The sequence below is a fragment of the Ornithorhynchus anatinus genome, chromosome 6, assembly GCF_004115215.2.
Source record: "Ornithorhynchus anatinus isolate Pmale09 chromosome 6, mOrnAna1.pri.v4, whole genome shotgun sequence".
NCBI classification, from domain to species: Eukaryota; Metazoa; Chordata; class Mammalia; order Monotremata; family Ornithorhynchidae; genus Ornithorhynchus; species Ornithorhynchus anatinus.
Genome location: NC_041733.1, coordinates 18,699,653 through 18,770,162, shown reverse-complemented (window position 1 = coordinate 18,770,162; position 70,510 = coordinate 18,699,653). Strand labels below are relative to the sequence as shown.

The 70,510-nt window shown below is 46.8% G+C and overlaps 5 protein-coding genes across 10 annotated transcripts; 1 reads left to right on the top strand and 4 right to left on the bottom strand.

Moving 5' to 3' along the window:
• Positions 1–3,042: 3,042 nt before the first annotated feature.
• LOC120638475 (olfactory receptor 10V1-like) lies at positions 3,043–4,341 on the bottom strand. The gene has a single exon (XM_039912467.1). The coding sequence runs from the start codon at positions 4,302–4,304 to the stop codon at positions 3,294–3,296; it is 1,011 nt and encodes a 336-aa protein (XP_039768401.1). The 5' UTR covers positions 4,305–4,341; the 3' UTR covers positions 3,043–3,293.
• A 7,736-nt stretch (positions 4,342–12,077) lies between these two features.
• Positions 12,078–13,532, bottom strand: LOC120637963 (olfactory receptor 10Q1-like). Its single transcript, XM_039912468.1, has one exon. It carries the CDS (start codon positions 13,137–13,139, stop codon positions 12,189–12,191), a length of 951 nt encoding a protein of 316 aa, XP_039768402.1. The 5' UTR covers positions 13,140–13,532; the 3' UTR covers positions 12,078–12,188.
• An 8,369-nt stretch (positions 13,533–21,901) lies between these two features.
• On the bottom strand, positions 21,902–31,218 carry LOC107547964 (1-phosphatidylinositol phosphodiesterase-like). The gene is made up of 2 exons (XM_039912411.1): positions 30,896–31,218; positions 21,902–22,961 (listed from the first exon to the last, which is right to left on the bottom strand). Exon 2 carries the CDS (start codon positions 22,777–22,779, stop codon positions 21,955–21,957), a length of 825 nt encoding a protein of 274 aa, XP_039768345.1. The 5' UTR covers positions 22,780–22,961; positions 30,896–31,218; the 3' UTR covers positions 21,902–21,954.
• Positions 31,219–41,225: 10,007 nt separating this feature from the next.
• On the top strand, positions 41,226–58,433 carry LOC100073806 (transcription initiation factor TFIID subunit 7-like). 6 transcript variants are annotated; one of them, XM_029068072.2, is made up of 14 exons: positions 41,264–41,493; positions 44,198–44,227; positions 44,364–44,465; positions 47,592–47,665; positions 49,529–49,607; positions 50,832–50,965; positions 53,091–53,220; positions 53,510–53,568; positions 54,351–54,423; positions 55,025–55,138; positions 55,747–55,947; positions 56,456–56,568; positions 57,453–57,512; positions 58,123–58,433. In XM_029068072.2, exons 4-14 carry the CDS (start codon positions 47,600–47,602, stop codon positions 58,165–58,167), a joined length of 1,074 nt encoding a protein of 357 aa, XP_028923905.1. In that variant the 5' UTR covers positions 41,264–41,493; positions 44,198–44,227; positions 44,364–44,465; positions 47,592–47,599; the 3' UTR covers positions 58,168–58,433. The 6 variants fall into 6 exon arrangements, with proteins under 6 accessions (XP_028923907.1, XP_039768398.1, XP_028923905.1 ...); XM_039912464.1 differs by lacking the exons at positions 41,264–41,493; positions 44,364–44,465 and adding an exon at positions 41,231–41,251; XM_029068073.2 differs by lacking the exon at positions 44,198–44,227.
• Positions 58,434–59,404: 971 nt separating this feature from the next.
• On the bottom strand, positions 59,405–60,364 carry LOC100073844 (olfactory receptor 13H1-like). Its single transcript, XM_007670785.2, is given in 1 exon segment — positions 59,405–60,364. A coding segment is annotated over 1 exon segment (960 nt).
• Between the last annotated feature and the right edge of the window lie 10,146 nt (positions 60,365–70,510).

Here is a 70,510-nt window from a genome sequence, read left to right as displayed (position 1 = left end):
CATCCTTCCCTGCAGTATCCTCAGAGGAGATCTCCTCCCTCCTCGCAAGTGCCACCCCCTCCACCTGCGCCTCGGACCCCATTCCCTCTCACCTTCTTAAAACCATCGCCCCTGCCCTCCTCCCTTCCTTAACTTCTATTTTTAACCACTCAATCTCCAAGGGCTCCTTCCCCTCTGCCTTCAAACATGCCCACGTCTCCCCCATCCTAAAAAAACCCGCTCTTGACCCCACTTCCCCCTCCAGTTATCGTCCTATCTCCCTACTACCCTTCCTTTCCAAAATCTTAGAACGAGTCGTCTACAATCGATGCCTAGAATTCCTTAACTCCCATTCTCTCCTAGACCCCCTCCAATCTGGCTTCCGTCCCCTCCACTCTACCGAGACTGCTCTCTCTAAGGTCACCCATGACCTCCTTCTTGCCAAATCCAATGGCTCCTACTCCATTCTGATCCTCCTTGACCTCTCTGCTGCCTTTGACACTGTCGACCATCCCCTCCTCCTCCATACCTTATCTCACCTTGGCTTCACGGACTCTGTCCTCTCCTGGTTCTCCTCTTACCTCTCTGGCCGATCATTCTCGGTCTCCTTCGCTGGAGCCTCCTCCCCCTCCCATCCTTTAACTGTTGGAGTTCCTCAAGGGTCAGTTCTTGGCCCTCTTCTGTTCTCCATTTACACTCACTCCCTCGGTGAACTCATCCGCTCTCACGGCTTTGACTACCATCTCTACGCAGATGACACGCAGATCTACATCTCCGCCCCTGTCCTCTCCCCCTCCCTTCAGGCTCGCACCTCCTCCTGCCTCCGGGACGTCTCCACCTGGATGTCGGCCCGCCACCTAAAACTCAACATGAGCAAGACTGAGCTCCTCATCTTCCCTCCCAAGCCCGGTCCGCTCCCAGACTTCTCCATCACCGTGGATGGCACGACCATCCTTCCCGTCCCGCAGGCCCGCAATCTCGGTGTCATCCTTGATTCGTCCCTCTCGTTCACCCCACACATCCTATCCGTTACCAAGACCTGCCGGTTTCACCTCTACAATATCGCCAAGATCCGCCCTTTCCTCTCCACCCAAACGGCTACCTTACTATTACGGGCTCTCGTTATATCCCGGCTAGACTACTGTGTCAGCCTTCTCTCTGACTTCCCTTCCTCCTCTCTCGCCCCGCTCCGGTCTATTCTTCACTCCGCTGCCCGGCTCATCTTCCTGCAGAAACGATCTGGGCATGTCACTCCCCTTCTTAAACAACTCCAGTGGTTGCCTATCGACCTCCGCTCCAAACAAAAACTCCTCACTCTAGGCTTCAAGGCTCTCCATCACCTTGCCCCTTCCTACCTCTCCTCCCTTCTCTCTTTCTACCGCCCACCCCGCACGCTCCGCTCCTCTGCCGCCCACCTCCTCGCCGTCCCTCGGTCTCGCCTATCCCGCCGTCGACCCCTGGGTCACGTCCTCCCGCGGTCCTGGAACGCCCTCCCTCCTCACCTCCGCCAAACTGATTCTCTTTCCCTCTTCAAAACCTTACTTAAAAATCACCTCCTCCAAGAGGCCTTCCCAGACTGAGCTCCTCTTCCCCCTCTACTCCCTCTGCCATCCCCCTTTACCTCTCCGCAGCTAAAGCCTCATTTCCCCTTTTCCCTCTGCTCCTCCACCTCTCCCTTCCCATCCCCACAGCACTGTACCCGTCCGCTCGACTGTATATATTTTCGTTACCCTATTTATTTTGTTAATGAATTGTACATCGCCTTGATTCTATTTAGTTGCCATTGTTTTTACGAGATGTTCTTCCCCTTGACGCTGTTTAGTGCCATTGTTCTTGTCTGTCCGTCTCCCCCGATTAGACTGTAAGCCCGTCAAACGGCAGGGACTGTCTCTATCTGTTGCCGACTTGTTCATCCCAAGCGCTTAGTACAGTGCTCTGCACATAGTAAGCGCTCAATAAATACTATTGAATGAATTGAATGAACTTCTTCTGTCAGCCCCCAGTTGTTCAACAGAGGCAATGAGCATACAGGGCACACACCAAATATTGTTGGAGAGGAAGTGGAAGGTCTGGTGTTTTATAGTTTTGTTTTTTAGGGACTTTTAAAATGGTATTTATTAAGTCCTTATTATGTGCAGGCAGTGTTCTAAGAGCTGGAGTAGATATAAGGTAATTAGGTTGGCCACAGTCCCCATCTTAATCCCCATTTTACAGATGAGGTAACTGAGGCACACTGAAGTTAAGAACTCGCTCAAGGTCACACAGCAGACAAGTCACGGAGCCAGGATTAAAACCCAGGTCCTTCTGACTCTCAGGCCTGTGCTCTACCTGTTAGGCCACGCTGCTTCTCCTTCCTTGCTGGAATGAAAAGCCGACAGAGATGTGAGCCAACCCAATGGATGAGAGCAAACAGTGCCGTCGAGTGAAGTTAGATGAGGGAGTGGGTCTGCTCTGTTGGGGAGGGCTTTTACATTGACTTTATTATATTTGCCTTTAAAGACCAAGCCTGTGTGGCTCATGGCTACAGTTTTTTGGCCTCTGAAACAATTCCTCATCATCCCACCTGGATTTCTTATCTCATTTGGTAACACTATCCTCCCTGATTCAGAAGCCACAGTTCCAATGTCATCCTTGACTCCTTGCTATTCTTCAGCTGTCATATTCAACCTGCAGAATCCTGCCAGATCTTTCTACAGCACTTTTCCCCAGTCCACCCTTTCCTCTCCACCCAAACAGCCACCACACTGTGTAGTGGTAAGGGGAAATAGGAATGCTTGAAGTGTGAGTAGAAGACAAAAACAAGCAATCACATTTATTGAGCACTTACTGTGTGCAGAACACTGTACTAAGCGCCTGGTAGAGTACAATATAATAGAGTCCGTAGTCACGGTCTCTGCCTTTAAGAAGCTTGGGAGTCAGAGAACCCGGGTTTTAATCCTGACTCTGCTACTCATCTGCTGTGTGATCTCGGTTACCTCATTTGTAAAATGAGGTTTAAGACTGTGAGCCCTGTGTAGGACACGGACTGTGTTCAACCTGATTATATTTTCTTATGACCTTTGTTAAGTGCTTACTAGGTCCCAGACACTGGGAGAGAATCAAGTTAATCAGGTTGGACACTGTACATGTTCCACATGTAATCCAGTATAATCCCAATTTTACAGATAATGTAACAGACACATAGAAGCCAAGTGACTTGCCCAAGTTCACACAGTGGACAAGTGGTGGAGCTGGGATTAGAACTCAGGTCCTCTGTCTCCCAGGCACGGGCTCTTTCCATTAGGTCTCACTACCACCCTACAGGAAAGGGAAGGTTACATTTTCTCAGAAAATACTTTCCTCTTCAGGACTCTCCTGAGGGCTCCCTGCACCTCCTGGTTCCTCAGGCTGTAGATCATGGGGTAGAGCATCGGGGTCACGTTGGTGTAGACCAGGGACACCACCTTGTCCTGGTCCGGAGCGTAGGCGGACTTGGGCCGGATGTAGATGAAGATGGCACAGCCGTTGTGCAGGAGGGAGACCACCAGATGGCCGGCGCACGTGGAGAAGGCCTTGCGTCTTCCCTCGGCCGACCGGATCCTCAAAATGGCCGCTGCGATGAAGGCGTAGGAGAGCAGGATCAGCAGGAAGGGGATGAGGAGGGCAAGGAAGCAGAGAGCAAACACCACGAGCTCATTGACCCGGGTGTCGGAGCAGGCCAGGAAGAGCAGGGCGGGAATGTCGCAGAAGAAGTGATTGATGGCGTGGGAGCCACAGAAAGGGAGCCGAAAGATCAGGACCGTGAGGCCAAGTGCGAGCACGAAGCCGGAGGTGCCGACGGCGAGGAGGAGCCTCTGGCAGGACGACCTGCTCATGATCACCGAGTACCTCAGGGGGTTGCAGATGGCAGTGTAGCGATCGTAAGACATGACAGACAGGAGGAAGCACTCTGACGTGCCTAAGGCCACAAAGAAGTACATCTGGACCGCGCACCCGGCGAAGGAAATCTCCCTCGTGACCGAGATGAGGTTCGCCAGCATGTTGGGGACGATGGCCAGTGTGTAGCAGATCTCGATGGAAGATAAGTTGCGGAGGAAGAAGTACATGGGAGTTTGGAGGCAGGGATCGATTAGTGTGATCAACGTGATGGTCAGGTGTCCAGACAGAGTGATCACGTGCATGAGAAGGAACAGCCCAAACAATAAGACCTGCCCCTCGGGAAGGTCCGCAAATCCCAAGAAAACAAATTCAGAGGCTGTGGTGAGGTTTCCTAAAGCCCCATTCATCTTTGGGAGCAGCCCTGAGAAGCAAAGGAATGGGGGCATCGTATACAGAGCTTGGACCATTATCCAGATCTGAAGTGGGTTCTAATTCTGCCTCCGACACTCATCTGCTGGGTGACCTTGGACAGGTCACTTCACTTCTCAGTTACCTCCCCTGTAAAATGTGAGCCCTATTTGGGACAGGGGCGGCATCAAACCTGATTATCTTGGAGCTATCCCAGCACTTTCCCCAGAACCTGGCACATAGTAAGTGCTTAAATACCATGAAAATAAAGTATCCTAAAAAGGGATGAAAAGGGGAAGTCATCCAGTAAGAGCTTCAGAAAAAGAAGGGGTCGGTGGCTGGAATGGAAAAGCGGGAAGACATAGTAGATGCAGGGAAAGGAGCAGGGTTGAAAATTTACTTGGAAGCAGTAAAGCCTGGAGGCCAGGACAGTAAAGTGCCTTAGAGAAACTAAGAGGAGGAAAATTCTCCTTCCACACCACATTTCTTTTCTCTCCACCTCCCCCCCTTTTTTTTAAAGGTATTTGTTAAGCACTTACTATGGGCCAGACACTGTACTCAGCATGAGGTAGATCAACGCTAATGAATTTGGACATATCTGATTTAATCAATCCTATTTATTGAACACTTACTGTGTGCAGAGCACCCTACTAAGCACTTGGAAGAGTACAATGTAATTCAAGTCAATCATATTTATTGAGTGCTTACTGTGTGCAAAGCACTCTACTAAGCACTTGGGAGACTACAATATAACAACAAAGTCCCTGCCCACATTGAGTTTAGAGGACGAGCTTAGAGGACGAGCTTAGAGAGTTGATAGATATGTTGCCTATCCACGACAAGCTTTAGTCTAGAGGATTTAGAGGCTCTTTTCTGGTTAAAATGCTTCAAAACTCTTTTGAGAATTTTTTTCTTTGTCAAACCCATGGTTCTCACCTAAAAATCCAGTCCCTTGGGGACTGTATCTTCTCAAACGTTTATTCCAAGAGTCACTGGTTTAATTTGGGCCAATTTATTAGGTGACCAAGGAAATAAAATCAATACCAGAGAAGAACAAGCATTTATGGTTTTCCCGGTTTTGGTTTAGGCCCCTGGGTTTATTTCTGGACTCTTTCCTATCTATCAGTGGTATTTACTGAGCACTTACTGTGTGCAGAGCATGGTACTAAGTAGTTGGGAAAATTGAACAGAGTTGGTAGACATGTTCCCTCCCCGCAATGAGCTTCCAGCCCAGAGCAGGAGACAGACTTTAATATAAATAAGCAGTTTATATTATTTAATATAATAAAACAGACCCTTTGGGTGAGGGGGAAATCAAGAAGGTTTAGACTTCAAGCTCTTTTGGAAATGGATTGCTTCTACCAACGCCATTATACTGTATGTTCTCAAATGCTCAGAACTGGAGCTCTACACACAGTAAGTGCTCAAAAAATACCATAGATTGCCTGAACATCACTGATTGATTTTGTTTCTACTCCTTTCATGCCCTGTTGTGTTATAAAAGTCAATTTTCTGTATTCACGATTCCCTTATGTTAAAACATGTAACCTAAAGCTGCCATTTTCTAAATTGTTTCCAGTTCCTATGAATTTCTTACTTGGACTACAGAGGTTGCAATCCACCCTGGCCAAGAACTCCTGTTGAAATGTTGGTTACAATAATGTGAATTTCTTTAGCACCTCATCTACCAAGACTTCAAAGAGCATTCATTTCTAAGAGATCATTTAATCCTAACAGCTTCTTTCTGAGGGAGAGAGGGGCAGGTATGTTTGTCCCTAATAAATGTGTTATTTGTTAAGCGCTTACTAAGTGTCAAACGCTGGGGTAGGTACAAGACTATCAGACCCCACATGGGCTCTCAGGTTGAAGAGAAAAATCTATTGGATCCTCACTTTGCAAATGAGGGAACTGAGGCACAGAGAAGTTAAGTGGCCTGCCTAAGGTCTCGCAGCAGGCAAGTGGAAAAAGGGGGATTAATAATAATAATGTTGATATTTGTTAAGCGCTTATTAGGTGCAGAGCACTGTTCTAAGCACTTGGGTAGATACAGGGTAATCAGGTTGTCCCACGTGAGGCTCACACTTAATCCCCATTTTACAGATGAGGTAACTGAGGCACAGAGAAGTTAGGTCTGTGTGCTTTCCATTAGGTCAACACTGCTTCCCTAGTGAGGAGATGGGAAAACTGAAGTGCAGTACTGACATCCAACAAGCCCCAAGGTTTACCGGACTCTGACCGAAAAAGAGTGTCATCCCGGAAATGTGACAGACAAAGAAGGGTTCAGTGGTTGGAGTGGAAAGTGTCATTTTCTTATGGTATTTGTTAAGGATTTGGTATGCGTCAAGCAGTGTTCTAAGTGCTGAGGCAGATACAAGCTAATCAGGTTGCACACAGTCCCTATCCCATATGGGGCTCACAGTCTAAGTAGGAGGGAGAACTGGCATTGAATCCTTATCAATCAGTCTTATTTACTGAGCACTTACTGCGTGCAGAGCACTGTACTAAACACTTGAGGGAGTATGATATAACTGAGTTGGTAGACATATTCCCTGACCACAATAAGCTTACATTCGAGGAAACTGAGGCACGAGTTATGACTTGCTCCGGGTCACACAGCAGGCAAGGTAAAGCAGTGTGGCTTAGCTATATTGCACTTTCCAGCATTTAGCACAGTAAGCGCTCAATAAATACGATTGAACGAATGAATGATAGAGCAGAGGCCTGGGAGTCAGAAGGACCTGGGTTCTATTCCCATCTCTGCCACTTGTCTGCTGTGTAACCTTGGGCAAGTCGCTTCATGTCTCTGTGCCTCAGTTTCCTCATCTGTAAAATGGGGATTAAGATTGTGAGGCCAGTGTGGGACAGGGACTGTGTCCAACCCGATTAGCTTGTGTCTATCTCATTGCTTAGTACTGTGCCTGGTACATAGTAAGCACTTAATACCACAGTTATTAGTATTATTATTACTATTAAGTGATGGAGCCTGGATTAGGCTACCTCTGGCTTCCGGATCCATGCTTCATCCACTAGACCACCCTGCTTCCGGCCAAACTATTGCAGGACTGATTAGTTTAATAGTCTCCAACCTATTCTACAAAGATCCCAGAACTGGTTAAGACCAGATCCAAGCCGGACTGTGGAACCAGAGACTGGTAAGACGTTTTAATGATGTTCCAGAGATGTGGGGAGAAATACCATTGAATAAGCTTCTGGGGAGAGCTCGCGGCAAGAAGCAAAAAAGCATTTTAGAGTTTCTTCTCTCTTCTCAGCACCTCCTTTTTTCATCAGGTGTTTTCACCTCCCCTCATGATGAGGCACCAACCCCATTCTAGTGCCTCCTTTCCTCCCCATCGCCCTCCCCCCACCCCCCCAAAAAAAGCCAACCTCTCTAGAAGAGACCCACAAGACATTACTGTGATATTACACCTACTCACCTTTTCTGGATTTTTGGTGGATGGGAATGGGAATAAAGTCAGTGGGCTCCTTGGACTGTCGCTGGGAAGACAAGCATGTAAATCACTAACTGAAAGCCCCCGCTATTCCCCGGATGTTAGGGTGCTTCTGGAGTTCTATTGGTTTCCAAATGCTGGGGTGGACAGGACAATAGCTGTGAGTTGAAACTCCACCCAGCCTTGTAAAGAGGGTGTAGGGAAGTGTGGCCTAGTGGAAAGAATCCAGCATTGGAATTCAGGAGACCTGGGTTCTAATTCTGGCTCTGCCACTTGCCTGCTTTGTGACCTTGGAGAAGTCACTGCTTTGTCCCTCAGTTTCCTCTTAATAAATGGAGATTAAAATACCTTTTTCCCACTCCTCTCCCCTCCAGACGTTGGGACAAAGATTTTGTTTGATCCAACTGAATTGCTTGTACCCTACATCTCAGCACAGATCAAGCTCCTAACATATACCACACTTATTATTTTTGTGTATGTAAACAAAAATACATACACAATTGTGGATAGGGGCTGTGTCCCACCTGATTATCTTGCATCTACTCCAGTGCTTAGTAGACTGTCTAGCCCATAATAAGCCCTTAAATGCCACAATCATTACTATTATTAATAAGGTTCTGTCAGACTCTTCTGAAGCCCAGGGGAGACTTCTGAGGTGGATCTGGCTGATGGGGTGAAATAATGAGCATAAGATTTGAAGTTTCCTTACAATCATTCTAAAAAGAGCAAAATTCCAGTTCTTACCAGGTATGAATTTGGTCAGTTTGGGGATAACTGCTTCCTGCTTGGACTCTATTTTGCCTTGAGCAAGTTAAGCTGTGCTTGAAATTCAGCCAGGGTATCTGCCCACCCACCCGGCCCCTTCATTACTGAGAGATGGTTAGAGAGCTCATTTAATACCCAAAATAACAGTTCTGGCCAGGGTTGGGGGCCACTCAGCACTACCTGCAGCAAAGGGACTCTCTCAAACAGTCTGCGTTTGCTGCCGGAAGAAGTATTTAATATGTTTGCAGTCCCAGGGGGCGGAGGTGAGGTAGCAGATTGCTTCCAGCTGGAGGAGTGGTCAAGAAATAGCACGTCCACCACCTGTCCTGAGAATCGTTTCCCAGCACGTCCTTCCACGTAGGACTCTGAACAACTCCTTCATTGCCTCCCGCATCCCACCAGAACCCCCCATACTGCCTCCCACCTAGATACGTTCATTCATTTATATTTATTGAGTGCTTACGAGTGTAGAGCTCTGTACTAAGCGCTTGGAAAGTACAGGATGGCAATAAAGAGAGACAATCCCTGCCCACACGGGCTCACGGGCTAGAAGCGGGGGAGACAGACATCAATCCAAGTAAACAGACATCAATATAAATAAATAAAATTATAGATATATACATATATACATAAGTGCTGTGGGGCGGGGAGAGGGGAAGAACCAAGGGAGCAAGTCAGGGTGATGCAGAAGGGAGTGGAAGCTGAAGGAAAGTGGGGCTTAGTCCGGGGCTGAGTCAGTCAACTGTATTTATTGAGTGCTTACTGGGTGCAGAGCCCTGTATTAAGTGCTTGGGAGACTATGATGTGACATTATAACAGACACATTCCCTGTCCACAATGAGCTTACAATCTAGAGGACCCCAGCCAGCACCCCCAACCTTGTCTTTTACCTAGAGCACCCCAACCAACTACCCTAACACTGCCTCCCACCTAGAGCACCCCAGCACCTCTCAATCTCTCTTATTCCTACCGTCCTTCCTGTCTCCCAACCTTCCTTTCCTTCCTCCCTTCCTTCCTTCCTTCCTCCCTTCCTCCCTTCCTCCCTTCCTCCCTCCCTTCCTCCCCTCCTTCCTCCCTTCCTCCCTCCCTCCCTCCCTCCCTTCCTTCCCTCCCTCCCTTCCTTCCCTCCTCCCTCTCTCTCTTCTTCCTTCCTTCCTTCCTTCCTTCCTTCCTTCCTTCCTTCCTTCCTTCCTTCCTTCCTTCCTTCCTTCCTTCCTTCCTTCCTTCCTTCCTTCCTTCCTTCCTTCCTTCCTTCCTTCCTTCCTTCCTTCCTTCCTTCCTTCCTTCCTTCCTCTCCTTCTGGCGTCCTCTCGCACGGGCACCAGCACATGCTTTTCTGACAGGGATTCATTCATTCATTCAATAGTATTTATTGAACGCTTACTATGTGCAGAGCACTGTACTAAGCACTTGGAATGTACAAATCGGTAACAGAGACAGTCCCTGCCCTTTGACGGGCTTACAGTCTAATCGGGGGAGACGGACAGACAAGAAGGATCTTCAGAACATGCTAGCCAAACATTAGAGCAGCAGCATGGCCTAACGGAGAGAACCCGGGCCTAGGAGTCAGAAGGATCTGGTTTCTAATCCTGGCTCTGTCACTTGTCTGCTCTGTGACCTCGGGCAAGTCACTTACCTTGCCTGTGCCTCAGTTACCTCATCGGTAAAATGGGGATTAAGACTATGAGCCCCTTGTGGGACATGGACTGTGTCCAAATAGATTAGCTTGTATCTACCCCAGTCTTTAATACAGTGCCTGGCACATAGTAAGGAGCAGCGTGGCTCAGTGGCAAGAGCCCGGGCTTGGGAGCCAGAGGTCATGGGTTTTAATCCCAACTCTGCCACTTGTCAGCTGTGTGACTTTGGGCAAGTCACTTCACTTCTCTGTTCCTCAGTTACCTCATCTGTAAAATGGGGATTAAGACTGTAAGCCCTACATGGGACAACTTGATCACCTTGTATCCCCCCAGCGCTTTGAACAGGGCACATATTATTATTATTATTAACAAGCACTGATGAAAAGCAGTGTGGAAAGAGCAAGGGTCTGGAAGTCAGAGGATCTGGATTCTAATCCTGACTATACCATGTGTCTGCTCTGTGCCTGAGTTACCCCATCTGTAAAATGAGGATTAAATCCCATTCCCTCCTACTTAGATTATGACTATGGGAAAGGCACTGTGTCCAAACTGATTAACTTCTATCTAGAGCAATGTTTCACACGTAGTAAGCCCTTAACAAGTACCATAATGATTACTAATGATTGTCATTATTATTATTAATAATAATAACAAATACCATAAAATGGGGAAACTGAGGCTCATAGGAAGGAAGAGAATTACTTGACATCATAGCATTCATTCAATCATTCAATAGTATTTATTGAGTGCTTACTATGTGCAGAGCACTGTACTAAGCGCTTGGAATGTACAATTCGGCAACAGATAGAGACCATCCCTGCCCAATGACGGGCTCACAGTCTAATCAGGGGAGACAGACAGACAAGAACAAGACAACATAATCATGATAAATAGAATCAAGGGGATGAGGGAAGTGAGGCACAGAGAAGTTAAGTGACTTGCCCGCAGTCACACAGCTGACAAGTGGCAGATCCGGGATTCGAACCTGTGACCTCTGACTCCCAAGCACAGGCTTGTTCCACTGAGCCACGCTGCTTCTCTATATATGGTATTTATTGAGTGCTTACTATGTGCAGAGCACCGTGGCTCAGTGGAAAGAGCATGGGCTTTGGAGTCAGAGGTCATGGGTTCGAATCCCAGCTCGGCCACTTGTCAGCTGTGTGACTTTGGGCAAGTCACTTAACTTCTCGGTGCCTCAGTTACCTCATCTGTAAAATGGGGATGGAGACTGTGAGCCCCACGTGGGACAACCTGATTCCCCTCTGTCTACCCCAGCGCTTAGAACAGTGCTCGGCACAGAGTAAGCGCTTAACAAATACCAACATTATTATACTAAGCACTTGGGAGAATACAAGAGAATTATCAAACACGTTCCCAGCTTACAGTCTAGAAGGGGAGATGGACATTAAAATGAATAAATAATTTGTAGTAATTTAAATATCTGTACATAATAAAAACAATAATAATAAATAATACTTTAAATATGTGTTTACAATAATAATAAATAATCATTTAAAGATATGTACACAGGTGCTGTGGGGTTGGGGGCAGGGGCGAAAATCAAATGTCCAAAGGTTACAGATCCAAGTGCATAGACGACGCAGAAGGGAGAGCGAGCCGGGGGAAAGAAGGCTCAATCGGGGAAGACCTCTTGGAGGAGATAATAATATTGGTATTTGTTAAGAACTTACTATGTGCAGAACACTGTTCTAAGCGCTGGGGTAGATTCAGGGTAATCAGGTTGTCCCACGTGAGGCTCACAGTTAATTCCCATTTTACAGATGAGGTAACTGAGGCACAGAGAAGTTAAATGGCTTGGAGATGTGACCTCAATCATGCCTCGAAGGCAGAGAGAGTGGTGGTCTGGCTACAGGGAGGAGAGGGAGTTCCAGGGTAGGGGGAGGACGTGGGAAAAGGGTCGGTGGTGAGATAGATGAGATCGGGGCACGGTGAGTAAGCTAGAGCCGGAGGAGCGGAATGTGTGAGCCGGACTGCGGTAGATCTGCAAAAGTGCCCCAAGAACAGCCACTGGGGACCTGAGAGACCCTGGGACTGTCCCATGACGAGTTGGCCAAAAGAATCCCACCAAGACCTAAGATACCCAAGAAATTATCTTCCTCCCCAAGACTCTCCTGAGGGCTCCCTGTACCTCCTGGTTCCTCAGGCTGTAGATCATGGGGTAGAGCATCGGGGTCACGTTGGTGTAGACCAGGGACACCACCTTGTCCTGGTCCGGAGCGTAGGCGGACTTGGGCCGGATGTAGATGAAGATGGCACAGCCGTTGTGCAGGAGGGAGACCACCAGATGGCCGGCGCACGTGGAGAAGGCCTTGCGTCTTCCCTCGGCCGACCGGATCCTCAAAATGGCCGCCGCGATGAAGGCGTAGGAGAGCAGGATCAGGAAGAAGGGGATGAGGAGGATGAGCACGCAGACGATGAAGACCGCGACTTCGTTGACCGGCGAGTCCGTGCAGGCCAGGAAGAGCAGGGCAGGGATGTCGCAGAAGAAGTGATTGATGGCGTGGGAGCCGCAGAAAGGGAGCCGGAAGATCAGGACGGTGAGGGAGAGTGAAAGCGCAAAGCCGCTGAGGCCCGCTATGGCCAGCATCTGGAAACAGAGGGTCCTGTTGATGATCACTGCGTACCTCAGCGGTTGACAGATGGCCACGTAGCGGTCGTAGGACATGAAGGCCAGCAGGAAGCACTCTGCTCCCCCGAGGGCGATGAAGCAGTGCATCTGTAGGGCGCAGCCGACAAAGGAGATTGTCTTGTTCTTGGAAAGGAAGTTGGCCAGCATGTTGGGGACGATCACCAAGATGTAGAGGATCTCGATGGCCGACAGGTTGCGGAGGAAGAAGTACATGGGGATCCGGAGGGAGTGGGACACTGAGGTGACCAGTACGATGGTCAGGTGCCCAGTCAGGGTGATTAGGTGTATGATGAAGAAGAGCCCGAAGAAGAAGAGCTGCAGTTCAGGGTGGTTGCCGAAGCCCAGGATGATGAACTCAGACGGTGAGGTTGAGTTTTCTTGCACAGGGTCCATCTCTTGTCCTCAGATAGATGCGTTTGGCTGAAAGGAACATTTGGAGCTCCTCAATCAATCAATGGTATTTACTGAGTGCTTACTGTGTGCAGAGCACTGTACTAAGTGCTTAAGAGAGCGCAAAACAATGGAATCCCCCAACACATTCCCTTGCTTCAAGGAAGAAGCAGACCTAAGGCATCTAGAGAGGCTCTCCAGAGTTTTCCTTGGATTTCAAAGTTTGGCAATTCCAACCTTCAACCAGAACATAATCTTCTCCGGCTCAGAGCTCCCCTGCTATAGGGGAGGTTGGTTTCTTGTCCTGTCCTCAATGAAGATGGAGAATACTGCCCACCTTGGAGGATGGGTGGCTCCTTTATGTTCTCTTTCGGGGTAAAAGTTGGGGAAATTCAAAGGAAGTCTTAACATGGAGGTGATTTCCAGAGAACGTTGGGAGATCGGGATGGAGATGGCAACATGCGCTGTGTGACTTCCAGTGAGCTTCCCCCTTCTCTGGGCCTCAGTTAATAATAAGAACAGTAACAATAACAATAATAATATTTTTAAGAGCTTACTATGTACCAGTACTAAGTGCTGGTGTACTGTACCACCACCAACAATAATAATGATAATAATCATTATCAATAATAACAAATAATGATAATATTATTTGTTAATCACTTACTATGTGCTAGGCACTGTACTAAGTACCGGGGCACGGCTTTGACAACAAGGACAACAACAACAATAATGATAATAATACTTGTGGTATTTATTAAGGGCTTCCAATGTTCCAGACACTGCAGCAAGCACTGGGGTGGATACAAGTGAGAAGACAATGAATACCTGTCCCAAGGGGTATTGTGAGGAGCAGCCAATGAAACCCCTTTGCCCATCCACTTATGAAGTAAAAAAGTGCTATTAATAATAATAATAATAATAATTGTGGTATTTGTTAAGTGCTCACTATATGCCAGGGACTGTACTAAGTGCTGGGGTGGATATAAGCAAATTGGGTTGGACACTATCCCTGTCCCACTTGGGGCTCACAGTCTTCATTCCCATTTTACTGAGGCACAGAGAAGTGAAGTAACATGCCCAAGGTCACATAGCAGACAGGTGGCAGAGATGGGATTAGAACCCATGACCTTCTGACTCCCAGCCCCATGCTCTATCTATTTCTCCAAACTGCCTGGAAGAGACATTCTATTCACTGGTTTGGTTTGTGGGTTCTTCAGCTCAGAGACTCAGCTGTTCCTCTGTCCTAGAGAATCATATGAGGCCAGACCCAGTGCCCCTGAAGCAGTGTCTCGGGAATCAATCAATTAATCGATCGATCAGACATATTTATTGAGCGCTTACTGTGTGCAGAATACTATACTAAGTACTTGGGAGAGTACCACACAACAGAATTGGTGGACGCGTCCTTGCTCACAGTGAAGATGTGGTCGAGAGGAAGAGGACAAAAGCAAAACAGAGCAAAGAGAGACAAGCATAGTATGAAGCAGGGGGAAGAGTTCTTGTCCAGGAGTACTGTGGCCCAGTGAAAATAATAATGTTGGTATTTGTTAAGCGCTTACTATGTGCCGAGCACTGTTCTAAGTGCTGGGGTAGACATAGGGGAATCAGGTTGTCCCACGTGGGGCTCACAGTCTTAATCCCCATTTTACAGATGAGGGAACTGAGGCACAGAGAAGTTAAGTGACGCCCACAGCCACACAGCCGACAAGTGGCAGAGCTGGGATTCGAACTCATGAGCCCTGACTCCAAAGCCTGTGCTCTTTCCACTGAACCACGCTGCTTCTCCCAGGAAAAGAGACCTGGGTCCTAATCATGCCTCCACCACTTGCCTTACAGTGTGTGAACTTGGGCAAGTCACAGAACTTCTCTGTCCCTCAGTTACTTCATCTGTAAAATGGGGTTTAAGGATGGCCCCTTAGTCCCATCCCACATGGGGCTCACAGTCTGTCTGTATCTCCTCCAGTGCTAACTGTAGTGCTTGGCACATATTAAGCATTTAAGAAATACCAGGGTTATTCTTGTTATTTGTGCTGTGATCCTACCTTCTCCCTCTCCTGAAAGGGTCTGGGTAGGTTTAAGTGAATTCAGCCTCTTTATCTCTCCTTGAGCTTTAGGCTTGATAAAGAGTGAAGCTTTGTAACCTAATTTCTGGCAGTCATTTCACTTCCGATGACCATATTTCATTTATTTTCCATCCCCATATTTCATTACCCTTGTTAATTATTTTAAGCTTTCCCAAAAATCTGCCCGCGATGCAGCAATGAAGGTTTAAACACCGCTAAAGGTGCCCAGTTTCTTACCCACCAAGAGGTTGTTCAGTTGGCTACAGATTCCTCATTTCTTGGTTCTTGGATCCCTAAATAGCAGTAACATATTTGGGGGTCAAAACTGGAGCCACAAGCATAGTTTGGAAAATAAAGAATGAGGGGGAAAAACCTTTCACCTAGCCAGACAATGAAAACTAAATAAAAAAATATTGTTTCTTTGGCAGATTTTCTTAGGGTCATGGAGCCCGCTCCATGTGACTTAGGTGGGGAACAGCAAGGTGATTTGAAGAGTTTTCTGGCCCTTGGGGAGGAGCTCTCTGAAGGATTTGCTGGCGATTCATTCGAGGAGGACATCGCAAGAGGAATTACCTTATTTGCCGGCTTGTGCCTGAAAGGCAGGGAGAAGCTCTGCTACACTGGAGGAATGGAAAGATGTTCCAGAGGAAACCCATGGGGTCAGACTCTTCCCTCGGGAAAGCACCAGTGAAATCCCTGGAGATCTGGTTCGGGATAGAGTCGGGGCCTGGCTTCAGCCCCAACCACTGAGCCCCAAAGAAGCTGGGCAGGGGCTGGGCCAGGCCAGATTGCACCCAGCCCCCCAAGTCCCCTGCATCTCCCCAGAGTCTCCCCCACCTTAACAGGCCCAAGTTTGGCCATAGAGACCAGGAGCAGGACTAGCAGCCTCTTCTTCTCTGCTCTACCTGGGCCTGTTAATCCACCTGAAGGTACAGGTGGGTCCAGGGCCGGCTTCGGAATTTTGTCAGGAAAAAATTGCTGCCCCTTCTCCAAGGTGGCCACTTTAACATGCCACTGACTGATTGATTCTCTTTATTCCATTTGCATTTCCCAAACCCAAGGTATTTTTCCGGGGAGGTCAGGTGACTCCCCTGTGGGCATTACAGTGGCTACTGGGATTTGTAGTTCAGTGAGGTCAATGATTTCTTCCCAAGTACAAAACTCACCCCAGCTCTTAGACTGTGAGCTCCACGTGGGCAGGGACTGTGTGAGCACTTCACACCGGTGTTTAGCACAACATCAAACACAGAGTAAATACTCAGAACTACCACAGTAATAATAGTCGCTATCAATATCAGCACCAAAGTTAAAATATTTGGAGGAGAAAACAAGAGAGGGCCTTTTTGGTCTAGGGTCTTCAGACCCACTCCACCCCACCTTCTCTGACCTACCCTGTCTCTTTCCAGGTCTGCTCACACCTGCACACTGCTAGTTATGACTTAACTAGGTGGGTGCTCCTCAGGGTGGACCATTGCCATTTCTTGAGCACCTCCTGCATGTTTGTCAACTCCCTTCTACACAGAGACTCTGGAATTCCTGTGTGCATCTAAAGAAAAGAAGCCCTGAAGAAGAGAAAGGGGAAGGTGTCACTAGCTGGGTTTCATGGTACTGAAACTGAGTGTCATGATCACGCCACAGGCTCTGGGGAATCATAATCTGGAATGCGGGATTTCTTAAGCCACGCCTAGTATGCTCTCTCCTCAACTAAATGCAAAAGTGGCATTGGGAGGATGGTTTATCCCAAAGCAGCATTTATTACTAGTTATAATATGAAATTGTATTTACAGTATTTATTGAGCGCTTACTGTGCACTGTACTAACCGCTTGGGAGAGTACATTGCACATGCCTTGCCCACAATGAGCTTATAGCCTAGAGAAATTTGAAATGTTTGTACAATGGATTGACTCAATTGAGGATCCAACCTACACAAACACGTGGACACACTGAGTAGGTCATTGTTTTGACGTGTTCAAAGATGCTGCTGCTAACTATGCTTCTTCCATCATCATCATCATCGGTGGCATTTGTTGACCATTTACTGAGTGCTAAACACTTATCTAAGCACTGGAGGAGTAGCACAGAGGCAAAATAAAGGTACCCTGCCCTCAAAGAGCTGACAATCTAAAGGAGGGGATGACAGACAAAATTTATTTGAAACAGTGGGAGCAGGAGGAATAACAGAGATGTACCAAAAAGTTGTACAAACTTCAAGACGAAATGAGCTGAATGAATAGTGGAATATACAGATTAAAATATACACAGATATATAAGTGCTGAGGACAGAAATGCAATATATAAGCACTAAGGGGGTGGTGTTGATTTGATGCAACTGGGGTGTTGTGAATGAACCTGGGAAGGCTCCCTGGAGGAGGTGGTTCTTGCGGCATCTACCGTGTTGCTTGACCATTTCCTGGTCTAGAGGAGAGAAGAAGTGAGAAGGGCAGAGCCAGAGGGAGCAGAGGAACACTGGTCACATTAAACTGTAAGCTCACTGTGGTCAGGGAATGTGTCGATCAAAACTTTGCTATATTGTACTCTCCAAGTGCTTAGTACAGTGCTCTGCACACAGTAATAAATAAATATGATTAACAATAAATTAATTAAAATCGAACTTAATTATAACATTAAATTAATAATAACATCGATTAATATGATTGATTGATTATGCTGGCTTCCCTTTCTCCCAACTGAGTCCCTGTTGTCATGACTGGTTTTTTGTGTTTGGATTTTCTTGACTAAGACCCAGGCTGTAGCTTTAAGTTGCTGAAGACCCATAAAGGGGAAGATCTGGCCTATTAGCTTAGTGATGACTCAGTCCTCGCTACAGACACAACACTATCCCAACTCCCAGCCTAACCCCTCAGCATTAATCAGCCAGTCAAACAATCAACAGTATGAACTAAATGATTACAGGGTGAGGAGCACTGCGTGAAGAGAGCACAGTCGAAATAGCAGCCATGACCCCTGTCCTTGAGGAGTTTACAATCTTGTTCCAGAGAGAAACCAGCTCTCTAAGCCCCATCATGGACTCCAAATTCCTCCTGGATCAATTCCTAAAATCCCTTGGTTATTTCAAGTCAAGTCAATCAATCAATCAATCAATCAGTGGTATTTACTGAGCGCTGATATTTTTGGGTAAATATTTGTTAAGTGTTTACTGTGGGCCAGAGACTGTACTAAGCACAGGGATAAATACAAGATAATAATAATAATAATGTTGGTATTTGTTAAGCGCTTACTATGTGCAGAGCACTAGTCTAAGCACTGGGGGAGATACAGGGTCATCAGATTGTCCCACATGAGGCTCACAGTCTTTATCCCCATTCTAGAGATGAGGTCACTGAGGCCTGGAGAAGTGAAGTGACTTGCCCACAGTCACACAGCTGACAAGTGGCAGAGCTGGGATAACCAGGATGGGCCCAGTCCCTGTCCCACGTGGGGCTCAGAGTCTAAATTGCACAGAGGAGGATTTAATCCCCATTTTTTAGACGAGGTAATCGAGGCACAGAGAATTTAAGTGACTTGCCCAAGGTCACAATGCAGACAAGTGCCAGAACCAGAATTAGAATCCAGGTCCTCTTATTTTTGAGTCTGTGCTCTTTCCACTAGGCCATACTGCTTCCCAGGGCTCTGCTTACTGTGTACGGGGCACTACACTGAACGCTTGGGAAAGTACAATACAATGGAGTAGTAGACACGATCCCAGCCCATAAAGAGCTTACAGTCTAGAGGGGGGTAGAGACATTAAACTAAATCACAGACAGGGGAAATGTCAGGTTGTAAGGATATAAACTTAAGTGCTGTAGCTCACAAGCATCCTCGAAGAGCTGTGTGCAAAAGTTCCACACAGGAAATTTTGGTTAGTAAAAGACACATTTAAAAAATGTGAAACATCAATGCCCTTGACACAAAACATACTATCCCAAACCATAAAATATTGCAATCAAATTCAAATTGAAAATGTTTGATTCTAAAACCCAAGCCTAAATAAAAACAAAATGTAAATGGCATAGAGGAAATTCAACCCACCACTCAGTTTAAATAGGGAGAGAATAATAATAATAATCATAATGCTTACTGCGTGCCGAGCACTGTTGTAAGCGCTGGGGTAGATACAAGGTAATCAAGTTGTCCCACGTGGGGCTCACAGTCTTCATCCTCATTTTCCAGATGAGGTAACTGAGGCACAGAGACGTGAAGTGACACTCATTTGGTCAACTCTGATAGATAAGGTCTTATATTTCTTATATGGCATATTGTTTTCACTGTCAAATCTCCTATGTTGAATTGATGAGAGCACGAATGGAACTAAATTCAAATATACTGGATAAATATAGAAAGGACCAATCAACTTCATAAAACATTGTTTATGCTCTAGTGATTTGGAATGAGAAGAAAGAAACTTCAGAGGGTAGTCAAAACATTTCTCTGTGGTCAGGGTAAAATTTAAAGGCTTGTATGGTCTAATAATTTTTTTTCTAAAGATTTCCTTAATGGTCCTGCACTCGACTGTAAGTTCCTTGTGGGCAGGGAATGTGTCTAGGAACTCTGTTGTATTGTAGTCTTCCAAGTGCTTAGTACAGTGCTCTGCACATGGTAAGCACTTGATAAATACCGCTTATGGTGATGATGATGATCAGAGAAAATAATATGATATTAATGTACTGAATGTAGAAACTAGGTCCAATCCTGCACTCTGAATATTGCTTAGCACAAATGATAAATGATAATAATAATAATAGTATTTGTTAGGCTTTTACTATTTGCCGAGAACTGTATTAAGTGGTGGAGTAGATGTAAGATAATCAAGTAGGACACAGTCCCTGCCCCATATGATGCTCATAATCTAAGAGGGAGGGAGAACAAAAGTATCTTCATCCCCATTTTATGGATGAGGAAACTGAGGCCCAGAGGAGTGAAGTGACTTGCCCGAGGTCATATAGCAGAAAAGTGGCAGAACTGAGATTAGAACCCAGGCCCTTCTGACTCTCAGGCCCGTGCTCTTTCTACTAAGCCACACTGCTTCTTGTACTGTACTCTCCCAAACATTTAGTAAAATATTCTGCATACTGTAAGTGTTCAATAAATATCACTGATTGGTTGATTGATTGATTCCAAGCTGGGGGAGAAGTGTAAGCGAGAAGAATGGAGGTAGGAAAGTTGAGAGTGAGGTAATGAGTTGAAGAAACAGCGTGGCTCAGTGGAAAGAACCCGGGCTTGGGAGTCAGAGGTCATGGGTTCTAATCTTGGCTTCACCGCTTGTCAGCTGTGTGACCCTGGCAAGTCACTTAACTTCTCTGTGCCTCAGTTCCCTCATCTGTAAAATGGGAATGAAGACTGTGAGCCCTACGTGGGACAATCTGATTACCTTGTATCTACCCCAGCACTTAGAACAGTGCTTGGCACATAGTAAGCGCTTAACAAATACCAACATTATTATTATTATTATTATTAATGTGTGACATTTGTTAAGCACTTACTATGTGCCAAGCACTGTACTGAGCACTGAGAAAAATACAAGATAATCAGACTGGATACAGTTCTTGTCCCAAACGGGGCTCAGAGTGTAAGGAGGGAGAACAGGTACTGAAGTGGAAGAGCTGGGATTAGAATCCAAGTCTCAATCCATCAATCAGTGGTATTAACTGAGTGTTAACTGTGTGCGGAGCACTTCACTGAGCACTTGTCTCCTGACTCCCAAGTCAGTGCTCTTTCCCTGAGGCCATCCCGCTCCATGATCATTAGTAAGGCCTTAATAAACAAACCCCAAATGTCATGCTATCTTATCCCAGATACAACTGATTCTGAGAAACAAAGACCCCAATAGAAAATTGCAGCAAGGCAGATACAGTTCGCGTTATCTGGGGGATGTGGGGGGGGGTTGGGGGATGGGAGGGGCAGAAGTGGGGTTCAGTCCCAGTGTTGAAAGCAAAAATCTTTATGGTTCCACCGGCAGATTAGCCAATTCTGCCCTGAAATTAGCCCATCTCTGGGGGAGAAGGACTGATGGGCATGGGGTGGAGTTGAAACTCTCAATTCAGGCCTCTGAAGGCTTAGAAGAAAAGTCAGTTTCCAGAACCCTGTAGCACCCTCAACTGCTCAGCCTCGTGAAGCAGGCTGAGAAGCAGCATGGCGTAGTGGATAGAGCCCGAGCATGGGAGTCAGAAGGTCATGCGTTCTAATCCCGGTCCATCACCTATCTGCTGTGTGACCTTGGGCAGTCACTTCCACTTCTCTGGGCCTTCATCTGTAAAGTGGGGATTGAGACTCTGAGCCCCACGTGGGACAGGGACTGTGTCCAACCCGATTTGCTTGTGTCCACGCCAGCGCTTAGTACGATACCTGGCACCTAGTAAGCGCTTAACAGATAGCATAACTATTATTATTAAAGCAGCCCGGGAGGGAGCCGTAGGGACCAGCCTGCTCTCAACTGCACGATTTGCCAGGTAAAAAGCCTGTACTCCCCTTCTCTTCTGCATCACCCTGACTTGCTCCCTTTATTCATCCCCCTGCCCCAGCCCCACAGTATTTTTATACATATCTGTAATTATTTATGTTAATATCCGTTTCCCCCCTCTAGACTGTAAGATTGTTGTGCGCAGGAAATGTGTCTGTTAATTGTTGTGTCGTACTCTCCCAAGCACGTAATACTGTGCTCTGGACACAGTACGCGCTCAATAAATATGATTGACCGACTGACTACTCAGAATTCCACCCTCCGCCCCAACTGCCCGGCTCCTCCTCCGCCACCCTATGTCCTCACATTGCTGTCTTTAATCATCCGGATCAACTCCGCCCCGGGAAAATCCATAATTACCACTCCCCAGCGGATGGTTGGGTCCGACCTGCTATTCAGGTATTGATAGAGGCAGCCATTGATGAACCGAGCAAGTTTCTCCGGGGTGATGAACAAGCCATTCCCAGAGCAAAAGGTCAAATACATCTTCTTCCGGTCCCCGCTGACCGCCGCCTCCAGGTGGGCCTCCACGTTAGCCCACTTGTTGGACTGGGACAGGACTTTCCACCGGTCGCCGACATTCAGATGCTCGTAGGGGATGCCCAGTTTTTCGCTTTCTATCTCTTCCAGGATGATGATCTTGCCCCGGGCCTGGCCCAAGGTTGGGATGTCTTCAAAATGCCAGGTCCTCCCTCGGCCCTCTTGTTCGAGGTAGCGCTTGAAGCGCTCCGTGAAACCCGAGCTGCCGAAGAACGCGTACTCCTCCTTCACCCGCATGAGCACGGCCTCCCGGGGGTGCCGGTCCAGGAAGGCGAAGGTGGTGTCCAGTACGCTCCTGAAGTCCGCCTGCTGGAAGGTGTTCACGTGGTAAATGAAGAACTCCCCATCCCTGAGCTTGCAGCGGACGTCCACGAAGCGGATCCCGGCCTCGTACTGCCTCTCCAAGGGGAGGCTCTGGCACTGGAGCCGGCTGCCTCCGAACAGACTCATGGAGTCGTGGGTCCCGGGGACGGAGAGGTCGGACAGGGAGAGGTCGTCCGAGAGGGCCGCCATCCAATCCGGCCAGGTGGCTGCTGGGAGGTCGGTGTTGTCAAACTCTATGCCCCGGTGTTTTTCCATGATGAGGCTCTCCTTCAGTCAATCCCTACCTGAGGGAGGAGACAGCCCCTGGAATTACACACGGCACTGGATCCTCCGGAAGACGGCCCGCTTCCTTCCACCCATGCTGTTGGAGAGGCCCAAATTTGGATCCTCCCACTGCAGTTCTGGCCAATTTCTCCAGCTCTCCCCAGAGGTACCTCCTGAAGGATGAGAGGGTCCAACCTGATTATCATAGCACATAGTGAGCGCTTAACAGTTACCACGATTATTATGATCTCTCTTGAGACTTTAGGTACAACTTCCACGAGGTTCTGCGGTTTCAAATCTCCTCCTAGGATCCAGTTGGAGTTAACTCCTTGATGATTTCACAAGACCTGCCTCGCAACCACCCCCAGATCTAACTATGGGCTAACTGTGGGTTAACTATAACTGGATTCCTCCTCTGCCCGGTTGCCCCTTCTTAGTTCTTTGACCTCACTCTTGACTCTTCTTCTGATTGCCTTTCCATCCACCTAGCCCTTTGCTTCTTCTTCCTCCTCATCAGGTCCTTGTAAATAAAGCCAGCTCTTTCTGCGGAGCATATGGTGGTGCAGTATGATTCAAGTGTTGCGCCAGCAATTAAATTTAGCAATCCAACCGATCATCCTTTGTATACCACTCAGGATGACGCCCATTTATAAAATGGAAATTTTGAGGTCCTAAACTCCAGAGCCTTGGATTGGGTAATCCGACATCAATCCATCCGTGGTATTTATCGAGTGCTTGCTGTGTGCAGAGCACTGTACTAAGCACTTGGGAGACTACCATACAACAGAGTTGGTAGATATTTTCCCTGCCCACCACGAATTTACAGTCTCCTAGGAGTCACAAAGTCAAGGGTTCTAATCCCGGTTCTGCCACACGTCTGCTGTGTGACCTTCGGCAAATCATTTGGCTTCTCTGTGCCTCAGTTACCTCATCTATAAAACGGGGATTAAGACCGTGAGCCCCACGTGGGACAGGGACTGTGTACAACCTGATTTGCTCGTATCCATCCCAGCACATAGTACAGTGCTCGGCACATAGTAAGTACTTAACAAATACCACTATTATTAGCATCTCATCCTAAGCAGCGTGGCTCAGTGAAAAGAGCACGGGCTTGGGAGTCAGAGGCCATGGTTTCAAATCCCGGCTCTGCCACTTGTCAGCTGTGTGACTGTGGGCAAGTCACTTAACTTCTCTGGGCCTCAGTTACCTCATCTGTAAAATGGGGATGAAGACTGTGAGCCCCACGTGGGACAACCTCATTCCCCTGTATCTGCCCCAACGCTTAGAACAGTGCTCCGCACATAGTAAGCGCTTAACAAATACCGACATTATTATTATTAGGCAAGGACTGCAGTAATGGTACTTAATGGTGCTTACTGAGTGCTTACTGTATGCTAAGCACTTGGGAGAATGCGACATAATAATATGACAGACACACTCCCTGCCCACAACGAGCTTACAGTCTAGAGGCTCTGAAGTGGGAGGGAGAGGGAAATCCTTCAAGTCTACAGCCCAGTGCCTTGTTGAAAATAAGATGATGTACTCACCTTACCGAAGATTCTTCCTTCCTCCCCTCCAAGATCCCCACATGCTTTATAGAGCTCCACCCAAGGGTGACATTAGGCACGAAGGAGGAGTCAGAGACTAGTGACCACGAGGCCAAATTCCTGCTCTTTGATTGGTGGGTGGAAATTATCTTGGTCCCCTTGGGGAAAGGAGAGAAGCAAGTTGAGGTGGAAATGTGTAATAAAATGATAAGGCCAGGAAAAAAAAGTCAGTTTGGAGGCATCACCGAGGAAAGGACAGTTTGGAGAATAACAAGTTCATTAGAGGGACGAGGGGTGTAATTTTAGTTTCCGAACCAAGGGGTCAGATAAACTGCTTCACCTCACTGTGCTTCAGTTTTCTTACAGGGAAAATGGTGAGTAATAACACTCCCCGCTAGACTGTAAACTCCTTGTGAAAAGGGAATGTGTCTACCAACTCTGTTGTATTAGGCTCTCCCAAGCGTTTAGTACAGTGCTCTGCGCACAGTAAGTGCTCAATAAATACCACTGATTCCCTCAGAGAGGGGGGTGAGTCTAGGGGACACTCTCAGATGGGGAGGATAGCCCATTATCCTACTATCTGCAGTATCCTTGCTAACGTGGTCTGATGGATAGAGCACGGGCTTGGGTGTCAGAAAGACCTGGGTCCTAATCTCTGCTTTGCCAAGTATGTGCTGTGTAACTTTGGGCAGGTCATTTCACTTCTCTGGCCCTCAGTTTCCTCATCTGTAAAATAGGGATTAAGATTGTGAGCCCCATGTGGGACAGGGACTATGCCCAACCCGATTTGCTTGCATCCACCCCCACACCTAGTACAGTGACTGGCCCTTAATAAGCACTTAACAAATAACACAATTATTATTACCTTATGCTCCTCATGCTTCTACCTGCTATATCCTCATTCCTTTCCTTGCTCCAGCTATGTGTAATAATTTATGTCTTCCTGTGTTTTATGTCCTCTGTTAGATTTTAAGCCCACTGAGGACCGGCTCTACTACTTTCGCTTCTGGCGAACTCACCCTTATGCACAAAGTAGGTACCCAGTAAATACCAGTGTCTGAATGGAAGTTTTAGAAAGAGCTTCAGGTAGAGATACCTTTAAAGACTGAACTACAACTTGGACATGCTTTTAGTTTTCAGCATTTAGGCTGAATAGTATCCATGAAACTTTTTGAGGTTATGTATTTTGTGCTTGGATTGTTGCTTACCTTTTGGGCAACTTCAGATTAATCTCTGTATATTTGTGCACACAGCTCAAAACCAGTTAACTGATGATAGATGAGGAGGTGAAATGGGAGAAATAAGCACTTTTTTTAATGATGTCTGTTAAGCACTTACTACTCGCCAAGCTCTGTTCTAAACACTGGGTAGATACAAGACAGTCAGGTTGGACATAGTCCCTGTCCCACATGGAGCTCACAGCCAATCTCCATTTTATAGATGAGGTAACGGAGCCTCTGAGAAGTTAGGTGATTTGCCCAAGGTCATACGGCAGAAAAGGGGAGGAACAGGGATTAAAACCCAAGTCCTTCTGATTCCCAGCCCCGTGCTCAACTAGTCCACCCTGCCTCTTGACTCAGCCAAGACATTCTTCCAGAAGATGGCCCAGTATTGCAAGAGCTGGGTGCAAGCTGAAACAAAAGGAATGTTTGATTTTTTAAAGCAGAGAGTGTTTTGGCTAATTTGGAGGAACATATAGGGGTTAGGGAAAGCAGGGGGTAGGGGTTGATTCTTTATCTGGGTCACTTTCTGTGGAAAGGTGTAAAATAAGCACACTTATGGCATCTGCAGTTGGGTCTTATTGTTCCTCACAAGGAGACCAAGGTGGGTAGGGTGCAGCCTGCTCTAACCAGATCTGATTCTGAACCCCAGTGGGGGTTGGCTTTGGAATTCTGCCCATTTAATTCCAAAAAGAAGACAGAAGTCATGAGAAAGGTTGAATGAGGTACTACTACTAATTATCATTATTATAATAAAAAGTAATAATAATAATAGCAATACTCGTTAAGCACTTATTATGCACCAACCGCTGTACTAAGCTCTGTGGTAGGTACAAGATAATCAAATTGGACGCTGTCCCTGTCCTACATGGGTCTCACAAACTAAGCATAGGGAGTAGGCTTTCATCCCCATTTTCCAGGTGAGGAAACTGAGGTATTGAGAAGTTAAGTGTCTTGCATCGGTAGCTACTCAATGAGAGCCAAGGTCACAAAGCGGGTAAGTGGTAGAGTCGGGATTAGAACTCAGGTCCTCTGACTCCCAGGCCTGTGCTCTTTCCATTAGGCCACTCTTGTTCCTGGGTAGGCCTCTGCTGCCACCACTTGAATTGAAGCTATTAGGGGCACTTTGAGAAGTGATGGTTTTCTTCTCTGATCTGGGAGCTGGGCATACACCGTGGGTCTTCAATTTTTTTCCTTCCCAGAGATGTGGGTGGGCTTAAAAGAAAAAAATTGAGATCTCTCAAATCTCATGGCTGAGTAGTGGAGAGGGCTATTGTCTCTGCCTCAAACTTTTGTGGAATTCTAATTTAGAGCAGTGCTCCCTGCCTCAGTTTCCTCATAAATGAAAGGAATACGTCTAATGTAGCCTGAGGAAACTGATGAGATGAAGTTTCTAAAGCCCTTAGAGATCATCAGAGGAAGACAAGCCCGTCAATGGCAGGGATTGTCTCTATCTGTTGCCGAATTGTACATTCCAAGCGCTTAGTACAGTGCTCTGCACATAATAAGCACTTGATAAATACTATTGAATGAATAAAGGAGAAGGTTTGACCCACCACATTTCAGGTTTAAAACAAAGACTCCTGAAAGAAACAGAAAAACAATGCTAAAGGAGAAGAGGAAGAAGGGGGATAGTCTGGGAGGAGAGAGGTGGCATCCTTTTCCACCACTTCATCAGACAAGAAATTATCTCTACACAGAACTTAAAAAAACCTAACCTACATTGCTCTAGGGTGTATCAAGAAGTCCTCTGTTACAAAGTTACAGCATCACACTTTCAACCAAAGTGTGGCTGGCTGACCAAGAAGTAGAAAACAGGCTGTGATTTGGAGTTTATTAGTTTTTTTTAGAAAACTGGAGATTTAGGAAACTATTTTCATTTCACTCAAAATACTTTCCCCTTCTCGGATGCTTGGATTTCACAAGCAACATCTTTTTCGCTTTTGCCTATCTTCACCTGAAAGGAAATATTCCTGTACCAAAGAATTCTTAACCAAGAAAACTGAAATCCTGAGCAGCTGCTCTTAGCTTAAATGAGTCAGAAACAGATGGGACATCTATCTCTGATTCCATTTTATTTCCAACCGTTCGGGTGATATCTTTTCGATCAATTCTATTCTGTCTGGGCATCTGATGCTATGGGATTTTTTTTTGGGAGGGGGAGCAGCTTGGTCAGGGCACCACCCCCTCCTCTGTAGTGAGTTAACTTGAAGCCGTACTAAAATCCCATCTCGTCCAAAAGGCCTTGCCCAACTAAGCCCACATTTCCTCTACTCACTCTCTCTTCTGTGCTGCCTTTGCATCTGAATCCCTGGATCTGCACCTTTAAACATCCTACCCTCGGCCCCATAATATTTATATACATATCCATGATTTATTTATTTAAATTAATGTGGATGGCTCCTCCACACTGTAAGCTTCTTGTGGGTAGGGGACGCATCTACCAACTCTTGTTATATTGTATGCTTCCAAGCTCTTAGCACAGTGCTCTGAACAAAGTAAGTGTTCAATAAATACAATTGATCGATTTCACTTTGGCGACAATTCACATCTTGCTATTCAAGGAATCAGACAACACAAGTGAAGCTAGCAGTTGTGTCTCATTTATAAACTAATCCTTTGGCACATCTTGAATAATTTTCCTGTGGGCTGATCACAAGAAACCAAGGATAGGAATGCTGTTGCAGGTGAAAAGAAATCCAGGTACAGGACGATTGGTCTAACCTGTTGTGATAGCAGAGATCCCGTAAAGATAAGCTCATTTTTATTTCTCTGATCCATTCAGCATAGGGCTTGGAGGGGCCAGAGTAAAGTGAGATATTCTTCCCTTTGTCTTCAGGATGTGTGAAGTCATCTCCTTTAGCAGGCTTTATATTAACCTAGAATTTGAGGAGGATGCTGCAGAAGAAGGCGTTAATCTGTGCCTATCTTAAATCAACCCACTGTCTCCCTTTCCTTCCCCTCTCACTTCCAACCCCTGCTAATCATCTACTTCTCCCTAAATGATCTGGTCCTACTCCTTTTTAAAGTAAAGACTTACAGCACTGTTCTGTTAGTGAAGAACGCCCCCACATGCACTTTTTAAAAATGGTATTTGTTAAGCACTTACTATGTGCCAAGCACTGTACTGTGTGCTCGGGTGGATACAAGCAAATTAGGTTGGACACAGTCGCTGTCCCACGTGGGGCCCACAGTCTTAATCCCCATTTTCCAGATGAAGTAACTGAGGCACAGAGAAGCGAAGGGACTTGCCCAAGGTCACACAGCCGACAAGTGGCAGAGCCCGAGAATTCTGCAATAGCATTACATGTGTTTAAAGCTCAGTGCAGGTCAACCAAAGAACAAACTAAATACTGCTGATTGATTTTCCATGCATTCCGTGATTTTGAAACAGGCCCTTTCAGCCCACGAACTGATTTATAAGATCTAGTGACTCCGTACCAGCTGGAAGCAGTGGCAGAACCCCCAGTAAATAGATAAGGAACGAGATGAGAATGGACCACAGTATCCTTGGATATTTCCTGGCACTTTCTTCCCTCTCTAACGAGAAACAGACATTTAGAAGCTCCAGATATCGATCCGCTCAGGATGTGGAGTCTGTTCTCTTAGACACGACACCCTTTCGGGCAGCCTCCGTCTTCCTTTAAGCTACGTGCATGACCCCTAGGCCCGGAGACGCTCCTGAAAGAATGAATCATTAAAAAGCAGCAACATCCGGCCTCCATCCTCGCCCCCGGCCGGTTAGGGATTGCTGAAGCGTGAACAAGAGCCATTAATGTCCTTTCATCAGCTCGTTAGCAGGAAAAAAAAAAAGAGTCCACCTAAGTGGACAGACCTTATGACATTTCCATGAAGCCGCTGTGATGTACATCGCCATAATTTATTTATATTGTCTCCCTTTGTAATAATAATAATCATAATGTTGGTATTTGTTAAGCACTTACTATGTGCAGAGCACCGTTCTAAGCGCTGGGGTGGATACAGGATAATCAGTTTGTCCCACGTGAGGCTCACAGTTAATCCCCATTTTCCAGATGAGGTAACTGAGGCCCAGAGAAGTTAAGTGACTTTCTCACAGTCACACAGCTGACAAGTGGCAGAGTCGGGATTCGAACCCATGATCTCTGACTCCAAAGCCCAGGCCCTTTCCACTGGACAGGGAACACTGTTATATTGTGCTCTCCCAAGAGCTTAGTACAGTGCTCTGCACGCAGTAATTGTTCAATAAGCACCACTGAATGACTGATTGATTGATTGATTGTGATGGATTAGTCTCCCTCCAGTCCCCCGGGGAACGAATGCGCAGTGGCACTGGTGATGGATGAAGTTTAACTGTGAAGGCGGAAAGAGAAGTGGGGAGGGAGTGGAAACCCCCATCAAGCGGGTAGAGGGGCGGCTTCCAGGAACCCCTGGCCCAGGTTCCAGCTGTTCCAGCTCCGGGTTCAATTCCTTCATTCAATCGTATTTATTGAGTGCTTTCTGTGTGCAAAGCACTGTACGAAGCGCTTGGGACAGTACGCTAGAACAACCAACACACACATTCCTGCCCACAACGAGCTCACAGCCTAGGCGTAGTGGATAGAGCGCGGGCCTGGGAGTCAGAAGGTCCTGGGTTCTAAATCCGATTCCACCACTTGTCTACTGTGTGACCTTGGACAAGTCACTTAATTTATCTGTACCTCAGGTACCTGCAGCGTGGCTTAGTGGAAAGAGCCCGGGCTTGGGAGTCGGGGGTCGTGAGTTCTAGTCCCGGCTCCGCCAGTTGTCTGCTGTGTGACTTTGGGCAAGTCACTTAACTTCTCTGTGCCTCAGTTACCTCATCTGGAAAATGGGGATTTAAGTCTGTGAGCCCCACGTGGGACAACCTGACTACCTAGTATCTAGCCCAGCGCTTAGAACAGGACTTGGCACATAATAAGCGCTTAATAAATACCAACATTATTATTACCTCATCTGTAATATGGGGAACAAGACTGTGAGACCCACTCGGGAAAGGGGCTGTGTCCAACCTGATTTACTTGTATCCACCCCAGCGCTTAGGACAGTGCCTGGCACATAGTAAGCGCTTAACAAATACCACAATTATTATTATTATTAGTAGTAGTATTAGAAGGCTCGAGCTAAAGCCTGGCTTTGGACTAGGGTGGGACCACGTCTGCCCAGTGGTAGCCACCAGGGATCTCTAAGGGAGGGGCACCTCAAAGGCAGGGGGCTCTGGAGACCCCTACCCCCCACCCCATCTTTAGGCTGTCTCCTCCCCAGACCTCAGGAGGCGGGGAGCGGCTCCGCCGCCTGCTTTCCTCCCCCAGAAGACTGCACACTGCCCCTCGGTGGACTCACCTCCCCGCGGGTCACTCCTGATGGTGGGCAGTGCCCGGGCACCGGAGCCGCCTGGCCGGGCTCGCCCCCCTCAGACTCTGGCCTCGAAGCTGTGGGAGGGAAGGGTGAATGGAAGGATGCTGCAGAGAGCAGCCGAGGCAGGTTGGCCCAGTCCAGCCAAGGACCCGGGTTCCCCACCTCCGGGAACGATGCCCGAGGTGGCACGGAGCCTCTCTCCAAACTGGCAACGGGCAAAGGACCGGCCGGGGGGAACCGGGCAAGGCGAGGGCCTGCTGGGGCAGCATTCCCGGAATCTCTCTTCTCCTTCTCCCGCCTGCATCTCCATCCCTTCTCTCCTCCTCTCTCTCCACCACGCCGGCTCCTCTCCTGCATCTTCTGCCCATCCCCGGGCCCCTTGCCAGGCCCGGCCGGGCTCCGGAATCTCCAACCACAGGGCTGGCACCCGCCGGCCTCTCCCTCTCTCTTACTGGGGCCGCAGAGAGACAAGGAGTTGCCTGGCGACGGACTGGAATTCACCGCGGCCCCGACTACAAATTTTGGCCAAGAGAAGCCTGGGGACGGCTCACGGAAACCTGGCCACCTGGGCAGCAAGGATTTACAATCTAAAGTCTTCCCCATCCTCTGTCTCCCCCTTACCTAGTCAGAGGTCATGGGTTCTAATCCCGGCTCTGCCACTTGTCTGCTGTGTGACCTTGGGCAAGTCGCTCCACTTCTCTGGGCCTCAGTTACCTTATCTGTAAAATGGGGATGAAGAGTGTGAGCCTCATATGGGACAGGGACTGTGTTCAGCCTCATTACCTTGTATCTACCCCAGCTCTTAGAACAGTGCTCGACAGATATTAAGCGCTTAACAAATACCATTATTATTATTATTATTATAATTACCTTTCTGCCTGAGTTATTTTCTCTGTAGCGGTGGTGGTGTGCGCTGATCCATCCACACTCCCTGGCCTGGTACTCCTGGTGTGCCCAGCCACACGCATTGCAAGAAGGCTGAATTTTTGTGGGCGAAGTGTACAGATGTGCAAGACGATGTCTCCCAAAGACAAGCAACCTCATGAATGCAGTCATACCATTGGCAGTGTCATCTTGATCCTGAAGGACAATTATAATCTCTCTACTCTCTTCTCACACCTCATCCCGACCTTTGCTCTCCAACTGTGCCCCAAACAAGCTTCCCTCATTATCATCTCTTCAACCCTATTGCTCATGAATCCCCTGGCACTCCCTCCCTCAGCTTTACTAACTCCCTCCCTTCCTTTAAAGCCTTACTAAATAATAATAATAGTAATGTTGGTATTTGTTAAGTGCTTACTATGTGCAGAGCACTGCTCTAAGCACGGGGGTAGAGACAAGGTGATCAGGTTGTCCCACGTGGGGCTCATAGTCTTAATCCTCATTTTACAGATGAGGTCACTGAGGCACAGAGAAGTGAAGTGACTTGACTACAGTCACACAGCTGACAAGTGGCAGAGCCGAGATTCGAACCCATGCCATATGACTCCGAAGCCCACGCTCTTTCCACTGAGCAAGTCACCTCCTCCAGGAAGAATTCCTCACTGACCCCCAAACTTCCCAATCACATCATCCCACTAGCCACCTTAGCGATAATGGATTTACCAGTCTGTTGTTTATTTATTCAATTTCAATTTCAACCGGTCCAATTGAAAGAACTTGGCTCTGGGGATCAGGATACCTATGTTTTCATCCTGGCTCTGCAAGTAGGGGAATACCTGCTGTGGCTAGGCCATCCGTGGGGAAGGCTTCTGATCGAGGAACCACCTAGGGTATTTGGTGAGACAGGAAGGTCCAGCAGGAAACTCTGGAAAATAACTGGACCGTGAAGACCGCAGGGGCTACCAAGGTGTAGGACTGTGCAGTGGTCACTATGACTGTACATGGATCCCTACTTTTGAAAAAAAAATCTTTTCATGCACTTCACCCCTGCCAGTCCTTAGAACAGTGGTTGGCACATAGTAAGCGCTTAACAAATACCGTCATTATTATGGAATTCTGTGCCCTAGTCTGAACATGACAGATAAAGACCAGAGTGCAAGTGACCCTGTGCAAACGGCTACCACTTCTCAGTATGGACATCTTAGGGAAGATCATTCTCGACGGGAGATTCTATCATCATTTATTCACTCAGGTCTTTTGTCTCTATCTATTCTCTCCTAATCATTCATTCAATAGTATTTATTGAGCTCTTACTATGTGCAGAACACTGTACTAAGCGCTTGGAATATACAATTCGGCAACAGATAGAGACAATCCCTGCCCAATGACGGGCTCACAGTGGCCTATTATGCCTCCCTCAGATTGTAAATTACTTGAGAGCAGGCATCGTGTCTTTCACTTCAGTTACATGTTTGCAAGTGCCCTTAATCCCGATACATATTCGGTCAATATTGTCGATACTGACACTGATTCCCAAACATCCTGGTCAGTGACAAATTGTCCATCATTGCTCCATGGTCCAGGAAGGGTGTGAAGGGTTGTGGTCCTTGGACTCACCACCCTGGGTTTTTCCTGCATTCGCCCTGCGGTGCTCTGCCCACCCCCACATATCAGCTACCACAAACCAAAGGGAGGACTCTGAAAGATTTTCAATCAATCAGTCATAGTTATTGACTGCTTACTGTGTGAAAAGCCCTGTACTAAGCGCTTGGGAAAGGACAATATAACAATAAAACAGAGTTGGTAGACACATTCCCTGGCCACAACTAATTTACAATCTACTTTCCACACTAGTAGATATACAGCTTTCTCTACTTTTCTCAATTGTCTGCAACTTCAGTTCCCATCTAGTTTTCGAGCTGTCTTTCCCCTCTGAGTTTTACATCTACCTTGTCTCCCTGCTCTTGTTTAACATGCCCATCCCATTACGGAATCTGCAGAGCTGAAGAAATGAATTGTAATTAGTCACAGCAGAATGGTGACTCCTAATGGCATCTCTTGCTTTAGAGTTATTCGTCTCTTGGCCAATCAAGGTCAAAGGCACTGAGTCATCTTCCTTGACAGAAAAAAACAAAAGACAAAAGCTGGTTCTTCGGGAGAGTCTAGGTACAATCTGGAAAATCTGGACTAGGGTAATTATTTTTATGAGACAATTTTTCAGAACTGTAAATATTCTGAAGTAGGAGAAAGCTGCTCATTAACAAAAGAGATTTAGGGGAAGGATGGAAAGGAAATGGAGTAGCAAAAAGATGCTTTCTAGTAACAACTTGCAAATTCACTTGACTGAATTCTCTTCATGAGAGACGAAGGTCCTTGGGTCAGAAAACAGACTCGGAGACAAAAGTGGGAAGGAGAACGATGGGGAAGAGGAATGAGGGGAGGTATGAGGTAATAGGAAAAGTTGAAATGAGGGGACCAAAAGTGTGTGTGTGGGGGGAAGGTGTGCAGGGAAAATACAAAGAAGAGGAAAAAGCCAGAAGGGTGAGAAATAAATGCTGAAAGGGAGAGAAAGAAACAGCCACATTCACTACACCAGACCAGGAAAAAGTAGGGAGAGAAAACTTGGGAAAAAAGTACACACATGAGGGACCGAAGAGGCCAGGTTAAAGCTGAGCAGAGAGACAGGCAAGCAGGGAAGGAACTTAATCAATAGTATTTACTGAGAGCTTATTGTGTGTAGAAAACTGCACTAAGTGCTTGGGAGGGTACAATACAACCAGCATTAGTAGACACATTCCCTCCCAAACAGGAAATCCATCCAAGACGACTGTAACAGAATACTCCCTACATCAATCCGAAGGTAGGAGTAACCAAACTGGTCATGGAGCCGGATGAGTTCTAAGACCCAGGAAAGAACTTTAGAAGCAGAGCTTAAAGAAAAAGCAGGGGACAGAGAACAGAGAAAGAGGAAGACATCGTGTTTGGAGAAACATAGGTACCTACTTTCAAAACCCAAGAATGGTCCCTGAGTCTCAGCAAGTCACGACGTGTTCTCTCATAGAGCTTTGGATCGGCAATCCCAAGAATGAGAGTCTGTGCTTTTCAGTATCTCTGAGGAAATTGGTGGAGATGATCCACAGGAAATAATGAATGCACAGGCTTCAAGCCCATTAGCTGATGCTTTCCTAAAACACACAGGAATCAACTCTAATGGAAAAGGTGCTCAAGGGCTTGAATGGGCAGCAAGACCATTTTACATCCTGCTCTGCTGACTGACCTAGCCCTATAAGTGGGGTCTTTAAAGCAGATTCCCACATAGAACAATGCCTGAACAGTCTTTTAGACTGTATGTTGTGGGCAGGGAATCTGTTTATTGTTATATTGCACTCTCCCAAGCGCTTAGCACAGTAAATATGATTAAACAGCACTGAATAGACAAGACCAATTTCACCCTCCTCCCAAGTTTTGCCCACCTCCCAAGTTTCCTGCCCCCCTCCCCAATAATTTTCATTTTTGTTAAGCGTTTACCTCGTGTCAAACACTGTACTAAGCACTAGGACAGATACAAGATCATCAGGTTCCACGTGGGGCTCACAGTCCAAATAGGAAGGAGAACAGGTATTTAATCCTCATTTTACAGATGTGTGAACTAAGGCTCAGAGAGGTTAAGTGACTTGCCCAAGATCACACAGCAGGCAAGTGGAAGAAATGGGCTTAGAACCCAGGTCCTCTGACTCGCAGGCCCATGCTTTTTCCGTAGGTAATTCATTCATTCAATAGTATTTATTGAGCACTTACTATGTGCAGAGCACTATACTAAGCGCTTGGAATGTACAGTTTGGCAACAGGTAATTCTGTGTCTCCTACCCATTGGATCACTTCATTCCTCAGCCCACCTCCTGTAAACTATGAGCTGATAAGCAGCACATTATTATTATTATTGCTATTATTATTATTAACAAATAATCATAATAGCATTTGTTAAGTGCTTACTATGTGCCAGGCACTTTTAGCTAATTCTAGATCAATTTGGGTTAAGTGTCCCTCTTCTGGATGGTACAGTGCTAATCTATGATAGGCTAAAATTAATGGATTCTGGGAGGGGTATGTATGTGATGGGTTAAAGGTGTTTGTGGGGATGCTATAACCTCTTTTGCTCTGTCAGTTAGCCAAATAGTATTTCATTCCTGCTTTATGGTGAGTTTCTTACCTGGGCTTCTAAGATTTTTTTTTTTACAGCCTCCAGTCTGTTTAACAGATGTCACTTGTTTTTTCAGCTCTCTTTTTCAGTCTCTATAGAGAGTCTTGCTTGATGAAGCAGGGTGACATAAAAAAACCCATCCTTTTCCAAGGTTGGCTAAAGAAGTAACCCCTGCAGTTTTTGTGATTTCAAGGGCATGACATTGCTGACAAGGTATCAAAGACTTTACCTTGGGACCTGGTGTCTGACAGGAGAAGGGAAATGGATGAAATTATTAAACAATAGAGAAAATGTCACCATTAAGCCTCTATAAAAGCATAATAATGATATTGTTTAAATAAATGCATAATAATAAAAATACAGTATGTTAAGCAAATCTTGCTCTTTACCCTTTACCCTTCCTTATGTTTTTAAGAGACCGTAAGGACAGAAGGTGTGGGAAGTGAACCTACTTTCCACTCTCCCCCTTTAGAATCTTTGCTTTCTTTACTTCCTCCTGCTAAGAATGTCCTGTCCAAATCCCATCTCCTCCCCTCATTCCAAAATCTCACTAAACTGTTTCAAGTCTTCCTTAATTAACCCTCCAACCCTACCGACCCGTTCCACCACGGACACCGCTGACAGTGCGATTCTATCACCCGTTCAAACACCTCTGAATAATAACAATAATAAATTGGGATATCTGTTAAGTGCTTACTGTGTGCTAGGCATTGTACTAAGCGCTGGGGTGGATACAAGTAAATCGGGTTGGACCAAGTCCCTGTCCCATGTGGGGCTCACAGTCCTCAAAAGTTCAGTGCCTGATTGACATCCCCTTCCACAGTTCTTTGATTTTCCAAGGGCGACGAAGTCAAGACTGTAAACTCATTGTGGAAGGGAACATGTCTGCCAACTCTGTTGTCTTGCTTGTACTCTCCCAACTATTTAGTACAGTACATGTCTGCCAATTCTGTCTTGCCTGTACTCTCCCAAGCATTTAGTACAGTACTCTGCACACAGTAAGTGTTCAATTAATACCAATGATGGATTGATTGACTTCCACCTTCTAGAATGTAAGCTCGTTGTGGTCAGGGAACGTATCTGCCAACTCTACTATAATGTACTCTCCCAAGTGCTCAGTCCAGTGCTCTGCACACAGTAAGAGCTGATTGATTGTGAGCTCGTTGTGGACAGGGACTGTCATTTTTTATTGTCGTATTGTACTTTCCCAAGCGCTTAATACAGTGCTCTGCACACAATGAGAGCTTAATAAATACGAATGAATGAATGAATGAATGAATGACCTTCTAGGGCACTTTTTTATCCCTTTCTTTCTTCAGAGCCTAAAATGCAATCTCCCCAGGAGCTGTCCTTCAGGACTTGAGCAGCTGAAAACTTGGATCTCCTAGGATTTCCTGTCTCCTGTCTCTTCCCTCTCCAAACCATACTTCACCCTGCTGCCCGGATCATTTTTCGAAAAAAAAAATTCAGTCCATATTAGTCAATAAATGGTATTTATTGAGCGCTTACTAGGTACAGAGCACTCTGCTAAGCGCTTGAGAGAGTGCAATACAACAGAGTTAGTAGACGCGTTCCCTGCCCGTAATGAGCCTACTGACTGGAGGGATTGTATCCCTTTATCACTTCAATCTTCAAACACCTCCAATGTTGGGCTCGTGGCCACCTGCTGAGCTCCCCTGAATTCAATATCGAAACTGAAACTGGGTTTTTAAGTGGTCTTTGTTAACTATTTACCTCATGCCAGGCATTATACTAAGTGCTGGAATACAAGATTTATTCATTCAATCGTATTTACTGAGTGCTTACTGTGTGCAGAGCACTGTACTAAGCGCTTGGGAAAGTACAATACAACAATAAACAGTGACATTCCCTATCCACAAACGAACTCACAGTCTAGAGTAGGGAAGGCAGACATCGATGCACATAAATAAAATGACAGATATGTACATAAGTGCTTTGGGGCTGGGAGGGGGAAGAGCAAAGGGATCAAGTCGGGGCTTTGCAGAAGGGAGTGGGAAATGAGGAAAAGTGGGACTTAGTCTGGGAAGGCCTCTTGGAGATGTACCTTCAATAATAATCAAATTGCTCTCAGTTCCTGTCCCTCGTGGGGGCTTGTAGTCTCAATCCCCATTTTACAGACGAGGTAATTGAGATGCAATGACGTTAAGTGACTTGCCCAAGATCACACAGCAGACAAGTGGTGAAGCCAGGGATTAAAACTCAGGGCTTTCTGACTCCCATGCCCATGCACTATCCTTTAGGCCGTTCTGCTTCTGTTCCCCAGCCTGGCCCGGTTACCCTGGTGCTCGTCTAAATAAAGTCCCCAGTGCTCACTGTGATGAGAACCAGTTGTTGCTAGGGCTTGGGGTGGCACTGGAGCTTCCCAGACATAATGAGCCAATCAATGGCATTTATTGAGCACCTACTCTGTGAGAAGCACTTGGGAGAATTCAAAAAAATAAGAAATATTGTTTCTTACCCTCGAGGAGTTACAACGACCTTGAACTAGCTGTGAACCAACCCAGTTCAGAACTCATTGCCCTAGCTTGATGGTGGGCACAATAAAAAGCCTTATCAAAGTCAAGATACATAGCATCTATTGTTTTTCCCTTTACTGTGAATGTTTATGGTATTTACCAAGCACTTACTAAACGCTGAGCACTGTCCTAAGTGCTGGGGTAGTAACTGGATAATCAAATCAGATCCAATCCCAATCTAAGAGGTACAGGGAGAGGGATAAAGAGGGAGAAGGAGAGGGATAAGAGGTAACGTCTTCACATTTTACAGATGAAATTAACTGAGGGGCAGAAAAGTGAAGTGATTTGCCCAAGCCAGAGACAGAGCTGGGATTAGTATCTGGGTCCCCAGAATCCCAGCCCTACGCTCTTTGCAGTAAACCACACTGCATCTCTATAGATTGCATAGCCAGTCACTTAATCATAGGAGACTGAATTCATCTGAAAGAAGTAGTTCTTCATAAGTTTTATTGTATATTGTTTTCTAGCATTGCATACTTTTCTGGGGGTGGGGGAGGATATTGCTTCATCACCTTGTTTTAGTACATAATCTCTAATAGAAACCATCCACTAGATTGCAAATTCCTTGAGGGCAGGGATTGTGCCTACCTACTCTATTATGCTCTCCCAGTAATTTATTACAGTAATCTCCATACAGTAAAAGATATCACTGATTGGTCTCTCATTCCCTCCCTATCTTCCCTTTATCCATTTTCCATGCCAATTTTTACATCTCTTTGCCCCTTTAGTTACAGTACTATACTAGATTTCCCTCCCAAAACATTTCATCTCCCGATGCTGAGTCGTGACCAGAAAACTCCCCAAATGAAAGCTGGGAAACGGCCAGGGGAAATCTCAGGTCTAGGTCAGCCTGAAGGCAAGAGGCGGGGACTCCAAAGTGCCTTCGAGCCAGGGATTTTACAAAGAGGGGCTTGAATATAGGGTGACAACTGACAGCCTTTAGGCTGTACACTGACAGCCTTCATGGAGGCCAGACAGGGAGTAGTTCCTGATGTCATTTGTGTTATGTTGGGCATGTGATGTGTCATGATGAGAAGCCATATAGCATAGTGGCTAAAGTACAGAGCTGGGAGTCAGAAGGTCATGGGTTCTAATCCCAGCTCCGCCACTTGTCTGTTGTGTAACCTTGGGCAAGTTACTTCACTTCTCTGTGCCTCAGTTACCTCATCTGTAAAATGGGGATCGAGACTGTGAGCCCCACATGGGACAGGGACAACGTCCAACCCGATTTGCTTTTATCCACCTCAGAGCTCACTACAATGTCTGGCACATAGTACAAGCTTAAATACTATCATTATTATTATTATCAGCAGTATTTATTGAGTGCCTACTATGTATGGAGCACTGTACTAAGCGCTTCATGTCATATTTGCCAGTTGGTGAATGTCTACCCAATTCTCCCCAAGCCTTTACCATTTCTCTTGGGATACCCCTGTCTTCCCCCACACATACTTGCTTTCCTCTCTTTTTGTTCTCTGCTTTCCCTTCTCAGAATCCTCTGGGCCCCTGGTACATTTTCCAAGCCATAGAACACGGAGGCAAGGCAGAGGGAGGCTGAGTGCCGAAAATAAAGAAAATACTAACATAAAGATATCTGGTACTGATTCCTTACCGGGCAGAGATCAGTCTGGCTGAAAACCAAAATGTCAGGTTTAAATCGGGTTGACTGACCATCCTACCTGTTATCACAATTCTGCAAAGTAGCTCAGGATCATAAACGTCTACGGAGTAGTTCCACCAGAGGGCAGAAAAAAATGATTATGACATTTTGAGGTAGGAGTTGAAATGAAATGTGTTGATTTATTTGTACTAAATAACACTGCCCTCTTTATTAGTTCCAAATTTTGGGTGGAACAATTACAGCGGTGATCTAAAATATATACAATGTCACAGTACCTCGATCTTGTCTATCTTGCTGCTGACCTCTTGCCTACATTCTGTCTCTGGCCTGGAACACCTTCCCTCTTCATATCTGACAGTCGGTCACTATCCTCACCTTCAAAAACTTACTGAAGGCATGTCTCCTTCCTCCTGCCCCCACTAGGTCCTCATTCCCTCTTCTCTCACTCCTTTCAGCGTCACCAATGCACTTGTACCCTTTATTCATCCCTTCCTCAGCCCCACAGCATTTATGTACACATCCTTAATTTGTTTATATTAATAATGTTGGTATTTGTTAAGCGCTTACTGTGTGCAGAGCACTGTTCTAAGCGCTGGGGGGGGGGCAGGATAATCAAGTTGTCCCACGCGAGGCTCACAGTTAATCCCCATTTTACAGATGAGGGAACTGAGGCACAGAGAAGTTAAGTGACTTGCCCACAGTCACACAGCTGCCAAGTGGCAGAGCTGGGATTCGAACCCCTGACCTCTGACTCCCAAGCCCGGGCTCTTTCCACTGACCCACGCTGTCCATCTAATGTCTGTCTCCCCCTTCAAGTCTTTATGGACAGGGAATGTGTCTACAGACTCTGTTGTAGTGTAGTCTCCCAAGTGTTTAGTATAGTACCCTGCACACAGTATGCTAATATGATTGAGGGAATAAATTTTGAAAAACATACTATATACTCTGCTTCTGTCTTTAATGGGGTTAGGAAGATTATTTTGGTAATCTCCGGAGCAGAGGAAAGTTCTATCTAAGGACTACATATCCCAGAATCCCTCAGGAGCTGAGATTTCTGTTTTTTTCCGGTTCTTGTTGCCAAGGGCCAGTCCGACTTTGGGGTAAAATGACCGTTTCTGCGTCACTGATTTGAGAATGGGCAATGCATTTTTAACTTTTGATTCCAAATATGTAGTACAACAGTGTTGTCCACACAGTGGGTCTCAGTAAAGGCAGCGATGATAGTGGAATATTCAACCTGAAGTCTGGGGATGGTTCTGGGCCGCAATCACCATCAGAGCGGGCCCCGCAGGGCGTTATTTTAATTTTTTTCTTCCACCTAAACCCAGTGAGCCCTGTTGTGGTGAGTTTTCGCCTGGGGCTCCCAAATTTCCCCAGTGCAGGGGTCGGTTTAGAGGTGGTGAAAGGAAGAGCCCGTTAATGACCTACTGAGATCCGAGGCCTGGGGCTATTTAGTCTTAGTCGGGTCTAAAAATTTCTTTTTTAAATGTTGTTAAGCACTTCCTCATGCCAGGCACTGTACTAAGCGCTGGGGTAGATACAAAATAATCAGGTTGGACATAGCCCCTGTTCATTCAATTCATTCATTAGTATTTATTGAGCGCTTACTATGTGCAGAGCACTGTACTAAGCGCTTGGTATTTACAATTCGGCAACAGATAGAGACAATCCCTGCCCAATAACGGGCTCACAGTCTAAACGGGGGAGACATGAAAGCAAAACAGAACAAAACATCATCAAGATAAATAAAATCATAGAGATGTAGACGTCATTAACAAAATAAATAGGGTAATAAATAATATACGCAAATATGCACGGTGCTGAGGGGAGGGGAAGGATGAAGAGAAGAGGGGGAAATGGGGAGAGAAGGAGGAGCAGAGGGAAAGGGGGCTCAGTCTGGGAAGGCCTCCTGGAGGAGGTGAGCTCTCAGTAGAGCTTTGAAGAGGGGAAGAGAGTTTGGTGGAGGTGAGGAGGGAGCGTATTCCAGGACAGCGGTAGGACGTGGGCCAGGGGTCGACGGCGGGACAGGTGTGAACGGGGGACCCTGAGGAGATGGCTTCACAGACTCCGTCCTCTCCTGGTTCTCCTCTTATCTTTCTGGCCGCTCATTCTCGGTTTCCTTCGCGGGCTACTCCTTCCCCTCCCACACCCTAACTGTAGGGGTTCCTCAAGGGTCAGTTCTTGGCCCTTTTCTGTTCTCCATCTACACTCACTCCCTTGGTGAACTCATTTGCTCCCAGGCTTCAACTATCACCTCTAATCAGGTGACACCCAAATCTACATCTCCTCCCCTGTTCTCTCTCCCTCCCTCCAGGCTCTTATCTCCTCCTGCCTCCAGGACGTCTCCACCTGGATGTCTGCCCACCACCTAAAACGCAACATGTCGAAGACCGAGCTCCTCATCTTCCCTCCCAAACCCTGTCCTCTCCCTGACTTTCCCGTCACTGTGGATGGCACGACCATCCTTCCCGTCTCACAGGCCCGCAACCTTGCTGTCGTCCTTGACTCAGCTCATTCACCCCACACATCCGATCTGTCACCAACGCCTGCCGGTCTCACCTTCACAATATCGCCAAGATCCGCCCTTTCCTCTCCATCCAAACAGCTATCGTGTTGGTACAAGCTCTTATAATAACCCGACTGGATTATTGTGTCAGCCTCCTCTAGGATCTCCCTTCCTCCTGTCTTTCCCCACTCCACTCTATTCTTTATTCTGCTGCCCGGATCATCTTCCTACAGAAACACTCTGGGCCTGTCACTCCCCTCCTCAAAAACCTCCAGTGGTTGCCTATCAACCTTTGCACGAAACAAAACCTCCTCACTCCTGGCTTCAAAGCTCTCCATCACCTTGCCCCTTCCTACCTCACCTCCCTTCTTTCTACTGCCCACCCCATATATTCTGCTCCTCTGTCCCACATGGGGCTCACAATCTTAACCACCATTTCACAGATGAGATAATTGAGGCACAGAGAAGTTAGTGATTTGGCCTTGGAGAGGGGGAATTAGAACCCAGGTGCTTCTGACTCCCAGGCCTATGCTCTATCCACTGAGCCACATTTTTTTTTAGCCTGTTGAATGGCTGAAATCAGGGTTTAAATCGGGATTCACCCGTAGGGGCTGCTGGGGGTTTTCACTAACATATAGTAAAAGGTTGAAACTTTCCACGTGCCAAAAGTCAGCCTCCTTTGCCTCTAGTGATGCCCCAACACGTATGCCTCGCTGTGGCTTGGCACTGCAAGCTGTAACTTTTGGCAAAGTACAAAAGCCAAAGCTCTCCCTGGGCAGATGGGGACCAGAGAGAAGAAGAGATGCATATTGGTTAGAGCACGGGCCTGGGATTCAGAAGGTCGAGGATTCTAATCCCAGCTCTGCCACTTGTCTGCTGTGTGACCTTGGGCAAGTCACTTCACTGGGCCTCAGTTACCTCATCTGTAAAATGGGGGTTAAGACTGTGGGCCCCAACTGCGACAGGGACTGTACCCAACCTGATTACCTTGTATCTACCTCAGCGGTTAGAACAAGTGCACGGTCCATAGTAAGCACTTAACAAATGCTATTATTATTATTATTATTATGAAGGTGCCGACCCCACCAGCATTTTCCTGTATCTGCCGACCAACCCCACTCCTCTTCATCCTCCCAGCCCTGCCCCGCCCCCCGGCAGTGTTCAACAGTTTTGTACAATTAGTTCCTGCAGCTTTTCAAAGACAATGCCTGTTAGAGCTGTTCTCTGCTTCCCGGAGGGCATTTTAGGGTCCGAGGCAGAAATCCTGCGCTGGCGGGAATGAGGGGCAGGTAATGTCTTTCTTTTGTCTCCAAATGAACGGATCAGGTTCACACGTGAGGTGAGCTCCATTTTAGGTCTAATTGAGGAGCTAATGAGGCGGGTGAAGGGTGAGGAAATAGATAGTAGAAGGGAGGCCCATGCCTTGAGAACTGGTCACATGCCAAGGCTTGTCCAAGGAGAACTCAGGTAGAGATATTTAGAGTGGATAACAGAAAATCTGAGACCCTTTCCCCCCCCCCCCCAACCTCCCCGTCTGCAGTTGGCTTCTCCTCTGAGACAGAAAACCCAGGTGAGCCTCTTAAAAAGTTCTGGCCCCCTCCTTCCTTTGTAACCAAGGTATCTACGTTTTGAGTGGGTCACCTGGCAAGCTGTCTGAGGTCACTGGGTGGCGGCTCTCACTGTTTTATTTGCTTGTGTCTCACCAGCTGAGGCTTTAACTGCTGGAAAGGCAAGTGGCCAGGTTGGGCCGTACCCCCCGAAATGGCAAAAGTGGAAAGACAAATCTGAGAGTTTGCCTAGACATTCAGGTAAAAAAGGGGATAGAAGGTACTGCCTGGGGTACCAGTTTTTCATTTTGAGCGTGGAGGTCAGCTTGGGCTGGGATAGCAGCCTGGGGTGGAATTAATCATTAGTCATTTACTGAGTGCTTGTTACTTGCAGAACACTGTACCAAGCACTTAGAGTACAATACAACAGAATTAGCAGACCCATTCCCTGCCCATATAACAAGTTTACAGTCAGTTGTATTTACTGGGCAGTGTACTAAGCACTTGGGAGAGTACAACTGTGGATATTCCATGTCCACAATGAGTTTATAAGTGTAGAGTGGGAGTCAGGGCATTAATATAAATAAATTACAGATATGTACACAAGTGGAGCTAGGAAGGGGGATGAATAAAGGGAGCAAGTCTGGAGGGGGATTATCAAAGATTGGGAGATGAAAAGAATGGGGGTGGAAGACAAAAGGGAATCACCTCTCAATTAATGGCATTTATTGGGCGCTTACTGAATACAATGTAGTTTTTATGGTAATTAAATGCTTACTGTGTGTCAAGCACTGTTCTAAGTACTGGGGTAGATATGTTAGTCATGTCACTTAACTTCCCTGTGCCTCAATTATCTCATCTGTAAAATGGGGATTAAGACTGGGAGCCCCAGGTGAGATATAGACTGTTTTACCTCCTTACCTTATATCAACATCAGCGTTTAGAACAGTGCCTGGCATATGGTAAGTGCTTAATTAATACCATCAAAAAAAAAGTCAGAGTCCCTGACACACATGAGTCTAAGTAGGAGAGGTCAGGTATTAAATCCCCATTTTCCAGTTGAGGAAACTGAGGCACAGAGTAGTCAAGTGATTTGCCCAAGGTCACACAGCAAGTGGCAGAACCTGGATTAGAATGCAGGACCTCTGATTTCCAAGCCAGTGCTCTTTCCCTAGGTCCCATTGCTTTTCATTGGTAGATATAATCTCTCTCCATAAGGAAGGTACAATCTAATGGATCCCTCCCTGTGGTTTGGTTGCTGTTGTGTTCCCACTTGTTCTCACCAGGCTCCAGGTTGGGCAAGAGGTTCTCTTCTCCCCGGAGCCCTAGCACTCAAACAAGCTGTCGACCTGCCTGCGTCATCTTAAATCTGCCCAGCCCACTCCAGGGATCTCCCCAGAGAGGAAGCAACTTGGCCTGGTGGAAAGAACACGGGCCTGGGGGTCAGAGGACCTGGGTTCTAATCCCAGCTTTACCAGTTGCTTGCCATTGTGACCTTGGGCAAGTCACCTACCTTCTCTGTGCCTCACCTGTAAAATGGGGATGAAATCCTCCTCCTTCCCATTTAGACTGAGTTCCACGTAGGACAGCAACTTACCGGATTTAGAACCCCGAGCCTTCTGACTCCCAGGCCTACACTCTGTACACTAGGTTATGCTGCTTGTTTATATTAGTATCATGGCACCCTAAATCCCATGGAGCTGAAGCTCTTGTATCTCCACTTCTCTGGCTTCCTCTACTTGGTTTGAGGTGAGCACTTGATAAAAACTGTGGGCAGACTGATACAATCGTCGCTAACCAATCAACAATGAGGGAACTGAGGCACAGAGAAGTTGAGTGACTTGCCCAGGGTCACGCGGCTGACAGGTGGTGGACCTGGGATTGGAACCCACATCCTCTGACTCCTGAGCCCGGGCTCTTTCCACTAAGCCACGCTGCTTCTCTAATGATGGGGGAGGGAGTTCCAGGCCGAGGGGAGGGCATGAGCAAGAGGTCAGCAGCAGCAAGGGGAGAGATGAGAACCAGGCCCAGTGAGTTAAATAGTTGATGGAGACAATGGGAGGAGAATCAGTGATGTTGAGTGTATCCCAGCTCTGCCACTAGTCAGCTGTGTGACTGTGGGCAAGTCACTTCACTTCTCTGTGCCTCAGTTCCCTCATCTGTAAAATGGGGATTAAGACTGTGAGCCCCACGTGGGACAACCTGATTCCCCTGTGTCGACCCCAGCGCGTAGAACAGTGCTCTGCACATAGTAAGCGCTTAACAAATACCAACATTATTATTATTATTATTAGATTAGACTGTAAACCCATCACTGGGCAGGGATTGTCTCTGTTGCCGAATTGTACAATCCAAACGCTTAGTACTGCACATAGTAAGCGCTCAATAAATACTATTGAATGAACAATGATATTTACTGATGGTATTTACTATGTGCAGCACCCTGAACTAAGCACTTGGGAAAGTATAATACAGAAGTCAGTACGTGTGATCCCTGCCCACAAGGAATTTACAATCTTTATATCCTATTGTAGAGCTGCACATCACCTTCACCCATATCCAGGATTGTGCAGCAAGCAGGTTAAATTTCCTCTCTGCTCTTTGGCTTTAGCCTTCCAAGTCCCTCTCTAGGTGTAGCCCAGAAAAGGGGTGGGGAATTGTGGTGGTGTGTATGTTGGGGTGCTAAACTTTCTGTGGTGATGACTGCTTGGAGGCATTCCTTGGGGATAGCTGTTGGGAGAGAAACTGAGGATCCTGCTGGATCGGGTGGCAGAATCGATCAGTGGTATTTATAGAGGACTTACTGTGTACACAGCAGTATACTAATTGCTTGGGAGAGTACAACAGAGTTGGTAGACGCAAGAAGCTTAGAGTCAGGAGAATCTTCAAACTCCCTCCTATAGGGGATGAGAGAGAAGTCCTCTCCTTTCAATCAGTCAGTGGTATCGAGCGCTTCTGTGTGCAGAGCACTGTACTGTTTGGGAGAGTACAGTACCACAGAGTTGGTAGACACATTCCCTACCCACAAGAAGGCTACAGTCTAGAGATTTGAGTTGAGGCTTTTACCCTGTGTAAGAGGCTGAGATTGAAGGGAATCAGTGGGGCCAGAATTCCCCACCTGGAATGTCTTCCATAATGAATGCAGAATATGGGATTGAGGCCTCTGGCAGATCTGGGAGTGGGAAGCAAAGGGCGGGAGAATCTGGAATTCTTGCCACCCCTGACTGAAGTCGTGTGCCAGCCACCCTTGGAGAGTCCCGGGCATGGAGCTGGTTATTGTTAGCCAGGAAACTGGTCCCAGCTACCTTTAACCAATCCAACCCTCTTAGGGTCACCAGCAGCTTTGATCAGGCAGTGACCTTTTTTTTTCTTTTAATTTGGCTCAAGGACAAAAAATGAACAAGAGAAAGGATGATGTTTCCCCTGAGATGGAGAGCCAGTTTATTCTGCGCCTACCTCCGGTAAGTAGCTCTTTCTCCCAAGTCAGAAGGGGAAATAGTTATAATAATGGTAGTATTTGTAGAGAAGCAGCCTGGCTTAATGGAGAGAGCCTGGGCCTGGGAATCAGAAGGTCATGAATTCTAATCCTGGCTGCCACTTGTCTGCTGTGTGACCTTGGGTAAGTCCCTTCACTTCACAAACCCTGGGCTAAGTGCTGGAGTCGATCAAGTTTCTCAAGGGTCTGCTGCTTTGGAGGAACCACCGTGTGTACCCCTTCTGGCTGGCGGCAAGATGGTTCCCCACAGCTAAAGTTTTCGGGAAGATCAACCACTGTTAGGGACTCAGCGTGAGACCAACCAGGCCGGAGCTCACCCGGCACCCCGTAGGCTCAAATGTCAGTGCATCTTTTTTAAGCAGCCCGTCTATGTCCTCCTGCATGTGTTCCTCTTCCCACACTCCTGATGCCTGAAGCTACCTTCCATGGCTGGAGGCAAAGACACTGCTGTGCTGGTCTAAGGAGTTGGTGATTCAGGACCTGGTTTCCCACTCCCTTGGAGGGCGATAGCACCCTCCAGTTTCCCTTTGGGATGCAAACATTGCCAACCGATAGGGGAAGCAGCACGGCCTAGTGGAAAGAGCACAATTAGTGGGTTCTAATCGTGGCTCTGCCACTTGTCTGCTGTGTGTCACTTCTCTGTGCTTCAGTAACCTCATCTATAATATGGGGGTTGATATTGTGAGCCTCATGTAGGACATGACTGGGTCTTACTTGATTAGATCGTATCTACCCCAGCGCTTAGTTCAGTGCCTGGCACGGAGTAAGCACTTAACAAATATCGTAACAACAAAAAAATTGGGGTCCCACATCACCTCTCTGTGCTTCACTTTCCTCATCTGTATGTACATATCTTTATATATTAGAAATTACTTATTGATGTCTGTTTCCTCCTCTAGACTGTACGCTCATTTTGAGCAGGGAACATGTCTGCTTATCGTTGCATTGTATGCTCACAAGAACTTGTTGTAGTGCTCTGCATATAGTAAGCCTTTAATAAATACCATTGGTTGTAAAATGGGGATTAAATTCTCCCTCCACTTTAGATGGAAACCCCTCAAAGAACAAGGACCGTGTCCAACCAGATTATCTTATATCTACCCCAGCACTTAGTACAGTGCTTGGAACATAGTAAACATTTAACAAATAACATAATAAAAAGGGATAGACTTCAACCGACACATTCAGTGGAGTCTTTTCTGGGAGGCGTTACTACCAGGATCTCTCCTGGCCTCTGGTGAGGTCAAAGAGGCTGGCAGTTTAATAATGTTGGTATTTGTTAAGCGCTTACTATGTGCCGAGCACTGTTCTAAGCGCTGGGGTAGACACAGGGGAATCAGGTTGTCCCACGTGGGACTCACAGTCTGCATCCCCATTTTACAGATGAGGTAACTGAGGCACCGAGAAGTTAAGTGACTTGCCCAAAGTCACACAGCTGACCAGTGACCGAGCCGGGATTCGAACCCATGACCTCTGACTCCAAAGCCCATGCTCTTTCCACTGAGCCACGCTGCTTTGCCACCTCCAAAATTCCTCTCAGAGCCCAGGCCAATTATGCTGCCCACCCACTCTGGGACAGGAATTCCAGCCAAAGGTAACACTGTTTGAGAGTTTCTTGAGCTACTGAGGTCTAAGATCTAAACTTTTCAGACTGAGAAAGTTACTCCCAGGGGACACTAACTGAGAGGAAGTTTCACACCATCCTGGGGATTGATAAATCCTTCATAGGTCAGGTGCGGGGCGAATTTGACTCTAGAACAATGTAGCTGGAAAACTGTTAATCCACTGCACCCTAGCCTGACCCATCCACTCCCCTTCGGCCCTCCAGGAACACGCCGCCACGGTGAGACGGATCATTCAGGCTGGAAATGTCGGCTCCAAGGGCAGACTGACCATCGAAATACATCGTAAGTAAGAAGGGTGTGTCCTTCAGGCCCTCTGGTCCCCAGTGGTAGGAGGACTGTGGGAGGTAGCCAGCCCAGTTTCTTGCTGGGGAAACCCAAGGAGCCGAGAAACCAGAGATGTTGCTTTTTCTCTGGTGACCTGGGAAAGGGTAGCAGTGGCTGGGCCCTGACGGGTCCTTTGTTAAAGACTTTGTGCTGGAAGTCTGGATCGGAAAAGAGAATGACACATTCCATCCATTCCACATGATCCCGATTTTGTGTCCTATCACCATCTTGGAGAAGCGGGACTACACGCATCAATACAGAGAAATAGAGCAGAGACCTTATGTGTCTCCCATCTTTCTTCCTTTGCATTTTGTGCCTCTTCCCTCCCTCCCCCCCGCACATCTCCTTGACTGAACACTTTGGTTTGTGACGGTGGCGCATGGTGGATTTGAGTCAGAGGCAACCACTTCCACTAGGGCGTGGTGGAATACTGGCCTCCATGTTAGTTTAGTCCAGAGTCTTCTATACAGTTGCAGCTGGTATTTGGCAGGAATAATAATATTAATAATTATAATGTTGGTATTTGTTAAGTGCTTACTATGTGCAAAGTACTGTTCTAAGCGCTGGGGTAGATACAGGGTAATCAGTTTGTCCCATGTGAGGTTCACAGTTAATCCCCATTTTACAGATGAGGTAACTGAGGCACAGAGAAATTAAGTGACTTGCCCACAGTCACACAGCTAACAAGTGGCAGAGCCAGGATTCAAACCCCTGACCTCTGACTCCCAAGCCTGGGCTCTTTCCACTGAGCCACGCTGCTCTATTCCAGCTAGGGCAGGAGAGATGAACACCCCATCCTGGGAGTCAGAAGGTCCTGGGTTCTAATTTCAGCTCTGCCACTTGTCTACTATATGACCTTGAGCAACTCACTTAACTTCTCTGTGTCTCAGTTACCTCTTCTATAAAATGGTGATTAGGACTGTGAGCCTCATGTGGGAGAGGGACTAGATCCAACCTGATTAGCTTGTATCCACCCCAGCGCTTAGAACAGTGGTTGACACGTAGTAAGCACTTAACAAATGCCACTATTATTATGTTAATGATAATAATAATATTGGAACCCAAGTGGAGTAGGCTCTTGCTTTGAGATAATGGGGCCAATCCTAGTCAATCAACCACTGACCGGGGTGGTGGAGGTGTTGGGGAGATGGTGAGGTGGGGTTCTCTCTGGTTTGTTTGCAGCCCACAAGTGTCACGGGATGGTTCAGGTGGATGGCAGCCCCCTGGTCGCTAAGGTGGTTGACCTGCCATGCAACATAGAAAGCTTGAAGACCATCGACAAGAAAACCTTTTACAAGACTGCAGACATCAGCCAGGTATGGATGGACCTACCCGTGGGTCCCTGGCACATGCCAAATCCTCCTGGACCTTCCTTTCCTTTCTATCGAGCGTCCCTCTGCATTTGGGAATGCCTCCTTAGAGAAGCAGCATGGCGTGGTGGATAGAGCACTGGCCTGGGAGTCAGAAGGTCATGGGTTCTGATTCCGGCTCTGCCACTTGTCCCCTGGGTGACAATGCGCTAGTCGCTTTGCTTCTCTGGGCCTCAGTTACCTCATCCGTAAAATGGGGATTGAGGCTGTGAGCCCCATGTGGGACAGGGACTGTGTCCAACCCCATCTGCTTGTATCCACCCCGGTGCCTAGTACAGTGCCTGGTGCATAGTGAGAGCTTAGCAAATACCACCATCTTATCACTGTTGATTTCCAGGCCAGAGGTGCTCTAAGGTGAGCCAGGGGTTGGAGTTTGAGATGAGTTGTTTGGTCAACAAGAGAAGCTGGAAACGACAGCTTGTGGCATGGCGGGGTTGCCCATTTCCAGTAACCCAAGACTCACTGGAGTCTTTTTATGGTATTTTTTAAGCTCTGTTCTAAACACTTGGGTAGGTACAAGTTAATTAGGTTGGACACAGTTTCCATCCCACATGGGGCTCACAGTCTAAGTAAGAGAGACAACAGGTATTTTCATCTCCATTTTAGTTGAGGAACTGAGGCATAGAGAAGTTAAGTGACTTGCCCGAGGTCATACTGCAAGAAATTGTCAGTGACTGGGATTAGGACCTGTGCTCTTTCCACTTGGCCATGCTGCTTTCCCTTGGCTCTTCTTCAGTCGACTGCAATAACTCCTTTGAGTGGAGGTGCAGTCTGGCACTGACCCACCAAGTCCCCACTGCTGATCGTTCAGTCAGTCAGTTGTATTTATTGAGCACCTCCTGTGTAGAGAACTATACTAAGTGCTTGGGAGGGTACGATCGAATTCATAGCTATATTCCCTGTCCTCAAGGGATTTATGGTCTAGCTGGGGAGCTAGATACTAATGTAAGTTGCAGGTAAGAGGAAGGAAAAGGGGATCTGGCCATAAGTTAGTGCTTAAATAATCAGGTTATGTACAGAAGTGCTGAAGTGGCCGTGGAGAGATTTGAAATTTGTTGGGGAAGGCGTCCTGGAGGAGCTGGAATTCAAAACGGTCGTGAAAATAGAGGTGTTTTTTTCGAGTATGAACGGGGAGAGAGTTCTGGGCAGGGAGGAGGGTGAGAGCAAGAGGTTGGCAGTGGGAGAGACGAGAACCAGGCTGAAAGTAGGTTAGCGTGAGTGTGACTTGGAGTGTAGTCAGAGGAAAGGAGGAGGGCTGATTGAGTGCCTGAAAGCCAAGCATTTGTCCTAACCCGACTTGATTACTGCATCAGCCTCCTTGCTGACCTCCCTGCCTCTCCCCATTCCACTCCATACTTCACTCTGCTGCCCAGATCATTTTTCTACTAAACGTTCAGTTCATGTTTCCCCACTTCTTAAGAACATCCAGTAGTTGCCCATCCATCTCTGCATCCAACAGAAGCTCCTACCACTGGCTGTAAAGCACTCAATTACCTTGTTCTCTCCTACCTTATCTCCCTGATTTCCTACTACAACCCAGGCTGCACACTTTGCTCTTCTAATCCCAATCTACTCACTGTACCTCGATCTCTTCTTTCTTGCCCATGACTTCTCGCCCATGTCCTGCCTTTGATCTGGAATTCATTCATTTCATTTAGTCGTATTTATTGAGCACTTTGTGCAAAAACAGTGTACTATGTGCTTGGGAGAGTACAACACAACAACAGACAGACACAGTCCCTGCCCACAGTGAGCTCACAGTTTAGAGGGTTGCCTCTGCGTGCCTGACTCCTGTTTGGCTTTCTGAAAGTCACAAACTCATTTCCCTTTCCTCTCCACGGGCTTCCCCAAGTGAAGGAGACAGCAGAGCCAGATCCCCTTCTATAGCTGGACTGTTGACTGCCTTTTTCCTTCTGTAAAATGAGCATTAAGAGTGTGAGCGTTATGTGGCACAGGGACTGTCCAACTTGATTTTCTTACATCTACCCCAGTGCTTAGAACAGTACTTGGCACATAGTATATGCTTAATAAGTACAGTAATTAATTATTACTATTATTCTGAATTGTTCAGGTGCTGGTGTGCACAGAGGAAGGAGAGGAAGAAGACCTCTGCCCTCCCCCGGAAAAATCGCCTGTCCCCACAGACCCGACAGTCAACAAAACGGCTGAGAGAGAGAAGAGGTTCATCTTGGACCATGGCAGTAAGGCCTAGACTCTTGGTTGGCCTTGACCTTATCAGAGGACAACCCCCTCTAATGCTTTCAAGCCTCTTCTCCTACCTTTGGAGCCTCCAGGTCTCCTGTCCAGTCTAGCAGGCAAAGGCCCCGTTCTGAACCTGACTGCAGAGGTCAACCCTGCCCTGCCCAAGGAGCCCCGGTAGCCAACATGTCTGTTCATCCCACAGCCTTCTCCTTATCAGCCTCCCGACCGCCTCCGCCTTTCCCCGCCTCTGCCAGCCGGATTGATGGGCACTGTCTCCCTCTGTTCTAGTCTCAGGACCCCTGAAGAACGTCCGGAAGCGGCGGTTCAGGAGAACAGCCAAGAAGAAGGTGAGAAGAAGCACCCCACCTGACAGGTTACCCTTGAATGGTGCGGGCAGGGGTCTAATTAGGCAGCTCCCTGGGGGGTTTGGCTGTGGAGGAGGAGAAGGCATCAGTGAGAGCTATGGCCGAAGCCTCGAAGAAGAAGTTCTGATCGACTGCCTCTTCCATGGGCAGCTAGGGGATGGCCCCACCTGATCCGGGGTTGATGGTGTTTGTCTTAGAGAAGCAGCAGGGCCCAGGGGAACAGAGCACGAACCTGAGAGGTGGGAATCCTGCATTCTAATCCCAGCTCCACCACTTCCCTGTTGGGTGACCTTGGGCAAGTCATTTCACTTTTCTGGGGCTCCCTTTCCTCATCTGAGACTCCTTCCCCCTGTGACTGTGAGCCCTGGGTGGGAAGGGGGGGCTGTGTCCAACCTGCTTTCATTGCATTTATTCATTCAATATTTGAGTACTTACTCTGTGCAGAGCACTGTACTAAGCACTTGGGAGAGTACAATACAACAATAGACACTTTCCCTACCCAGAGTGAGTTTAAAGATTAGAAAAGGACAGTACCCCAGCACTTAGTACAATCTTTGGCACATAGTAAGTGCTTAACAAACAGTAGGATGAGTATCCTCTAGACTGTAAGCTCGTCTTGGGCAGCTCGTCTTGGGCAGAGAATGTGTCTATTTGTTATGTTATACTCCCCCACGTGCTTAGTACAGTGCTCTGCACACAGTAAAGTGCTCAAGTATGATCAAAGGATTGAATGTTCTCTGGTTTCTCTCCCATCCTGCACCCAGTACATTGAGTCTCCAGACATTGAGAAGGAAGTGAAGAGGCTGCTGAGTACCGATGCTGAAGCCGTCAATGTCCATATCCTTTAACAGCAGAACCCCCTGAGTAGGGCAGTCTGTACCCAGAAAAGTAGCTCTTAGAAGGGAATGAGTTGTGCGATCCCAAAGTCCACAGGAGTGGAGTAGCAGGAAGTTAAACGGTAAAGGGGCTTTACCACCCCCTTACTGAAGAATAATGCTCTGCCCACAGTAAGCACTCAGTAAATTCGATTGATTGATTACTTCCGGTCTGCGCTAGACCCAGGCTTTACACAGCCCCCTTAGCCTTACACTGGCTCTATACCCATGCCTTCTGTCAGGCCCTGACTCCCAGGGTGAATAGAAGAGGGTTTGGTTAACCAGCTCTCCTCTGCCACAGGAAGCCCACATGAGTCTGGTTAGATTTGCTACCACATCAGGAATTTGTTTGAACTCAGAATTTGGGCAGACCTGGATAGAATACCTCTCACCTAACCAAGCCCTTCCCTCCTACTCCCCTCTCCTCCATTCCAATTCCACCAAAGCCTTTCTGCACAAACCCCACCGAGCGTCTCTTCCTGAAAGTTGCTCCTTAGGTGCCTCTGGCTTGTACACTGACCTTTTTGCTAGGTTATTCCTTGATTCAGGGCTTCTGATCTCAGGCTGGGAGCTTGTAGCTGAAGAGGAAAGCAAGGAAGCGGGGAATCCCAGCTCCCTCCTGAGCTCCGACGTCCCTCCGGGAATGTCTAACCGCAAGTCGGGCCACAGCTCTTCAGGTACCTTGACTGAGGCAAAGATGGGGCTCCCGGAAGAAGGGTTTCTCCCTGGGCTCTCTGGCCCCGTTCTCTCTCTCCCCCTCCCCCACCAGCCGAGGGTTAAGCACGCAGTAAAATACTGTGTGCACAGTAAGCAGTCCATAAATATGATTCATTGTCTGAGGGTCCTCTTCCCCGGTGACCCATTCGGCTCTGATAACCTGGAGATGGTCACCTTGAGGCTATTTCTGGATTCTCCAGTTTTCATGAGGCACATATTCTGCTGGGGAGGGCGGTGTCCTGAAAATTAGGAGTCCTGGCTTCTTTTAGCTTCCACCACTCGTCCACATTACTGAACCCAGCAGAAGCCTCACTAGGTCTGAGTGCCTTCAGAGAAATCCATTGCAAAGTCTTCTGCTCAACCAGTTCGATCCTAGATCAGCACAAGGCATCATTGCCCAAGACAGTGGCACATCTAGGCAAAGATGACTATGGTTTTCAGTAACGTAGGATTATTGGTACCGTGTGCCTTGCTGGTTTGGGTGAGAGGAGAGAGCCAGGTGGGGGTGGCTGGGGGGTGATGTTTAACCTGCTTCATTTTGTTGGTTCTTCCTGTTGGAAATGACCAGAACGTGATAAGCTGCGTGAGTTATTCAACGACCTCAGCAGTAGCAGCAGCAGAAGCAGCCGAAGCAGCAGCAGCAGTAGTGAAGATGAGGATGATGAGATCAATATCGATGACATGGAGGAGGAGTTGGAAAGGAAACTGGAGGAACAGCTGAGTGACCTGGATGGGCAGGACCAGGAAAAGGAGGAAACCAATTTGCTAGGTAAGTCAGGGAAGCGGTAAGCAGCAAGGCCTAGTAGCAGAACACGGGCCTGGGAGTCAGAGGACCTGGGTTCTAATCCAGGATCTGGCAATTGCTTGCTGTGTGACCTTGAGCAAGTCACTTCACTTCTCTGAGCCTCAGTAACCTCATCTGTAAATTGGGGATTAAGTACTCTTCCCTCCATTTTAGGCTCTGAGCCCCATGTGGAACAGGGTCTGTCCAACCTGATAAACTCGTATCAATTCGAGCGCGTAGAACAGTGCTTGACACTAAGAACTTAACAGATACCATTAAAAAAAAAAAAGGAATGGAAGGCTTACCTTTGTCATGACTGAGCCCCAGTGGGGAAAGATTATTGGAGGTCGGTTCTCGGGAAGGTGAGAAGGGGGTCCACTCTCTCGGGCTTCTACTCCCTTGGGCAGAAGTGAGAGGTATGAGGAAAGGATTCCATTCTTATGGCCTGGTTTTTTTGTTTTCTTTTTTTTGGGTTGGTTTTCTTTTTCCTCAGCCTTGAGGATCCAAGAGCAGATTGATAATCTGAAGAGCAAACTGCAGGAGAACGAGGTGAGGGCAAGGCGACAAGAAGATCTCATCAAGAAAGTGGAAAATATGGCACTTAAGGTAAGGTGGGGGACAGATGTAGACTGGTGTCTATGCTCGCTGAAGTCTCGCGCTCTTTGCTAGCTCCTGTGCAAGCCTAGTTCAGTCGCGGATGCATAGAGTCCTTGCTCTTGAGGAGTTTTCAGACTGTTGAGACACCATACAAATAAGAAGCAGCATGACCTAGTAGAAGGACCATGGGTCTGGAGGTCAGAAGACCTGAGTTCTAATCCCAGTTCCACCACTTCTCAGGTGTGTATGCAAGACATTTCACTTCTCTGTGCCATAGTTCCCTCATCTGCAAAATGGGAATTCAGAACCTGTGGTCCTTCCTGATTGTCTTGTTTCTACTCCAAACTTAGTATAGTGCTTGTCACATAGTAAATGCTTAATAAATACCACCGTTACTATTATTATTCAGGAATAGTAGTGATGATCATGATGGTATCTATGAAACAGTTATTATGGGCCGAGTACTATGTTAAGAACTTGACTAGGTAGAAGTCAGCTTAGTGAGGGGATAGAGATCAAATTTCCAAGCAGAGTGCCAGCTAAGGGCTTGGAGGATCTGAGCTTCTTCTGCTGTTTGAAAAAGGCGAATGGTTTAGTGAAGACATTTTTCAGCCAAGTAAGGAAGGAAAGGGAACATCTCACAGCAGGCCGAGAACAAAGTGAAAGAGTTCTGAGTGGCTGATGGCTAGAGAAGTTAATTCCTGTGCTATTTGATCTTTGCTCAGCATGTTCTGAGCATTGACTAACTACTCTGTGCAAATCAGACCAATACCTGTCTCACCTGAAACCAGAAAGGAAAAAAAAAAATCTCCTTTTCTAACTGGGTCATTGCCCTGCCGCCCCCCTGCCGGGTGACCAAAGTCAGTCATTCTGCCATGGGACTTGTTTTCCAGGCCCGACTTGAAAATGCGCTGGAGGATCTCAGAAAGCAGGAAGAACAAGATCAGCTTCAGGTGAGGAAGCTCCCCCTCTGGAAGGGGTGAGAGCAGTCCAGACGGTGGAATTGGGTTGCTGATGGGAGGCAAGGTCACTACAGTCCTGAACAGAACCCCCCCAACATGGGCACTAACTATAGGCCCGTCAAAACCATCAAAGTAACATCATTTCATTATGGTATTAGGCACAGGGATGGGTACCACATGATCATTTTGTCTCAGTCCCTGTCCCACATGGGATTCATTAAGAGGTAGGGAGAGTAGGGCTCTCAACCAACCTCTCTGTGCCTCAGTTCCCTCAGCGACTTGCCTCAAGTCACATTGCAGAACTGGGACTAGAATCTGAGTCTCCTGTGCTATCCTCTTTCCACTCTGTCTCCCTGGAATATAACCTGACCCCGTGGCTGGATAGCTTCAGGATGGCCCCTTGTCACCCCCATCCACACTCCAAACTGCAAAGAGTCACTGTATGAGTCACAGAAGACCTGGGCATATGCTTACAGTTGGGATGAAGTGTAGGCCTGAGAGAAGTTTCCTAATGGGGTAGAATTTCTTTTTCCCCCAAATCAGGTACCAGAGGGCCTGCAGAAATGCATCCTGTTTCATCTGTGTATCTGTCTCTCCACAGCTCAACTCCCTGCAGGAACAGTTGGAGAGCATCATGCAGCAGTGAAGGGGTGGGAGGGGAGCTGGCTTAGGCCAAGATGACTTCACCGTTTTCCTCTCAGTTGGTGTAGTGAGTCTCTCTTGGACTGAAGCTGAGAGCAAATGTGTCTGGGTTTACACTTGGTTGTTTCCCCTTCCCACCTTCCCCACAAACCTACTCCAGATCCTGAAAGATTTAAAGGGGGAAAACCCCTAATTCTTTGGACTTGGTAATTTGAGAGGGCTCACTTGAGAGATCATCTCTAAAATAAAATGTCACTCTTCTTTTTGCTAGTCAGGTCCCTCGTATTTAGATCTGTGGGTAACTATCCAGCCTCTCCGAGTTTCCCTTCTTTGGGGTCAGCTTCTCGAATTCCCCTAATAAGGGGAATTATAAGATCTGCTCCTTTGTCCTAGGGGGTCCACCACAAGGGGAGAATTGCCCCATCTTCCTATTTTCAAGAGAGCTCAGCCCTGGCTAGAATGGTTCCAGCCCGGGAAGCCTCTAGTCTGCTGGGGAGTAGGAATAGAGGAGAATTTGAAGAAAAACATAGAGGTAGAGGGAGAGGGCTAGTGGGCTCCAGGGACAGGACGTAGCCCTTAGTTACCTTGTTCCTTTCTGTCCAGTTGTAGGGCACTCTCTCCGATTCACTAGGTGTCTCTGCTTCTGCTAGGCCTCATGTTTCTGCCGCTTCTTGCTGAGTAAAAACAAACACACAGAAACACCCACTGCCCCCCTCCACCCAACCCCTCCTTACCCCGGGAAGAATAACAAAAGTGGTATTTAAGCACTTACTCTAGGCTGAGCACTGTGGGCTTAGCTCTTGGGAGAGTTCGATACAACAGAGTTGGCAGCTCGTTCCTTGCCTACAACGAGTTTACATTCCAAAGTGGGAGACATTAATATAGCTATGTAATTTATAATCTATTTAAAGATATTTACATCATAATTGTAGTTGTTACATGCTTATGGGCCAAATAGTATACTAAGTAATTGGGTAATCAAGGTAATCAAGTCAGACACAGTCTCTGTCCCACACTGGGCTCACAGTCTAAGTAGGACAGAGAATAGGTATGGAATCCCCATTTTTCAGATGAGGAAATTGAGGCACAGATAAATTAAGGGATTTGCCCAAGGTCCCACAGTGAGGGGCAAAGTCAGACTTAGAATCCAGGCCCTCCAAATGCCCTTATGGATCAATTCTAGTTCATTTGTCTCCTGTAGTGAATTATACTTATTTCTCAAGTCAGCCTCAACTCAGCAGTCACACAATGGACAGCTTTACTTGCTTGGTTTTCCCAACTGCCTTTCTCAGGGCCCCTATCATATCCTTGTTTCTCAACATATAAATGAGGGGGTTCATCATGGGGATTACTGTTCCATAAAATATAGAGATGATTTTGTCCTGGTCCTTGCTGTCTTTGTTCTGAGGTTTGAGATAAATGGAGATGAGGGTTCCCTAATAGATGGTCACCACAATCAGGTGCGATCCACAGGTGGAGAAAGCTTTCCTCCGCCCAGCTGTGGAGGGGATTTTCAAGATGGCCACCACGATCCGGATATAAGAGAGAAGGATGAACAGAAAGGGGAGGGGGAAGATGAAGATCGAGTTTATCAACATCAGGATCTCACTGACAGTGGTGTCCGAGCAAACCAGCTTTAAGACGGCTTCCAACTCACATACAAAATGATTCACTACATTGTGCCCTGCACAAAACCGAACCGGTATGGTGACCACGGGAATTAAGGCCAACAGGAAGTTACTTATCCACATGGTAGCGGCAGTCTGGAAACAAGCCCTCATTGTCATGATCAGCGTGTAACGCAGGGGGTTCGATATGGCGACGAATCGGTCGTAAGCCATGACGGCCAATAGGCAGCATTCAGTGATGCCCCAGAAAAGGGAGATGGTCATTTGGGCGAAGCAGTCATTGTAGGTGATAGTGGGGCAGTCTCTCAGGCAGTTGACAAGGGCCGGAGGCACTGCGGTGGTGGTGGAACACAGGTCAACAAAGGACAGATTGCAAAGGAAGAAATACATTGGGGTGTGAAGTCGAGGCTCTTTCCACACTACCAGAATGATGAGGATATTTCCCATGATGGTTCCCAGATAGAGATGGAGCAAGATACAGAAGAAGATGATTTGACTTTTGAGCTGATTGGAAAGTCCAACCAGGATGAATTCTGTGACCTCAGTGTAGTTGACCCCTCTCAGTTCATTCATTTTCTCCTACCTGTGGAACCAAGACGAAGGAAAGAGAGCTTGAATTTTAGCAAGTACAAGCCAAATGAGTTCTGACTCTAAGGGCGCTGGATGGGAATTAGTTGGAGGGTCCCCAGGATCCCTGATCATTAGCCATCAACTGGCAAGGAGCAGATGGTATAATTTTCAGGAGGCACCCAAAACAAAACTTTGTATTCCCCAGAGCTGGGATCTGTAGATAATCTGGTCTCTAACCTGAGGTCATTAAGTCACTGAGGGCAGTTAAAATTAGAGTGGAATTAGGTTTTTTGATCAGGAAAGGTAAGTGAGGTCTCTGCTTTTTTTTGTAGTGGGTGGAACTGAAATTCTCATTACAGTTTCCTCCTGTTTTCATTTTCTTTCTTCCAAATGAGGAATTCACCTGCTAGGTAAGTGGTACCTCTGGGTAGCCTTCAGGATTCAAAGTTCTGAAGGAAATTAGTGCCAAAGAGGTTAGCTTAATTTAGCCTGTCACTTTTCAGAGAGAATCAAAATAAGCCAGATCTCTATCCAGTGATGGGGAAAGAGCTGAAAAGATTTGCTTGAAGAGCGAACATCCTAGAACCTTTCTCAGTCTTCTAAATTAGACTCGAACGGATTCTCCATCTTTGAGACCATTTCTGGAGGATGAATTTTCCTAAATCCAGTGTTTTTAACCCTTGTGAGAATTGATAGTTACATCTGCTGATGGAGCAGATGCCTCCAATGCAGAAACTAAGGTCATAAAAACAGAAGATTATTCTAATCAGTAATCTCATCCCCTCCTAGACTAAAAATGAGTCCTATGTTGCATTTGTTTTTTGGTGGGAACAAGGGGTAGACTCTACTCTGCCTCTGACTGCACTGATAGATTTCATCTAATGAGAACATATTTTTATCTAGCCTGCTCAGTGGGTTATTAGCTGAACTACTTTGGACCTGGGTTCTAATTTGTGTGGCTCAGTCGAAAGAGCACAGATTTAGGAGTCAGAGGTCTTGGGTTCTAATCCCACAGCTGTGTGACTTCGGGCAAAGCACTTAACTTCTCGGTGCCTCAGTTCCCTCATCCGTAAAATGGGGATTAAGACTGTGAGCCTCACATGGGACAACCTGATTACCCTGTATCTACCCCAGTGCTTAGAACAGTGCTCAGCACATAGCGCTTAACAAATACCAACATTATCATTATTATTATTATTATTATTAATCCTGGCTTCACCACTTGTCTGCTGTGTGACTTTGGGCAAATCACTACACTTCTCTGGGCTTCAATTCCACCATATTAAAAAAAGGGATTCAATACCTGTTCTCCCTCCTACTTAGACTTTGAACCCATGTGAGACTTAATTTTCTGTCCTAGTGCTGTGTAGAGTGCTTGGCAATAGTAAGCACTTAAATACCACAGTTAATACTATTAATACTTCTCTTGGCCAGTTGATGTTCTTTCACTACTTAGAAGCCCAGAGATACAGGATGAATGTAAAATCTTAATCTCACTAACTCTTTTGGGGGCAGGAGGAAGGGGACATGAAGGGAAGGCTATTTTCTGACCTCAGCCAACAAAGTTGTCTCACAAAATCACATCCCATATCTCTTAAGTGATACTTAGAAAATACATTTAAATGTTATGCAAAAATGTACCTGGAGTTATAGTATGTCAGCAGTTTGGAAAATAGCTATGCCTACTTGGGGAGCTACAGATTTTGTCTGACTTCACAAGCTGGAGCTCTCAGGCACCAATCACCTTCATTTCAAAGGAACTACCGACTCTCCAATGAGTAAGCCAAATGGAATTCCAGGGATGACTGTAGGAAATACAAGATAATGCAGATATTTTTATTCCTGATGGTTACCATCTAGAATTAAAATGTAAAGTCCTCCTTTAACATAAGAGGCGGGAAGAAAATGAATTAGATTCCTTTTTTAAAAAAATCAAAAAGCTGGAATGGGCTTTCAGGTTGTGAAGGAGACCAGATACTCACTGAATTCTATAGCTTCCAAGGTAACTGCTGCTGGAAATATAGTTCTTTCAAGGTAACAATAAAATCCACAGATAGCCTTTAATCAGAGTTGGGTCACCAAAGCATCCATCCCAGCCTGGTTTAAGGGAGGTCAAATTGGTTGGTTTTCCTTTGGTTCCTCACAAACCCAGCGGGAGAAAAGGCATCTTTGCAAATCCAGTGATGAATTTGCTTGCCTATATTAAGTCCCTGAATTAACCCTAAGAAACAAAACAAATTATTTGGAATGCCATTTTCTAATTTTAAAAGCTGACTCCATATCTGTAGGGCACTTCGAGGGAGTCAATCAATCAATGATATTTACTGAGCCCTTACTATATGCAGAGTACTGTTCTAAGTAGTTGGAAGAGTACAATACAACAGAGTTAGCAGACATGTTTCCTGCTCACAATGAGTCTAGAATATAGCATCAAATCCCGATTTGATAGAAATTCAAGGAGTACATTCAGCACTGAATCAAAGTCAATTTTTAAAGGGAGGGTGGCTAGTATAAACATATCCCTTACCTTGACTTCAAAATATTAAGTGATTTGAGGCCAGATCTGCTCTCTCTGACTGGCTGATACATTACACTTTCCAAGGCAAACACCAAAGATGATTTAGTATGATATAGCTTGGTTCAACTGGCAAGAGGGATACGGATACTGGTTCAAGCAGCGTGGCTCAGTGGAAAGAGCCCGGGCTTGGGAGCCAGAGGTCATGGGTTCGAATCCCAGATCTGCCACTTGTCAGCTGTGTGACTTTGGGCAAGTCACTTAACTTCTCTGTGCCTCAGTGACCTCATCTGTAAAATGGGGATTAACTGTGAGCCTCATGTGGGACAACCTGATTACCCTATATCTACCCCAGTGCTTAGAACAGTGCTCTGCACATAGTAAGCACTTAACAAATACCAACATTATTATCATTCTTGCACTCACCTTGGGAGAAAATACTGCGTATCACTGAAATCCAGATCCACTACCTAGAACAGGAAAACAATAAATATTCCAAGAAGACTCCAGAGCTCATGATTTCAGCCTTCAGGAGACTCCAGGGATCATATCCCTAATAGGCAGTGAAATTCCACCAATGGGAAGTGGATTGAAGGGACCAGCAATATGTTGATATGCCCTCTGAGGAAAAGATGCCTTTTTTCAGTTGTAGATCATTAAAGCCAAGTAGAGTCTTTTTTTTTCCTCTAGTAATGAGTCTCTGATACATGCAAGTGAAACTGTTTACAGAGACTCAGTTACTAGATGCAAGGGAGGGTGGAAATATATGTGAGCTAGAGATAGGAAATAACTTTTTGATAATGGTCTGAGCCTAGGGCAACAATTTTCCATTTAGACTATGGGGCTGGAAAGGGAGCAGGGATTTGAGGGGGATGAAGATTGGGAGAGGGAAGTCTTTATAGACCTCAAAAGCCAGAAGGCCCCCATTTCCACTCTACTACGGTGACAGGAATTAATCACAAAATAAAGTCTGGCAGAGTCCCACAGTCCCTCATGCCCCAGCATTCAAGTCCCTTCAGAATTCCCAAGTTATTTTTGAAAACTAGGAGAGGGAAATCAGAAATGAGCTTTGAGATTAATGAAGATTGTAAAGTTTGAGGAAAGCCCTTTTGTTTCTTGTTGCTGGGCTACCCAGAGAGGTAGAACTTGAGTAATTATCCAGTGAACTTGATCAGAGTGATAACTAAGCCGGAGAACTTCAAGTCTTTATTTACTTTTGTGCTGCGTAGACAAAGCCAGACTGTAGCTGAGAAAAAAGATTCTCGGGTGAGCGGTGGTAACATAGGAAATTAAATGCTTAGAACAGTGTTCTGCACATAGTAATCGCTCAATAAATACAAATGAATGAATGAATGAATGAATTTTGGAAAGAGAAAGTTGACCCTTCCCCTGCTCTGGGAGGGACTGCTGCTCCTGGAGATGTCATTATCATTATTATTATTATCATCATCATATTTGTCAAGCGGTTAGATTATATCAAGCGTTGCTGTAAATGCTGGGGTAGATACAGGTTAATTAGATCGGACACAGTCCCTGTCCCACATGGCACTCACAGTCTAAGTAGGAGGGAGAACAGGCATTGAACTCCCATTTTACAGATGAGGAAACTGAGACAGAGAAATTAAATGACTTGTCCAAAATCATACAGGAAGCAGGTGCCGGAGCTGAGATTAGAAAGATGAGATTAGGTCTAGGAGTCAAGGAACCTGAGTTCTAATCCTGCCTCTGCTACCTACTGCTATGTGGCCTTGGGCAAGTCGTTTAGCTTTTCTGTGCTTCAGTTTCCTCATCTGTAAAATGGGGTTTAAATACCTGTTCTTCCTCCCACTTGGAGACTGTGAGCCCCATGAGAGGCAGAGACTCTGTCTGACCCGATAATCTCATATCTACCCCAGCACTTAGTATGGTGCTTGGCACAGAGGAAGCACTTAACAGGTACCATAATAATAATTATTAGAAATCTCCCCCTTCTGCAGGAGTAGCAATAGTAGTTGTCACTACTGCCGCCATCACCGTATAGCAGGGGGTCCTGTCCCACCCACCCCGGCCAAAAACAAGACCCTGAAAGGGTCCTTCAAAAAGCTGCCAAAAAACAGGGGGGGCAGAACCCCAAATGACCACTGCAGGTTGTTGTTGGGTCACTATCGGCTATACGCAGTCCATCTCTCTGTTGTCACACTGTCTGAGACTGGCCCTGCTCTGGTCACTTGGGAAGACTAGTTCTTTCTTATGTTAGGTCCCAGTACAGGAGTGGGAGATTAGATGAGGTTGTGATATACACAGGAGGCTTTGTGACTAGTGCAGAGCGAGGTGCTAGAACACAACTGTGGAGGGGCCGGAGTCGGAAGTGTAACTGGAGCTTGTGATGCTGCAATACTGAGTCTCTCTTTGTTGAGTTGAAGCCAATGCCTTTTTCATTTTCTCAGAAAAATCTAAACTTTGGGTAGAGGAGACCCAGGGCGTCAAGGGTCACTGCTGAATTAAAATTGATACTAGTCAATCCCTCCCAGTGTTCCCCTGGATGTATTCTAGTCAAAGAAATGTATCAATTTCTACCACTATAAACAGAAGAGGAAAAAGGCAATCTTTGTATTACAAGGGAAATACGTCTGCTTTGATTCAAATATCCAGTTCCCAACCTGACTTTTTAAGAAGCCATAATCTTTGTTGGAAAAATGTCTGAATGTCTTAAAGTGTTCTGCATTCCTAGGCTTTTGTTTTTCAAACTGTCACTGAAAAGGGTGAAAGCCTCTCATGATTATCTTACCCAGATAGGATTGCTGAGCATCAATAGGCTCGTTGGGCATTGCTTATTATCATTGCAGTGAACAGAGTGGAGTAATTAAAACCACTTTTTGCAAACACCCAGACACCCCACTCTGGGCATTATTAAGACAACAACAAACTTGGCACTTCTTCACAAGAAACTTTTCAGCACAGTAATAACGGGATAATTATGAGCAATGGGAGAAAGTTTCAACTTTTCATTCTCAGAGACAAAGAAAAACTTTGAAGATGTGAAAAAAGGAGGGCGAAAAACAGTCCCCCAATAAACTGAACCTAAAAAGCAAGAAACAAGTCCCTCAGCAGAGCTGAGCTCCCTGAGACAGACACCCAAACCTGCCTCGTGATTGCCTGTGTCTCTCAGATCAAACCTAAGGGCCGAATCTCCTTTCCAAATGAGCATTTATGAGGGCACCACTGACAGCTGCCCAATCCCTGGGGAGGAAACCCAATTGTCACCATTTTGACCTGATGGAATTGAGCAGTCTCCTTTGTAGCCCACTTTCACCCCATTTAGGCCACCATGAAAATAAACACCAGCCCACATGCCCAGGGTCTCAAAAGAATCAATGTGGACCCAAGGGGAATCCAGCAGCTCATCTAAATGAAATTGCTTCCCCATGGACTCTGCTTCCTATTCCCAATTCAATTTTTTAATGGTATTTGTTAAGTCCTTACTATGTGCCAGACTCTGTACTAAGCACAAATACGAGCAGTCCCCATTCAGCATAGGGCTCACAGTATTAATCCCCATTATGCAGATAAGGTAAATAAGGCACAGAGAAGTTAAGAGACTTGCCCAAGGCCACCCAGCAGTCACGTAGCGGAACTGGGATTAGAACCAGGTCCTTCTGACTCCCAGGTCCATACTCTATTCACTAGGCCATGCTGCTTCTCATATTCTCCTATTCCTCCTCTCACTAATTTCAAGCAATTTCCAACTGTCCATCACCCCCATTAGGTTGCAAACTCCTAGAGGACAGGGGACATGCGGCTTCCTTCCGTGTACTCTACCAGATACTTAGTATTAGTACGGTGCATTAACTATTAGTGATTGATTGGTCCCTGAACTGCAGGGAGAAACATGGGATCCCTTGATCTAGCAGGGTGGGGGCCTAGAGAAAGAGGAGAGGGTACCGAGGAGGGAAAGAAGTAACCATGGCAGAAGGAACACCATCACAGCCAATCAGCTCCACCAGGATTCAGGCCACCCGGCCGCTGGAGCACCTGCCCCGGCTACAGTTCTGAGGACCAGCTGGTCAAAGGATTTTAATGTTTCCTACACAGATGGATGGAGCCCCTAAAATAAAGTCCCGGGGAAAAGAATGCAGTGACTAGATGGGAGAGGTCATGTGACAATCTTTGCAACACCAAAATCCTCCTCAATTGTGGACACCATCTTACTGAGCCCAACAGTCAAAGTGGCTCTGAGCAGTCTTGTCCCACCTCCGGAGACTGCACTCCATTCAGTATGCTCATCCCCTTTGAAATATTCTGTCAGAGGCCACCTGTTAATATCTGCAGAGAGGAGAGCAATCTGTGACCTGAATGGCAAAGGAGCCTGTTCTTTCTCTGAGCTACATCTGGCAGATGGTATTTGTTAAACACTTACTATTTGTCAAGTACAGGAATGGATACAAGATAATCTGGTTGGACACAGTCCCTGTCCCACATGGGGCTCACAGACTAAGTGGGAGGGAGAACTCAAAGCCCTACTTAGAGCTCACCTCCTCCAAGAGGCCTTCCCAGACTGAGCTTCCCTTTTTCCCTCTGCTCCCTCTACTGCCCCTCTACCCCCCCTTCACCTCCCCTCAGCTAAGATCCCCTTCCCCCCCTATTTCCCTCTGCTGCTCCCCCTCTCCCTTCCCCTTCCCTCAGCACTGTGTTCATCTGCTCATTTGTATATATTTTTTATTACCCTATTTATTTTGTTAATGAGATGTACATCCCCTTGATTCTATTTATTGCTATTGTTTTTGTCTGTCTGTCTCCCCCGATTAGACTGCAAGCCCATCAATGGGCAGGGACTGTCTGTATCTGTTGCCGATTTGTACATTCCAAGCGCTTAGTAGAGTGCTCTGCACATAGTAAGTGCTCAATAAATACTATTGAATGAATGAATGAAACCTTATTCTACAGCTGAGGAAATTGAGGTACAGAGAAGTGAAGTGACTTGCCCAGCATCTCACAGCAGAGAAGTAGCAGACTGGAATTAGAACCCAGGTACTCTGATTTTCAGGGCCATGCTCTTTCCACTAAGCCACACTGCTTCTTATACACACACATACACTTGACAGCCATGCATATACTCACCAAGTGCTTCACCTTTGCAGCTAGTTGCAGAAAGCCACCCCACATTCCCTCTAGTGACAAGGAGGTGTTGGGGACTTGGTTCTGGGGGCTGTTGGTGCTGCTGGGTGGGAGGGGCACCTGCTAAAAAGCTCAGCCAGCCATCCACACTCATGTTACAGAGTTTCCTCACTGCTGCCTGCCTGGTTTAGTGGAAGGAGCTCAGGCTTGGGAGTCAGAGGTCATGGGTTCTAATCCCAGCTCTGCCACTTGTCACCTGTGTGACTTTGGCCAAGTTGCTTAATTTATCTATGCCTCAGTTACCTCACCTGTGAAATGGGGATTAAGACTGCAAGGCCCATGTGGGACAACCTGATTACCTTGTATCTACCCCAGGGCTTAGAACAGTGTTTGGCACATAGTAAGTGCTTAACAAATACCATCGTCATTATTATTATCATTGCCTACCAAAGGAAGAAGGAGGAGTTAGAGCTGTTGATGCTGGGTCAGTAGTTATAGAGGTTGTAACTATTTTCTCACCCACACTTACCCCAAGCACACTCAATCTGGCCAGAATGCACATTTTCCCTCCACGTTTTGGCCAGACTAATAATGGAAATAGAGAAAGATCTAACAATGCGAATGTACCTGGAAACAGGTCAGTGCAGTGTTGGAAGAGGGTTGGGTATATACGGCTGGCAGGAGACAAAGCATGACTATCGCAGTGCAAATTTCCCTAAACAGTAGGATCCACAATGATGCGTATTCTAGGAGAACCAGCCCATGTAGGACAATGCTCTGCATCCGTTGGGTCAATTAAGCTTGTTTACTGCCTGCTGCTTCTGGGAGGACCCAATATCCCTGTCCTCACTCTGGTCCATGAGTGGTTCTAGACCTAGGACTACTGCCTCCTGACAGCCCTCTCCTCAGCCCCCTGTGAACTGTCCTCCTTGTGTTTGCTGCCCACATGACTCCTGAACCTCTCCAAGTTCTTTCCTAGGGGAGATTGGGAATCTGATGCTGAGCCTATAGGACCCCTCCCAACTATGAGTGGCATGATGGTGCCACAGAGGGTTGTCTGGAGCCCAAGCTTGTTTGGTTTATCTTCCCCGAAGCAGTCTGTCTCTGGCCTCCATGCTGACCAAGAAGCAATGTCAATAAGGAGTCCTGGATTATCAGAGGCAGTTGGATGACACTGATGGGAATTTTCTTCCTGAAGACCAGCCTAATGTTTAGGCCGGAGTTTCTGTGAATCAAGTATTTGAGTGCTTACTGTGTTCTCGGTAGTACAATGTAACGTTAATAGACATGGTCCCTGCCCAAACTGAGCTGGGCTTCTAGGCTTGGGTTTCCCGATCCTTTCCTTCTTGCAGCACACTTTCCCCACCCATAGGACCCAAGCACAGTCTTTTTTAGTCTTTGGTTCAGGACACTAACCCCATCCATTTTGTTTCTCTCCCACACTGAATTAAGGACATGACTTCAACCCAGCCCGAATTGGGCTTCTCTGAGCCTCAAGAGGTTTGTGCCAGTTCATCTCACCTGAGCAGCCTCCCCAGGAGCCCCTGGAGTTCCAGCAGCACCAGGCCCCAACACCAAGTGACTCTGTGCCCCTTTGGCTCCTCTAGCCTGGAAACACCAAGCAGTCCTCAGGAATGAAGTGGATCAATAGTAAGAACAGCTGATGCAGGAGCTTCCCACCAGCATTAGGACTCACCTGCCAGACCCAAGCTCATCTACAGTAGCCAAGTACCATGGGGAGCCAAGCAGTCATCCATTGAACTGGATCAACACAGACTCAGTGTATTTCTAACTGAGGCTAAGAAGGGGCCGTGCAGGTGGGATCTCAACAGGCCCCATTCCCATCCAACGTGGAGTCCTATGTGTATGTTAAGCAAAGAAGGGAAGTGTGCCCCACCCAACCCAGACTCAGGGAGGGCAGCCTCCTCGCATTTCAACTGTCCAGACTCCATCTTCCACCAAATTCACTCTCCTAGCCCAAGATGAAGCAGAGAGCGTGGGGAGGAAGAGGGGAGCACGATGAACTCTATGTACACCAGCCTACCCGTGAATCTCCCCTAACCTCTGCAGAAGCCTGGGAAACTTGCAGCCCCTTGTAAAACTTAGAGCTGCTATCTAAGGGAAAGGAGAGCTTGCCTATTAGGCAGAGAAGGCTTTTATGACCTGTGGCTGGAATGGGAACTCACATGCAAGCTCAGCTGTCATCAGCCTTTCGCTGCCCCCATGCTTCTATTCCTCCACTGTGGCAACTTCCAAGGGTTAAAATTAATGCATTGGATTGCTTAGCTTCTTTCTTCCTTAGGGTTTGGAGCTAATCCTCTTGCTAGCACATCCACTCCCTGCAGTCCTCTGAAATAATCAATGTTCCCAGGCTACAGCTGGAAAATGGAAGCATTCAGAGTTAAATGGCTTCCCATGGTCCTAGTAGGGAAAGGAAGTGCCAATATTCAAGTGTGGAAGCCCTGAGCCTTTTTCTCTCCCACCAGATCCCCAAACCCCATGTCTGGTGGCTCTCTGCTCAATATTTCCAAACAATTTCT

Bases quoted from the DNA above. Each gene is read 5' to 3' on its own strand.
- LOC120638475 (XM_039912467.1), bottom strand. From the start codon at position 4,304: ATGGTCCAAGCTCTGTATACGATGCCCCCATTCCTTTGCTTCTCAGGG.
- LOC120637963 (XM_039912468.1), bottom strand. From the start codon at position 13,139: ATGGACCCTGTGCAAGAAAACTCAACCTCACCGTCTGAGTTCATCATC.
- LOC107547964 (XM_039912411.1), bottom strand. From the start codon at position 22,779: ATGGAAAAACACCGGGGCATAGAGTTTGACAACACCGACCTCCCAGCA.
- LOC100073806 (XM_029068074.2), top strand. From the start codon at position 47,600: ATGAACAAGAGAAAGGATGATGTTTCCCCTGAGATGGAGAGCCAGTTT. The intron at 53,569-54,350 runs GTGAGAAGAAGC...TCCTGCACCCAG, and splicing joins GGAGAACAGCCAAGAAGAAG to TACATTGAGTCTCCAGACAT. The intron at 55,948-56,455 runs GTAAGTCAGGGA...CTTTTTCCTCAG, and splicing joins GGAGGAAACCAATTTGCTAG to CCTTGAGGATCCAAGAGCAG.